We start from the raw sequence: 51,620 nt of genomic DNA, 5'->3' as shown, positions 1-51,620 counted from the left end.
TTAAGCTGATATAAGTCTGTCTGTGGAATCAGGGTGGGTGTGTATGAAGTGAAATCGCCTTGGTTCTGTCTGTTATTTTAGGTCCAGTTTAAACATTGGCTCTGACACAGTAGAGTTCATTCAGCTCCGAGACTCAGTTCTCTCACCACCAGAAGGCAGTAGGACAGGTAACTCCACCATATGCAGTGGTTGTTGAAATAGCCTCATGTGATGCATAGAGCTCCTTATATTATACATGTAGAGCTCAAAACGAGTTCAGCTATTTATTTATTTATCCTTTATTTTACCAGGAAGGATCCATTGAGATACAATAATATCTCTTCTTCCAGGAAGTCCTGGCCAAGATGGCAGCCAATAAGAAAAAAAGATTCAAAGTTTCATATACATACATACAGATGATTAATATGAACACAAACTGAAACACATACAGATACTCAAACTATACATACAATAAAATTAATTTACACGAAACAATGACACTTCTTTAAGCTCGGAGTTTAAGAGATTTTTAAACACATTCAGAGAAGGCAAAGAGTTTAAATTCAATATATTTTGTAATATATTCCACTCAGGTGGTGCATAAGAACAAATGGCAGGTTTCCTCAGTTCTGTGGGTGTGGTGGGAGGCTGAAGGAGAAGTTTAACTGATGAGCGGGTTCTGTATGTATTAGTGCGGAATGTCAGCAAACTACATATATACTGAGGTAATTTGCCCATTAAAGCCTTTGCAATAAAAACCAGGCAATGCATTTTCCTTCTAAGATGTAATGATGTCCACTCCACCATCTCATATAGCTTACAGTGCTGTGTTCTTGCTGTTGCACCAGTTATAAACCTCAATGCTACATGATTAACATCTAGTTTCTTTAGATATGATGAAGGTGCATGTATGTATATTACATCACCATAATCTAATACTGATAGGAAGGTGCTCTGTACTAGTCTGTTTCTAGCAATGAAGGGAAAACATTTCTTTAAACGGAAATAGACGCCTAGTTTTGGGCAAAGTTTTTTTTTAACAAACTGTTTATATGGACTCCAAAAGAACTTGTTGTCAAGCCAGATACTGAGATATTTGTAAGAAGACACCCTCTCTAGATGAGTGCCATCTAGTGTTAAAACAGAATAATCAAGGGGAGAACATGAATGTGTAAATACCATAAATTCAGTTTTCTTGGCATTTAACACCAGTTTTAATTGGATAAGAGACATCTGTAATAAATTAAAAGCATACTGTAATGAATCTATTGTTTCTCGCAGTGACAAAGCAGTGGTGTAAAGAATTGTATCATCAGCATATAAGTGTGCTTTTGCTGGTTCTAACCCTTAATACAGTATTATAAATTATTATTGAAAATCTTATAGGACCACCGTCATATAGGCTATGCAGTCTGTCACTGACTGAAACGTTGTTATGCGCCGTGTGACTGTGCATCATTGTCGGTCACAGTCATATGGTGGTCTCATCAGGACAGTAAAATATTCAAGTGTTTAGTTGTCTGGATCAACTGGATCCATATGTTAAGAGTGGAAATTGCATTACAACATAGCTTAGCACTCTATCCATAAATCCCTATAAATATGGTTGCTTCAAAAAACATTTAATGGAATGTGTACTTCTGACACCTTGAGTACAGCCAACAGCATCTAACCAATCCTTAAATTCTCCTTAGTACTATCATACTATCACCTTGTTGTACTACGGCATGTTGAACTAAATGCAGCAATAGTGGCAATGAAAAGCAGGTGAAACTTCAAACGTGATTTGGTCACAGGTGTGCAGTCTGTATTCATAACAAGGAAACACAGGGACAGTAGCTGTTATTTTTTATGCAAAAGTCATCCAATTTGCTCATCTGCTTACATGCCCACCCATTCACTCACTAACTCACCCCCCATTAACTCCCATAAAGAAAGTAAACAGACAGATATACTGAGACACTTACGCAGAAGGCCCAGTGTCCAGATTTCCATACAGGAAACAGGAGGCAGTCTTTGGATGCTGCATCATCCTATAAGTGTTAGAAAATAAATATAATGTATCTTTTACTTTTCCCAGGGCCGCACGTTTAAAGAAGCCAAAACATCAGGGACAGACAGATATTCTGCAAAAGGTACAGGGACTGGACTGCTGAGGACTGGGGTGAAGTCTTTTTCTCTGATGAATCCCCTTTCTGATTAGAACATAAGAACATAAGAACATAAGAACATAAGAAATTTACAAACGAGAGGAGGCCATTCGGCCCATCAAGCTCGTTTGGGGAGAACTTAGCTAATATCTCAGAGTTGTTAAAACCTTATCTAGCTCTGATTTAAAGGAACCCATGGTTTTAGCTTCCACTACAATAGCAGGAAGACTATTCCATACTCTGACTACACGCTGTGTAAAGAAGTGCTTCCTCAAATTTGTTTTAAAATGTTCTCCCGCTAATTTCCACTTATGGCCACGAGTTCTAGTATTTAGACTAATATTGAAATAGTCATTTGGCTGAACAGCATCCAGACCCGTTAGAATCTTATAGACCTGAATCATATCCCCCCTTAGTCTCCTTTGCTCAAGGCTGAACAGATTCAGTTCCGCTAACCTCTCCTCGTAAGACATTCCTCTAAGACCAGGAATCATTCTCGTAGCTCTTCGTTGCACCTTTTCTAAGGCAGCAATGTCCTTCTTGAGGTATGGTGACCAAACCTGCACACAGTATTCTAGGTGGGGTCTTACCAAGGAATTATATAAGTGTAACATCACCTCCCTTGACTTAAACTCCACACATCTAGAGATATAACCCAACATTCTGTTCGCCTTTTTTATTGCTTCCCCACATTGGCGAGAGTGGGACATGGAAGCATCAACATACATACCGAGATCTTTCTCGTAATCAGCTACCTTTATTTCAGTGGAACCCATAAAATATCTGTACTGTATATTTCTGCTCCCTGCATGGATTACCTTACATTTATCTGTGTTAAATTTCATCTGCCAAGTATCAGCCCATTCGCTAATTAAATCCAGATCCCGTTGAAGCCTCTCTGCTGCTAGATTAGTATCTGCTACCCCGCCCACCTTAGTGTCGTCTGCAAATTTAACCAGTTTACTGTATGTATTCGTGTCAATATCATTAATGTAAATTAGGAACAATAGTGGTCCTAAAATTGAACCCTGCGGTACCCCACTATAAACGGAGGCCCACTGCAATGGGCCTTGTTTTCGAGCCGTTGAGAAAGTCGGATGTGGGCGAGGTTGGATGTGAGCCAGGTTGGAAAAAAGCGGGACTATGCAACCCAATCACACAAGCGTGCACTATATATAAGGAAGTTAAGTTATAAGTTTATTCATAAAACGGGGATTTGGATTCCATGAAACACAGCACAAGTGGCATGAATACTCGCATTTATGTATAGAGCGTATATATGTTTTTTGCTAGTCTCTTATATATTTAGCCTACCGAACAATTTAATATTAATTATGGTATCAATTTAAGAGAGTATTATCGGCCGAACTAGTAGTATGATATGCATGGCTGACTGTGCTTCTGACAAAGTAGTTTGAATGGATATTTCTAAATCAGAATCGCATTCAATTCATTGATCGTGGAGGGCAGAGTTCAAATAAGTGATCCGATACATTATAGCCTGGTACATTAATATATTTAGCAGACGTTTTGTTCAAAACCAGTTTACCTGAATTGCATGTCTTTGGACGGCGGGTGACTTTCGATTCTTAACCGCAGATTCCGTAGATGGGAGTCTTCGCGTCACTGTTTATAAATCAATTGAATTTTAAAAACACAAAACGTTTCAGGGTCTTTTGTGAAACTCATGTATGAAAAATATACGTGTTACAGCTAAAACATTTTATTCATTCTGTGGTAGCTGGGAATAAGAAACTAAACACAGTTATTACTCAAGTACAAAACTTAAACAAATATACAGTACCAGTTTGGACAAACCTACCCATACAAATGTTTATTTGTACTGTTCTTTACATTTTGCAATAATTAAAAAGAACATTTAAATTATAAAATAGTAAGAACTTTTATGTAATACTTCTCTATTATTTGGAAATTCAGAAATACCAACTATTGAAATAACAGAATACTGAATGTCGTTTTTCTTCAGTGTTTCAATTAATAAATGTCACTTATCAACAGTTTGCAGCTGCATTAGTTCACTACTGATGTCTTTATGATTAAAGTTCTTCAGTTTTAGTCTAAAGTTAGTGGTTCCCCCACTATATTTAAGCTCCTTAAGGCAGGTTTTACAAACAACAGGGAACTGATCTTTTGCAGAAACCCCAAAATATTTCCGTACTTTGAATGTGCACTTAGCAGGGGAGTTTTGTAAAGGTTTTTCGTAGGTTTACAGACGACAATTGCGCACCATGAGCGTATTATTTATATACATTTGATCAAGTTGCTCTAGTCGCAAAATATAAGAAGTTCCAAATAATTTTATTAGCCTTCATATATACTTTATGTAAGATTTGGCAATTAAAGTTCAAACAATGACGTGTTCTATGTCAACGTGTTTGTTTGACAGTAGAAATGGCTCTTGGAGAGTTACCGTGTTCGAAGAACTGATGGCGATATTCGGAATACATGAAACTAGTTAGCTGTGCAACACATAAGCTCTGCAACAAGAGAGTTTGCTATAATAATAGCTGGTGAAAAATAAAACATCTGGTAAAAATTACATCTGTGGTACAAAAGTATAAACATCAGGCATCCAAATAATATATGCTGAAGTCTTATTACTGAACACAGTGATAGAATTAACAAAGATTTCTCATATAGGAATCGAACTAGTGAATGGTCTACAAATTTTCATTTAAATAAACCTTGACAAAAACATAATTAATCTGTTTAAGAAATGATAAATTATCAGATTTAATGATTACTTAACCTCCTATAGTAATTTCTTAATAAATAGATTAAATGAAAATGACTGACAGACTGACAGTTTACTTTTGGTTTCGTACATTTATATATTTAGGATAAAAACACAGATGAAGTTTAAGCAAAATGTTTTCTGAAATTATGAGTAATAATGAATAGGTAAATTATAATTATAAATGAACACTGCGATATTTTGGGGACTGAATATGCTTGAATTTTACGCGTGATTCGTGAATTCCCGAGAGTTCGGATGTTCGTTACAGCCCGAGTATCACACCCTTATTATTCTGGAATAAAACCGCTGTTTTGATGTAAACAATAATCTTCTTTATTGTTCTTTGTTGTAGCTCTTTTCTCTCCCCCATAAAATGAGAGATGAGAATCCTGACCTCAGTATATCAGCATGGATTACTAGAGGAAAGAGCTGCCTTCTACTATTGGGTAACTTAATATTAATAGTAACCTTATAGTATTAAGATTTTGTCATTGTACTATTATTTCACTATTAAATATTATGATGTGCCATTGGCAGATGTTTAAAAATAAAATCTTTATGTTCTCAGCATCTTCAGACTCAGGGTGTGAGTAACTGACCTGTCTGTCCTGCAGTGTATCTGTGCTGGGGGAGCCAGGGACAGCCGACAGAATCTGCTCCTTCCGTCACCAGTGTTACAGTGGGAGGGAGCTTCCAGTTTCCCTTCACAGCTGATGGGAACCAAAGCTACAGAGTCCAGTTGTTGTGTAACTCTGTGCTCATTACTAGCTGTGTACATCAGTCACCCCCATATATAACTGTAAACTACAAGGGAAGAGTGAAGATTCTGGAAAACCTGATACAGCTGGATAACTTACAGCTTTCAGATTCAGGTTTTTATGACCTATTTGTAAATTATCTTCCAGGAAAAAAGGGGCAATACAGAAGGTTTCTTATACAGGTTTTTGGTGAGTATGCACACTCAAGTTCCAAGCTTCAATCAAGTGTCAAGTTTTATATGTCATATACATAGACACTGTACATGTTTGTAGTGAAATGTTTTTTCCTGGAATGTGCTCAAAAGGAAATGTTTGTATATAATGTGTAATAACAAAAAAGACAAATATCAGTGACTGTATTTTCTATATTTACAGTTTATGTCAGGGGAAGTTCTTGTTTGTTATTCGGACAGTTTGAGGGTAGAAACTTGGTCTGAGTCCCTCAGTGTTAGTCTTAGTGCATCCCTGTCCGCAGCAGAGAGAACAGGGTGCTGTTTAGGGATCACATAGCCGACACAGGGCTCCTGTGCCAGGCCTGATGTGGCTCCCAAATCAGGCTGATGTTCCCAATCAGGCTGGTTCTGATGGTACCTTGAATATCTTGAGGCCCAGTCTGAACGTCTTTAGCATCCTAAGGTTGATGTGCTTTTTTGACAATGGTGCTGGTGTGCACTGCCTGTGTCAGGGCCTCTGTGACATGGACACGCAGGTATCTGAGGCTGGGCACCCTCTCCAGTGCGAGGCTGTAATGGTGGAATAATGGTATCTGTTTCTCTCTACAGAGCCAGTGTCTAAACCCAGTATCACTGCTGAGTGTCTGGGCAGTAACGTCACTCTGGCCTGCAATAGCAGTCAGGGGACCAATGTGGAGTACAGCTGGGAAACTGCGCCCCCTTGTGGAGAGAGCTGCTTAGTGCATCTCGGTCCTGTTGTTCAAATAGCCCCCTCTGATGCACCGAGCTCCTTATATTACACATGTACGGCACAGAACGAGTTCAGCAATGAGACCAGTGACCCTTTGGAACTGAAATTATGCACCACACAGCCAGCAGGTAACGTCTAAATGTATGTTCCAGAGTGTGTCTTTATCTAATAGTGTATAGTGATAGACAGTCCTTCAGAAGTGGAAACTAAGATTTTATTTATTTAAATCCCTTTCCCGAGAATTTCACCATATGAATATTCTTCTGAGATGGTGAAAAAAGACAACAAAAATGTGGCAATGCAATCTGTGAAATTGGTGCCAAAATCTTTTTTTTGATAAAAATGAAATCCGTAGAATACTTGTGTGTTTTAAAGGTAATTTAAAAATGAAATAGCTACATAGAAATTAAGATGAAAACAACAAATGCTGTTCTCTGGACATAAGTGTAGCATAAAACTGATTTTAAAATATGTAAATCATAATGTTGAGTGTCATCCAACAAATGAAGGAAACTAATTCACACACGAAACTCTTCCAAGGAGTAGGAATTTTTTCCTTCATACAAATATGTGTTACAGTTTCAGTCAGAAGGTCTTAGTCACATTCATACCCATTTTATTATCACAGGTCGAAATCGGACCATGACCCTGTGTGCAGTAATATCAGTAGTACTTCTCACTGGAGCTGTGATCTGCATACAAACATGGAGGAAGAGAAGCAACAGACAACAAAATATGGGTAATTATTGCATAGAACTAAAACAGAACAAATCAATCATTTATTTATACCAGTGATTTACTTTAATATACTTTGTTTTTAAGTTTACTGAGAACGTTTTGTTTGTGTAAATGTTCTCTGCAGGTCCAGCTGAGCCAGGTAGAGATGGAGGTCTCTTAGCAGCTCCTGCAATAGAACTTCAGGCCTGATCTACAGGAGAGGAAGACGAGGACCATCCATTTTCTTACTGCTTACCCAGTACAGGGGCATGGGGGGGCTGTATGTTATCCCAGGCAGCATGGGGCACAAGGCTGGGGGTCACTGGATGGTATTTTGATATCATTAGATGCCATCAGGTCCATTTCGGTCCCTGGCATCCATGCAAACAGCATTCCTCCGGAATGTTCCGTCTCCTCTCTGGATCTTCAAGCTTCCCAAAGGCATGGTCATTGGTTATTGGCCGTCCTCTTCCTCTTTTACTTATACGATTGCACAAATGACCAGATTGAAGCTTCAAGTGAAATTCAAGGCTTAATTTAATCAAGAAGGCACTTGCTGATTCTCGTTGCAGTCCATGCTGTTAAAGGTCGCCACTAGCACTAACATTCAATGGGAATAGTGCATCAACACTGTCTTCAGCATTAACACTAAAGTTGACTGCCTTGACTGTTTCTTCACATTTAGTATTAATATTTCAATTATTATGACTGGTAAGATTCCTGTAGAACCCTGGCACCAGGCTGAGGGACTATTCGTAGTTTGGCCCACTCCCGCTCCCATGGGAGTCAGAGATAGTGTATGATGATAAGACTATATGTGCTGCTTTCGAAAAATGGATCTTCAAGACAGGGATGGGAATCGATGAGGGGTCGGTTGGGGACCCAGCCCCTTGGAGGGGCCCCATGCCTACACTGAGGTCTGGGGGGTGGTGCAGGGCTGTGGAGGCCGAAAGGCTGGGTTACGCCACATGGCCTTGCCCACAGGGTCTACCATTGGCCAGTGTGCTGCCCCTCAATCTAATTTAATTGCACAATAGTCATCTTACAACATTAAGGCCTTGGGGGCAGATGGGGCATGCAGGGATCTGCCGTCTGCCAGCGGGGGGGGGGGATGCTCTTGCCCTGCATGCTCACTCATATGCACAATGTTGTCATGGATACAGTTGCTGTTATGAATGTTGTTATTGCTATTACTGCTGTTGTCATTGCACTCATTGTCTTCTATATCCCTGTTATTATTATTATTATTATTATTATTATTATTATTATTTTCATTTAGTTTGTCTTTGTTTTGTGTTTTCTTTGTCTTTTTCATGTTCTATCTTTGTGTTCTCTTCTTCCTTCTTTTGTTTGCAATGAAATTAAAGCTAAAGCAGTCCCTTGCAGAGGGTGGGGGGGTGGGGGAGGGGGGGTGTAGGGATTAATTAAAAAATAGGAAAATTGAAGAGATTGGGTGGATGAACTTTTATTCTAAGTGCCTTAACTAGAGTTAGAATTTTTCTTCCACAACTTGAAATTAGTTTAACTATATGTACTGTATTTGCACTTTGCATCATGTCTTTGTGCACTTTATGCATCTCAGTGCTGTGTGCAAACATTTGCCATCTGAAATGCCATCAATAAAGTAAAAAAAAAAATCTTGTATAAGTGTCTTGTGTGTTCTCACACTCCTTAGCTCATTTGTCTCAGATGAAGGGGAAGGTTATGTGGTGTTTTTGATATTTTGTGTGGGCTAAGATTTTTGACATCATCTGATTTAAGCTTAATGCAATGTTAAACTTTGGCTTGAAGGTAAATTTATTAAAATATAAAAACTATCAAACAACAAAACAACACCATTAAAATATTAAGCTGATATAAGTCTGTCTGTGGAATCAGGGTGGGTGTGTATGAAGTGAAATCGCATTGGTTCTGTCTCTCATTTTAGGTCCAATTTAAACATCTGCTCTGACACAGTGGAGTTCATTCAGCTCCGAGACTCAGTTCTCTCACCACCAGAAGGCAGTAGGACAGGTAACTCCACCTTATGCAGTGGTTGTTGAAATAGCCTCATTTGATGCATAGAGCTCCTTATATTATACATGTAGAGCTCAGAACGAGTTCAGCTATTTATTTATTTATTCTTTATTTTACCAGGAAGGTTCCATTGAGATGCAATATCTCTTCTTCCTGGAAGTCCTGGCCAAAATAGCAGCAAATAAGGAAAAAAGATTAAAAAGTTTCATATACATACATACAGATGATTAATATAAACACAGACTAAAACACATACAAATACTCAAACTATACATACAATAAAATTAATTTACACGAAACAACGACACTTCTTTAAGCTCAGAGTTTAGGAGATTTTTAAACACATTCAGAGAAGGCAAGGAGTTTAAATTCAATATATTTTGTAATATATTCCACTCAGGTGGTGCATAAGAACAAAAGGCGGATTTCCTCATTTCTGTGGGTGTGGTGGGAGGCTGAAGGAGAAGTTTAACTGATGAGCGGGTTCTGTATGTATTAGTGCGGAATGTCAGAAAAACTACATATATACTGAGGTAATTTGTCCATTAAAGCCTTTGCAATAAAAACCAGGCAATGCATTTTCCTTCTAAGATGCAATGATGTCCACTCCACCATCTCATATAGCTTACAGTGCTGTGGTCTTGCTGTTGCACCAGTTATAAACCTCAATGCTACATGATTAACATCTAGTTTCTTTAGATATGATGAAGGTGCATGCATGTATATTACATCACCATAATCTAATACTGATAGGAAGGTGCTCTGTACTAGTCTGTTTCTAGCAATGAAGGGAAAACATTTCTTTAAATGGAAATAGACGCCAAGTTTTGGGCGAAGTTTTTTTTAACAAACTGTTTATATGGACTCCAAAAGAACTTGTTGTCAAGCCAGATACTGAGATATTTGTAAGAAGACACCCTCTCTAGATGAGTGCCATCTAGTGTTAAAACAGAATAATCAAGGGGAGAACATGAATGTGTAAATACCATAAATTCAGTTTTCTTGGCATTTAACACCAGTTTTAACTTAATAAGAGACATCTGTAATAAATTAAAAGCAGACTAATGAATCTATTGTTTCTCGCAGTGACAAAGCAGTGGTGTAAAGAATTGCATCATCAGCATATAAGTGTGCTTTTGCTGGTTCTAACCCATAATACAGTATTATAAATTATTATTGAAAATATTATAGGACCACCGTCATATAGGCTATGCAGCCTGTCACTGACTGAAACGTCGTTATGCGCCGTGTGACTGTGCATCATTGTCGGTCACAGTCATATGGTGGTCTCATCAGGACTGTATTTGGATGTTTTAAGACTATCTAACTTCTTTGCAAGTTCGTTTTATGTCACCTACATGATGAGCAGAATATATTTTCACTAAGATATCAGTGTAATATTTGTCTGTGTTTACTGGTTAATTTGTGGATTGGTGCATCAATACAGCCGATTTAATTTAAAGCAGTAATAAAACCCACTGCTATCAAGTATACAGTGCTTTGCAAAAGTCACCATTTTCTGTTACAAAAGACAAACTTTTTCTCAGTCAGTTTTAATGCAAATAATTATGTATAAATAGTTATTAAAATTATAAATATATATATTATAATTATAAATATTATAAAAATTGCATGTTCAGATTAAATATTGAAATGACAAATGCATGCTCTGATAGAATATTGAATTGCCAATTGCAAAATGAATTGCCATTTGAATAAAGAGGCAAAAAGCCCACAGCAATACGAAGTGCAATTCAGTGAATTGTTATTCTATTTATTATTCAAAATATTTTGAAATGAATTAAGGATTGCATAAGCACTTTGCACATTAAATTGCCGATTGCAAAATGTATTTTCAAATTACATGCTCAGATTAAATATTGAAATGACACATGCATGCTCTGATTGAATACTGAATTGCCAATTGCAAAATGAATTGCCATTTGAATTTTTGTGCTTATAATCTTCCATACAGGGACAGACTGATATTCTGCAAAAGGTACCGGGACTGGACTGCTGAGGACTGGGGTGAAGTCATTTTCTCTGATGAATCCCCGTTCTGATTGTTTTCGAGCCGTTAAGAAAGGCGGATGTGGGCGAGGTTGGATGTGAGCCAGGTTGGACAAAAAGCGGGAACTATACAACCCAATCACACATAAACGTGCACTAATATAAGGAAGTTCATTCATAAAACGTGGATTTGGATTCCATGAAACACAGCACAAGTAAGTGGTATGAATACTCGCATTTATGTATGGAGCGTTATATAGGCTAGGTTTTTTGCTAGTCCCTTATATATTTAGCCTACCGAACAATTTAATATTAATTATGGTATCAATTTAAGAGAGTATTATCGGCCAAACTAGTAGTCTGATATGCATGGCTGACTGTGCTTCTGACAAAGTAGTTTGAATGGATATTTCTAAATCAGAATCGCATTCAATTCATTGATCGTGGAGGGCAGAGTTAAAATAAGTGATCCAATACATTATAGCTTGGTACATTAATATATTCAGCAGACGCTTTGTTCAAAACCAGTTTACCTGAATTGCATGTCTTTGGACGGCGGGTGACTTTCGATTCTTAACCGCAGTCTTCGCGTCACTTTATAAATCAAGAATGTTCAAAACACAAAACGTTTGAGTAGATCGTTTAAAATGTAATTTCAGGGTCTTTTGTGAAATTAATGTATGAAAAATATACGTGTTACAGCTAAAACATTTTATTCATTCTGTGGTAGCTGGGAATAAGAAACTAACCACAGCCTCGTGGTGAGACTCGGGTAAAACACAGACCGCAACGGGGGGAGTAATTCAGTAAACCAGTTATTACTCAAGTACAAATCTTAAACAAATATACAGTACCAGTTTGGACAAACCTACCCATACAAATGTTTATTTGTAGGCTACTGTCCTTTACATTTTGGAATAATTAAAAAGAACATTAAAATTATAAAACAGTAAAAACTTGTATGTAATACTTCTCTATTATTTGGAAATTCAGAAATGATTAAAGTTCTTCAGTTTTAGTCTAGGGAGTTGAGGGAGGTGTAAAGACAATTTCCCCACGGGGATCAATAAAAGTATCGATTGTCTTCATCTTATTAATGGTCTTCAAATTTTCATTTAAATAAACCTTGACATAAACATGATTAATCTGTTTAAGAAATGATAAATTATCAGATTTAATGATTACCTCTGATAGTAGTTTCATAATAAATAAATTAAAATGACTAACATACATAGTTTACTTTCGGTTTCGTACATTTATATATTTGGGGGTAGAAAACATGGACTAAGTTTAAGCAAAATAATTTCTGAAAATCCAGAATAATGAATAGGTAAATTATAATCATAAATGAACACTGCGATATTTTGGGGACTGAATATGCTCGGATTTTAATCGTGATACGTGAATTCCTGAGAGTTCGGATGTTCGTTACAGCCCGAGTATCACACCCTTATTATTCTGGAATAAAACCGCTGTTTTGATGTAAACAGTGATCTTCTTTATTGTTCTTTGTTGTACAGTAGCTCTTTTCTCTCCCCCATAAAATGAGAGATGAGAATCCAGACCTCAGTGTATCAGCATGGAGGAAAGAGCTGCCTTCTACTATTAGGTAACTTTATATTAATAGTAACTTTATACAGACGCTCCTCTACTTACGAACATTCACCTTAGAAACTTTCAGACATAGGAACGAAGAGGACTTTAAGTCCAAATTGTGTTCATTGGACTCCCGTTTCCTGTCGCAACATCAATTTTTTTTTTCTGCACGCAAATTCTGCCAAGTACGACTTATGGGCGCTACTCCCGTCGCGCAGCAGCGTAGCGTGCGTACTCCCAACATCCTAGTTCTTTGTACTTGCGTATACCCTTAAAATGATGTTGAATAACGACTTAAGAACATTTCAAGTTACGAACGAGATACGTTCCGAACGGCCGTTCGTAAGTAGAGGACCGTCTGTATTAATATTTTGTCATTGTACTATTATTTCACTATTAAATATTACGATGTGCCATTGGCAGATGTTTTAAAATAAAATCTTTATGTTCTCAGCATCTTCAGACTCAGGATGTGAGTAACTGACCTGTCTGTCCTGCAGTGTATCTGTGCTGGGGAAGCCAGGGACAGCCGACAGAATCTGCTCCTTCCGTCACTAACGTTACAGTGGGAGGGAGCTTCCAGTTTCCCTTCACAGCTGATGGGAACCAAAGCTACACAGCAGAGTTGATGTTTAACTTCACTGTGTTGATTATTACATGGGAACATCAGTCACCCCCATTTATAAAGGAAAACTACAAGGGAAGAGTGAAGATTCTGGAAAACCACCTGGGGGGTATTCCAGAAAGCTTGGTTAACTTACCATTTGGTAAATCTTAACCTCTGGGTTGATATACCCCAAACCCGCATACCATGAGTATGTCGGTTCCAAAACACCTGAGAAGAGTAAGTTCAATCAACCTCCTATTGCTTACCCAGAGTTAATGCGCGTGCACCGTGCATACATAAAGACGTTTTCAATTGATCGCCGATTTCACGAGTCAGAATGGAAAATCAAAGTGAAAAAAAGAGAGCGGCATACTTCACAGAGGCGGAGTTGGAAGTTTTAATGCACGCATATGAGGAATTCAAGCCAATAATAATGAAAAAAAGCAATACGGCTGCATCGGCTAAAGAAAGAGTTGGCTTGGCAAAAAATAAAGGACAGAATAAATGCGTGTGTATTAAATTGCAAATTTGACATCGCCTCCCCTTTTATTATAATGCAAAATAATTAAACACATAACCCTTCCGCATCCTTTTTACTGTTAAATCACTATGAAAGCATTTACTTTTCCTGCCATTCATTTCTTTAGGTTAAAATAACAATGTGTCTCGACTAGGAATATATGGTTTCTTATTTAATAAGGTGTAATCCTTCTGGAGACAGAAGAACTTTGAGCCAAGTCAAAATGAAACACAAAAACATTCTGCAAAAAGGTTATTGATTACACGATCACTTAACTATTTATTAAACACGATTTAGTATATTCTTTCTGTCATGTAGCTAATAGAAAAAAGGCTGAAGCCCGTCTAACTGGCGGGAGCCCACCACCACCTCCCCTCACCCCATCTGAGGGCAACCAGTGGTAACCAGCATTGTACTGTCCTGTAATGATTACCTATAGTTAGTGGAAAAAAGTAATGAGTTTGATGATTTTAACAAGGCAAAAAATTAAGGATACAAAATCAAGTTACCTGCACATTGATACTATGAATAGATTTCCTCCGCTATCTCGCTGTACTTGTATAGTGACAATAAAGACATCTATCTATCTATCTATCTATCTATCTATCTATCTATCTATCTAACATAGTCTCCCTCATTTATTAAAGGAGCCTTAATAGGAATGTAGGTGCCATCAATGCACCCAATTATGAATGAATGAATGAATGCCTTTTATTGTCACTATACATGTATTACATGTATTCCAAATTACATTTGGAAACCCTGAAATAGAAAGTCATATAGGGAAGTATCAAGTGTGTGTGTGTGCAGGATGAATACATGTAGGCTATAGATATAAATAGTATGACTATATATTAAATATGCATCATAGATTTTACTACAAAGGACAAACCTACCACTCTGTGGAATTCCTCTTTAATAACACGCAGAGCTTTATGGACAGGGAACTGTATAAACGTGTGTAAGAAGCGTTAAGTACCAGACATACTGTGCGAACGGCTCTACACACAGTTGCCTTTCCTATATGCTCTGCGTCGCCCATATTGTACAAAAAATGCCCTGACGCAAAAAACCGAAGCGCTATGTACAGAATGTTTTCTGTGCTAAGCGCAGACCCGCGGTTTGGGTTTGTGACATTTGCAATATGCGGTTTCAAGAGATGTTAAGTAAATGAACGATTCTTTTGAAAACTGATAACGCTTTTTCAAATAATCATTAGGAAATGACAAGACATCAATACGCGGTCTTATAACTCTCTCCCGGCGAAAAAAACCTTGTATAATTTATGCCTCCACGTTCACAGGATCGTCATCAAAAGGGCACGCCATGCTCAGTAACCTTCTGCAACAAACTTACCCTGGAACATAACCTGCTCAGTAGCAGGTTATCTTCAGAGAGTAAGCTGCTATGGTTACGTACATACCCAGAAAGTTAACCTCCGTTTTTGGAACCGAAAGTTGAGGTTATCCACTAACTTACCCTTAAACTTACCCGGGTATGTCACATAACCTGCTTTCTGGAATACCCCCCTGATTCAGCTGGATAACTTACAGCTTTCAGATTCAGGTTTTTATGGCCTATATGTAGATTCCTGTACAGAAACCAAGCGACAATCCAAAAGGTTCTATCTACAGGTTTTTGGTGAGTATGTACAATGCAAAGATATACATAATTATATTTATATAATGAATAACAACAAAAAACGACAAACATCAGTGACTGTATTTTCTGTGTTTACAGTTTGTCAGGAGAAGTTCTTGTTTGTTATTCGGACAGTTTGAGAGTAGAAACTTGGTCTGAGTCCCTCAGTGTTAGTCTTAGTGCATCCCTGTCCGCAGCAGAGTGAACAGGGGGCTGTTTATGGATCACATAGCCTACACAGGGCTCCTCTGCCTGGCCTGGTGTGGCTCCCAAATCAGGCTGATGTTCCCAATCAGGCTGGTTCTGATGGTACCTTGAGTATCTTGAGGCCCAGTCTGAACGTCTTTAGCATCCTAAGGTTGATGTGCTTTTTTGACAATGGTGCTGGTCTGCACTGCCTGTGTCAGGGCCTCTGTGACATGGACACGTAGGTATCTGAGGCTGGGCACCCTCTCCAGTGCGAGGCTGTAATGGTGGAATAATGGTATCTGTTTCTCTCACTACAGAACCAGTGTCTAAACCCAGTATCACTGCTGGGTGTCTGGGCAGTAACGTCACTCTGGCCTGCAGCAGCAGTCAGGGGACCAATGTGGAGTACAGCTGGGAAACTGCGCCCCCTTGTGGAGAGAGCTGCTTAGTGCATCTCGGTCCTGTTGTTGAAATAGCCCCCTCTGATGCACCGAGCTCCTTATATTATACATGTAGAGCTCAGAATGAGTTCAGCAATGAGACCAGTGACCCTTTGGAGCTGAAATTATGCACCACACAGCCAACAGGTAACGTCTAAATGTATGTTCCAGAGTGTGTCTTTATCTAATAGTGTATAGTGATAGACAGTCCTTCAGAAGTGGAAACCAAGATTTTATTTATTTAAATCCCTTTCCCGAGAGCTTCACCATATGAATATTCTTCTGAGATGGTGAAATAAGACAACAAAAATGTGGCAATGCAATCTGTGAAATTGGTGCCAAAATCCTATTTTGACAAAAATGAAATCTGTAGAATATTTGTGTCTTTTAGAGGGAACACTGTTCTTCTCTGGACATAAATGAAGCATAAAACTGATTTCAAAATATGTAAATCATAATGACGAGTGTCATCCAACAATTGAAGGAAACTAATTCACACACTGAACTCTTCCAAGGAGTAGGAAAAATTTTCCTTCATACAAATATGTGTTACAGTTTCAGTCAGAATGTCTTAGTCACATTCATACCCATTTTATTATCACAGGTCGAAATCGGACCATGACCCTGTGTGCAGTAATATCAGTAGTAGTTCTTACTGGAGCTGTGATCTGCATACAAATATGGAGGAAGAGAAGGACCAGACAACAACATATGGGTAATTATTACATAGAACTAAAACAGAACAAATCAATCATTTATTTTACCAATCATTTACTTTAATATACCTTATTTATAAGTTTACTGAAAATGTTTGGTTTGTGTAAATGTTCTCTGCAGGTCCAGCTGAGCCAGGTAGAGATGGAGGTCTCTTAGCACCTCCTGCAATAGAACTTCAGACCTGATCTACAGGAGAGGAAGACGAGGACCATCCATCTTCTTCCTGCTTACCCAGTACAGGGACATGGGGGGGCTGTATGTTATCCCAGGCAGCATGGGGCACAAGGCTGGGGGTCACTGGATGCCTCTCCCTCCTACTTATGCTGCCATAGCCATATCTGCCGGAGCATTGCACTCATCTAACTATTAGCACTGACTATAGTCTCCCCTACTTTGACTAATTACATATTTTATTTCCTGAATTTCTCCTGGGTGGTGCTGCCTGGAGACCTCAATCTATCAAGATGTTCAGCACACCCTGCTACATGTGACGTCGCCTCTACCAATGACGTCCGTGCATCCAGCTCGCCGTTCTGCCAGTGTCATCTTCCTTGTATGACCCGCTCCCTGCCTTCTGGCTGCCTGGCGATTGGAGGGAGCGTTGGCACCGGCTGTCATCTCCCCCCTGCTCCCCGTTTGTGTCTCAAAATTTACTGTATTTGACTCTCCCTGCCGGCCCCTGGAGGATGGGCTCCCCCTTTGAGTCTGGTCCCTCCCAAGGTTTCTTCCTTCTAGGGAGTTTTTCCTTGCCACTGTCGCCTATGGCTTACTCACTGGGGGCTTTGGGTGGGGATGCTGTAAAGCGCTTTGGGACGATGTAATGTTGTGATAATGCGCTATACAAAAAATTGTTGTTGTTGTTATGATATCATTAGATGCCATCAGGTCCATGTCGACCCCTGGCATCCATGCAGATAACATTCCTCCAGAATGTTCCGTCTCCTCTCTGGATCATTGGGCTTCCCAAAGGCATGGTCATTGTTGTGATGACTGATTTTAAAACTTGTTGGTTTTCCACTTTTCCATTAGTTTTATATTGATTGTTAATGCTTTTTATCAATAGTTAGGTAGGCAGATAAGGTTAAAGAGGCAATTATTTGGAGGACTGGAACGGATTAATTTTTATGGGGAAATGCTACTTGAAACTAAACCAAATCACAACTCACCTTCAAGAACTAATTAAGTTTGTGTTCCAAGGTACTACTTTATTAAAATTCTTTGCTAACACCAACATTCAACAGTGCCAGTAGCATATTAACACTAACTTCCCCATCATCACTGAAGCAGAATATTAATATTCCGTCATCGTTCCTTATACGCATCTTCAGATACCTTTCTGCTGTGGCTGAGGGCTCATTAACATGCTGAAAGCTGTTTCCTCCACTGCCTTTGAGTCACAGCCGTCTTATTTTTTTATTTTTTCCATGTTTATCCCATTATTTGTTAAATGTATTACTTGAACAGCTGTATTTAACTGCTTTACCAGTCTTGGGCCGTTCAGTTTCTCCATATCACATGCTGACTGCCTCATTGTCCTGTTTAAGGATGTGATGCTGGATTTTTGTATTTTTTATGTTTATTGTTAATTTTTAACAAGATTTGTTTTTATACGATTTTGTAATAAAAAGAATTAAATGTAATTTTGTGTCAAATCAGTAATCCGTGACATTGCAACTGAAATAAGTGTCGAATGTTCTCACATTTCTCAGCTCAGTGGGTAGATTTGAATGCCTTTTCTCGGGTGAAGTGGAAAGTTAAGTGATTGTGCATAAGACGCTTTTTAATCACTGCTGCGCTTTCTCAGTGCGTTTGCCCATTCTGTTGTCTTCGTGTTTCTTAGCCGTGGTCAACTTTGTCGCCCAAACTAACAGCAAAGTCACACGCGGCTTAAGTTAGCTACTTATCTGCAACTTCCGATTCATTTAGCTTCTTATTCGTAGCGACTTATTTCAAGAGAGTCTGGCTGCAGCTTCTATTTCTTCTTAGTAACTCGCTCATATCTAACAATTTAGATAACACAATTCACCCAATTGTGATTAGCGATCATGCTCCCGTCTCTTTATCAATATGTACTCAAATACATACTAAGATTCCGACAAGATGGCACCTCAATACCTCATTATTAGAAGATCCTGATTTTATAACACTAATAAGGCGAGAATGGGCATTCTATCTGGAGATGAACGACTCTCCAGACATCTCAGCTTCACTGTTATGGGAAACTAGGAAGGCATTCATTAGAGGCAAAATCATTTCATATTCTTCATATAGGAAAAAGCAGCAACAACAATTAGAAAATGCAATAGAACAAAAAATTAAATGTTTAACTAATGAATTATCATGTAATTCCAGTGAATCAAAACAGAGTGAATTAAAAGAACTTAAAGTACAACTCGAAAGTATCATACATCAAAAAACTAAATTTCTCATTCAACAGTTGAAATATAATGACTTTCACTTTAGTAATAAAGCTAAGAATAAATATTTGGCAAACTTGCTTCAACATAAAAAGGAAAAATCAATTATCCCTTCAATTAGGGACTTTACAGGAACAATAACTCATAATCCACAAGATATAAACAAAACTTTCCAAAAATTCTACAATGATCTCTTCTCCTCCCCTGATCAACCCACACACCCTGACATTGATGCTTTCCTTCACAATTTGGATTTCCCTAAATTAACCACAGAGCAAGTAACATTTCTGGATGCACCCCTCACCCTCAGTGAACTCACTTCAGCTTTAAATAAGATACCCAATAACAAATCCCCTGGACCAGATGGATTACCAGCTGAATTCTATAGATGCTTTTGGGACATATTATCACCACTATTTTACAGGGTAATCATAGAGATTAAAGCCACTTCGACTATACCCACACATATGAATACTGCCGCCATGATATTATTGTTAAAACCTAATAAGGATCCCACTCAACCTTCCAGCTACCGCCCACTCTCATTAATCAACACCGATTTGAAAATTTTAACCAAAGCACTAGCATCTAGAATAGAAACAGTCACCCCCACAATTATTCACCCAGATCAGACAGGTTTCATCAAAAATAGACTTGCTATAGACAATGCACGTAGACTTTTTAATCTTATGAATATATCACAACAAACCCAACGGAAAACTATCATCGTCTCGCTCGACACAGAAAAAGCTTTCGATAAGGTAAACTGGATGTTCTTATTTAACACTCTTAACAAATTTGGGTTCGGAGAGTCGTTTATTCACTGGATTAAGATACTGTACACATCACCATGCAAGGGCTACTATCACTACTAATAGAATCACCTCACCGAGCTTTACATTACACCGGGGGACTAGACAAGGATGTACACTTTCGCCTTCCCTTTTTGCCCTTTTTATTGAACCTCTCGCAGTAGCAATACGCCAAAACAACAAAATTCAAGGAATACAGGTCATGGATAGACAACACAAAATCAGTTTATATGCAGATGATTTATTACTTTATTTACAGAACCCATACATATCTCTCCAGGAAACCTTTAATATTATTGACAAATTCTCTCAAATATCACATTACACAATTAACTGGAATAAATCAATAGTCTTACCCCTCTCAGATGATGCGGGGGACTCCGGAACTCAGGATTGCCCTCTCCCCCTTCGTATTGGTAACATAAAATATTTGGGTGTCAACATTTCCTCCAGGTTGTCAGAGCTGTTTAACCTTAACATTGTTATTAAAATGAACAAGAAAAGAACGCTACATCAAAATCTAATGGCGAAGCACATCTCAAACTATATTTTTCGCTCATACAAAAAAATAAATGCTACGTCATTCCCGTTACGTATTTCCGCTAAATCTCGACATTGCTCCATTTCCGGCTATTCTCCATGGAGCGGGCATGAGCTAGTCCCTTCTCTCTTATTTCGGGGCTTGTGATCCGTAGCTCCGCCCACCAGATACATATATTTGCATGTAGTGAACTTGAAAATGAAAAGTCAAATTGGAAAATGAAAAGACAAAAAGGGTTTTTAATTTTATTTTTAGATTTTTCACATCTGACTCATACATGAGTGGAAAATTAAAATGCAAATGATGCTATTTTAATTTTTGCAGGATTTTTGCGCACAGACTTAGGAAACTAAATGACACAGTGGAGACTGTTTTGCAGAAAATACTTCCCATACAAAGATAAGTTAAAGCAGAAATAAAAACAATGCTAAAAAACAATGGATAAAATAAAAGTGCAAATAAATAAAATAATGAATTATATAATCAAATAATATAATCATTAAATTTAAAATAATCTAACCAAAATGACACAAAAAAAGTAATATAAAATTGTTTATAAATTTTAAATCCCAAATTTCATCCAAAATTGCAAAAAATAAATCATCCAGAAGATGCGCTTTGACCTGGTGCCAGCCACAGCAGAGGATGCACCGCCATCAGCCAAAAAAACAGATTGGTTCGCAGAGTGGGTAGACGATTCCTCCTTCACCTCAGGACCAAAGAAGAAATAGCCGAATACCTCAGCGCCCGGCTCTCGGAAAACACAGACTCGGACGATATGCTTCAATGGTAGAAATTTCACAAAACGCTTTCCTGCGCTGTCAAAGCTTTCATTCACGGTTCATTCTGAGTGTACCTGCGTCTAGTCCGCCATCGGGGAGGGCATTTAGTGTCTGTGGGCGCATTTCAGAGAAATACGTACTAGCCTGAGACCAGTGTCTCTCAGCAATATACTATTTCTACATAATTTAAAGTAAGACAGATGTCTCAGTTTCATTTAACGGTTTTATTTTGTGTCATATATTCGTGTTTGTTCTGACTCATTGTATTAAGTTATGATGTTCAGCAAGTTTGAACGTATTTCTTTCAAATGTGTCTCAGGGTTCTGTTTTTAAGCTGCTCTTGTTCATAATAATATGATATTTGCACATTTGTTTTTTAGACTTGTTTATTGTTTAATAACTGCGCAGATATTTGCACATCTGATTAGGTTTTGGCCTCAGTTTACATGTGTATTTGCAATTCTAAGATGAAAGATTTTTGTTGAATGTGTTTTTATTTATTCTGTTCTTGTTCTACTGAAATAACACATTATATGCACATAAACTTATTTCATCATGCAATTAATAAAGTAATGGGTCTGCTGGTGTGGGCGGGGTTGGACACAAATATTGCGAGAGTGGGCGGGAATGACGGGGATAGACAGCGGGAGCGAGCGGGAGTGACGGAGACAGACAGTGGGAGTACGCGGTAACCGTCAGAACTTCAGCGGAAGCGGGATTTAAAAAAGTCCCGCGTAGGGCACTATAGTACACACTTCTCTGGAAACTGGAACAAGATGGGACAAAAAGCGCGAACTACGACCAAGCACACATGAACAGACTTATTCGAACGTAAAGCAGTACATTCATAAAACGTGGGATTCCATGAAATGCAGCACAAGTAAGTGGTATGAATACTCGCATTTACGCATGGAGCGTTATATAGGTTTTTTGCTAGTCCCTTATGTATTTAGCGTACCGAATATTAATACTAATAGTATTATATACATGGCTGACTGTGCTTCTGAGGAATTAGATTGAATGGATATTTCTTAATCAGAATCGCATTCAATTCATTGATCGTGGAGGGCAGAGTTAAAATATAGTGATCCATTATATTATAGCCTGGTACATTAATATATTTAGCAGACGCTTTGTTCAAAACGACATGCAGTTTGAAGAATAATAACCCAGCGATTTGGGATTAACATGGTGTTTGCCTTTCGGTGACAAGTAGACATAGAACTATGGACACATAATATTTTTGTTATATGTATGTAGTAAAAATGCACCGGTTTACCCGAATTGCACGTCTTTGGACGGCGGGTGACACGGGAATATGAAGTTTGTCACCGGCTTCATATTCGCAGGATCCGCGGGACCTTGAATAATGGATGCTATTAGTATTTCTGTAGAATCCTGAAGTTGGCTCCTTATTCGCATCTCCATATTCGGATTTTCCGGTCTACCTTACATACTTCACAGCTGAATGCAGACGCGATTGCGCCTGTAGGGAGACTCATTTGGCAATGCTTACCTTCAGAACTTCATTTGGCTTTCGATTCGTATTAACTGAACACGATTCTACTGACTTGTTACCACTTTGATGAAGTACATATCTGGGCAGTTTCAGTAATAGCATGTGTGTATTTTATCAGGAAATGAAACAAACTCAAACGTCTTTCCACTCCCAATTAGGCCCAGAAATATGCCCAATAGGGCAAATATGAACTTCTCAGTACACGTCAGGTATTCCACTATATAGAAAAAGTGACATTGTCCTGGCCCAGACTGATTTAATACTTTACTCCCACCAGCGAACAGAGAGCGCGCGTCGGAAAATATTTTGCGTCAACCACCTGAAAAGCAGACAAAAATATTTGCGTTCTTTAAACGCTCCCAGGGTGGTGAAAGCTGTACACGTTGTGGATAATTGTCATAAAAAGAAATGTTCTGATGTTTTAACAAACACGTGAACATCATGAATCCTGTCGGCGTCCGTCTGCCCCCCCCCCCCAAAATAACTAAACCTAGGGGAAACACTGAACAGAATACTGAATGTCGTTTTTCTTCAGGTGTTTCAATTCGTAAATGTCACTTATCAACAATTTACAGCTGCATTAGTTCACTACTGATGTCCTTATCATGATTAAAGTTCTTCAGTTTTAGTCTAAAGTTTGTGGTTCCTCCACTATATTTAAGCTCCTTAAGGCAGGTTTCACAAACAACATGTAACTCATCTTTCGCAGAAACCCCAAAATATTTCCATACTTTGGATGTGAAATTAGCAGGGGAGTTTTGCAAAGGTATTTCGTAGGTTTACAGACGACCGTTGTGCATCATGAGCGTATTATTTATGTACAGTTCAGTGTTTCCCCTACCATTATATCATGGTAGTGCCCCGCTCCCGCCCCCCCTTGAAGATCAAGTTAATTTTATTTCATTTTACTTTCTATATAGCGCCAGATCACAACAGAAGTCATTTAAGGTTACCTTTCCTATAGAACAGGTCTATACATTGTCATTTTATTAAACAAACTAAATAGCATTATGATATTTATCTTATTTAGACAACAGCTTGTTATTTTTGTCTCTACACGCAGTGGCGGAGCTAGACTTTTAAAACAGGGGTGGCAAAGGGGTGGCAAGGTATTATTTTGGGGGGTCAATATACAAAGTGTTCAATTACACTAAAAATAAATTATTTTCCACAAAATGTATACAGATTAAAGTTTTTATTTTCCAAAATGTACACAATTATATATGTATTAAGTATACAGCAAAAATAGAATAAGTATTCAAAGTGCTCCTTGGACTAATCAAGTCCAGTAGTAAACAAAAACTGAGGTAAACTTGGACCTGTCAAAACAAGGCAGGACAAGGCAGTTGTACACATTCAAATATGTACCACAAGAATAATAATAGAACAGTATGTATGTATGAGAGTATGTGCGAGTGTGTGTGTGTAGGCTATATGAGTGAGCTTGTGTATGTGCGAGTGAAAGAGTGTGTGAGACAGCTCGCGATGACTGGTCGGAAAACAACGTGTAGTCTGACATGTTTCTTGTCCACAACGTGACAAAATTCTTAGGAGTCAAAATCGTGTAATCTGACACAGCGACTATCGTAACAGACAAAAAAAATCGATTCGAATCGTAAATTGAGTTTTTTATTTAAAAATCGCCCAGCTCTAATTAATGCTAAGCACTACAGTGCAATGTCTCCCTTACTTCCCGTTAAAACAGTACTTCGTTTAATTTAATACCAATAAAAGCCGTACATACCAGCAAAAACGCTCTACATCGATCCCGCGTGTGCTGCCGCGATGTTTTGGAGCCGTTTGGAGCACGAAATACCTGCGTGTCAGCTTAACCAATGAAAAGTGTAGCAGCAACAGCACGCTGCACGCTTGTGCGTGCTGCGTAAGGATGCATTCACGTTCGCTGGGAGATTTGAGAAATGTTCGTAAAAATCAAACAGTGTAATGTTTTCAGCGGGGTGGCAACAGGGGTGGCAAGGACTTCGTCTGGGGTGGCAATTGCCACCCCAACTAGCCCTCTAGCTCCGCCACTGTCTACACGGTCGCACTTTCACAATTCTCCTCTACTCTCTCAGTCTCTCTGTATCGCGAATGGCGGAGCTCCGCCCCGATGCGCGCGCACGGACACGTGTGCGCACACACAGGTGAGCACACGCCCACCAGCGGACAGAGAGCTCGCGTCGGAAAATATATCGCGTCAACCACCTGAAAAGCTACGGAAGAGGATTAGGGCCACCATGAAAATATTATTTGAATTCTGACTTTTTTTTCTAAACTCAGAATTCTGACTTTTTTTTTCTAAACTCACAATTCTGAGAAAAAAAGTCAGAGTTCTGACATTAAAGTCAGAATTCAAATTATATCTTCATGGTGGCCCTAATCCTCTTCCATAGAAAAGCAGACAAAAATATCTGATTTTTTTTTACTGCTGCCATTAAAAGAAACACATGAACACCATAAATCGTTTCGGTGTGCCCCCCCCCCCCCCCCTCAAAAAAATCTGTAAACCTAGGGGAAACACTGAAGTTGATCAAGCTGGTCTAGCCCCAAAGTATAAGAAGTTCCGAATAATGTTAACCTTCGTATTTAATTTATGTGAGATTTGGCAATTAGGACACGTCATCATTTGAACTTTATGTCAACACATTTGTTTGACAGTAGAAATGGCTCTTCATGAGTTACCGTTTTCGAACAACTGATGGTGATATTCGGAAAACATAAAACTAGTTAGTTGTGCAACACATAAGCTCAGCAACAAGAGAGTTTGCTATAATAATAGCTGGTGAAAAATAAAACAAATCTGGTAAAAATTACATCTGTGGTACAAAAGTATAAACATCAGGCATCCAAATAATATGTGCTGAAGTCTTATTACTGAACACAGTGATAGAATTAACAAAGATTTCCCATATAGCAATCTGAAGGCAGCTTGAGCAAGACCCTTAACCCCCAGCTCCCTAGGCGCTGCTACAGGTGGCTGCCCTTCGCGGACAGCTTACAAAGAGCAAGTTGAGGGAGGCGTAAAGACAATTTCCCCACGGGGATCAATAAAAGTATCGATTGTCTTATTAATGGTCTTCAAATTTTCATTTAAATAAATCATGACATAAACATGATTAATCTGTTTAAGAAATGATAAATTATCAGATTTAATGATGACCTCTGATAGTAGTTTCATAATAAATAAATTAAATTAAAATGACTGACAGACAGTTTACTTTCGGTTTCGTACATTTATATATTTGGGGTAGAATTACGGACTAAGTTTAAGCAAAATAATTTCTGAAGGTCCAGAATAATTAATAGGTAAATTATAATTATACATGAACACTGTGATATTTTGGGGACTGAATATGCTTGAATTTTATGCGTGATTTCAGATGTTTGTTACAGCCCTAGATTCACACCCTTATTATTCTGGAATAAAACCGCTGTTTTGATGTAAACAATGTTCTTCTTTATTGTTCTTTGTTGTAGCTCTTTTCTCTCCCCCATAAAGGGGATGAGAATCCAGACCTCAGTGTATCAGCATGGAGGAAAGATCTGCCTTCTACTATTAGGTAACTTTATATTAATAGTAACGTTATATTAAGATTTTGTCATTGTACTATTGTTTCACTATTAAATATTACGATGTGCCATTGGCAGATGTTTAAAGATAAAATCTTTATGTTCTCAGCAGCTTCAGACTCAGTATGTGAGTAACTGACCTGTCTGTCCTGCAGTGTATCTGTGCTGGGGAAGCCAGGGACAGCCGACAGAATCTGCTCCTTCCGTCACTAACGTTACAGTGGGAGGGAGCTTCCAGTTTCCCTTCACAGCTGATGGGAACCAAAGATACACAGCAGAGTTGATGTTTAACTTCACTGTGTTGATTATTACATGGGAACATCAGTCACCCCCATTTATAAAGGAAAACTACAAGGGAAGAGTGAAGATTCTGGAAAACCAGCTGATTCAGCTGGATAACTTACAGCTTTCAGATTCAGGTTTTTATGGCCTATATGTAGATTCCTGTACAGAAACCAAGCGACAATCCAAAAGGTTCTATCTACAGGTTTTTGGTGAGTATGTACAATGCAAAGATATACATTATTATATATATATATATAATGAATAACAACAAAAAACGACAAACATCAGTGACTGTATTTTTTGTATTTACAGTTTATGTCAGGAGAAGTTCTTGTTTGTTATTCGGACAGTTTGAGGGTAGAAACTTGGTCTGAGTCCCTCAGTGTTAGTCTTAGTGCATCCCTGTCCGCAGCAGAGAGAACAGGGGGCTGTTTAGGGATCACATAGCCTATACAGGGCTCCTCTGCCAGGCCTGGTGTGGCTCCCAAATCAGGCTGATGTTCCCAATCAGGCTGGTTCTGATGGTACAGTACCTTGAGTATCTTGAGGCCAGTAGTCAGGGCCTCTGTGATATGGACACACAGGTATCTGAGGCTGGGCACCCTCTCCAGTGCGAGGCTGTAATGGTGGAATAATGGTATCTGTTTCTCTCACTACAGAACCAGTGTCTAAACCCAGTATCACTGCTGAGTGTCTGGGCAGTAACGTCACTCTGGCCTGCAGCAGCAGTCAGGGGACCGATGTGGAGTACAGCTGGGAAACTGCACCCCCTTGTGGAGAGAGCTGCTTAGTGCATGTCGGTCCTGTTGTTGAAATAGCCCCCTCTGATGCACCGAGCTCCTTATATTATACATGTACGGCTCAGAACGAGTTCAGCAATGAGACCAGTGACCCTTTGGAGCTGAAATTATGCTCCACACAGCCAACAGGTAACGTCTAAATGTATGTTAAAGGGTGTGTCTTTATCTAATAGTGTATAGTGATAGACAGTCCTTCAGAAGTGGAAACCAAGATTTTATTTATTTAAATCCCTTTCCCGAGAGCTTCACCATATGATTATTCTTCTGAGATGGTGAAAGAAAGATAAAAATGTGGCAAGGCAATCTGTGAAATTGGTGCAAAAATCCTATTTTGACAAAAATGAAATCTGTAGAATACTTGTGCCTTTTAGAGGGAACACTGTTCTTCTCTGGACATAAATGAAGCATAAAACTGATTTCAAAATATGTAAATCATAATGTTGAGTGTCATCCAACAACTGAAGGAAACCAATTCACACACTGAACTCTTCCAAGGAGTAGGAATTTTTTTCCTTCATACAAATATGTGTTACAGTTTCAGTCAGAATGTCTTAGTCACATTCATACCCATTTTATTATCACAGGTCGAAATCGGACCATGACCCTGTATACAGTAATATCAGTAGTACTTCTTACTGGAGCTGTGATCTGCATACAAATATGGAGGAAGAGAAGGACAAGATAACAAAATATTGGTAATTATTACATAGAACTAAAACAACAAATGTATAATTTACCAGTGATTTACTTTAATATACTTTGTTTTTAAGTTTACTGAGAACGTTTTGTTTGTGTAAATGTTCTCTGCAGGTCCAGTATTTTTCATGTTTATATGTTAATTTTAAACAAGATTTGTTTTTATACGATTTTGTAATAAAAAGATTAAAATGTCATTTTGTGTCAAATCAGTAATCTGTGATATTGCACCTGAAATAAGTGTCAAATGTTCTCACATTTCTCAGCTCAGTGGGTAGTTTTGAATGACTTTTCTCAGGTGAAATGGAAAGTTAAGTAGTTGTGCATATGATGCATTTTGTGAGCTCAGGGTCGTGACAGTGGTTCTGTGGACCTGCTTTCTGCATATGAAATTCATGTTATAGAAAACACCATGACCATCAACACATGATGATCTCTCTAGAGAAAGAATCACCAATACTAACAAAAAGAGTGAAAGTTAGAATGATTTCCGTTCCCTTTGTGCAGACCTGAAACCTGCATGCTGTAATAACACTGGGCCCCAATGACCAAAAAGTACAGTTTGGGTTACAGCAGGTCTCCACTTTATCTAATGCCATCTTTGCCCTGTTGATCAAAGGACATAAACTTCATATAAATGTACAAGAAATAAATGCATGTTCATAGGTTTTGTAATGGCTTCATAGTTATGCAGTGAACGATTGTGACAAACCCTGTTGCTAAATGAATCAGCAACGTTTCACATTTAGTCATAGATCTTTAAACAAGATAAAAATGATTCTGCATTTAAAGCATTTGTCATCTTCTGTACAGGAAACTATATAGCAATGTATGTACGTCCTACTTTATTATTACTGAAGAAATCAACATCTTAGGTTTGTGTGCCAAAGGTTTTGAGAATGACACAAATGTTGGTTCACAAAGTTGCCTCAGGACACCCAAGAAAGTCCAGCAAGCGCCAGGACCGTCTCCTAAAGTTGATTCAGCTGCGGGATCGGGGCACCACCAGTGCAGAGCTCGCTCAGGAATGGCAGCAGGCAGGTGTGAGAGCATCTGCATGCACAGTGAGGTGAAGACTTGTGGAGGATGGCCTGGTGTCAGGAAGGGCAGCAAAGAAGCCACTTCTCTCCAAGAACAACATCAGGGACAGACATATTCTGCAAAAGGTACAGGGATTGGACTGCTGAGGACTGGGGTAAAGTCATTTTCTCGGATGAATCCCCTTTCTGATTTGATTGGGGCAATCGGAAAAAGGATTGTCCAGAGAAGAAAAGATGAGCGCTACCATCAGTCCTGTGTCATGCCAACAGTAAAGCATCCTGAGGCCATTCATGTGTGGGGCAGCTTCTCAGCCAAGGGTGTAGGCTCACTCACAATTTTGCCTAAAACACAGCCATGAATAAAGTATAGTACCAAAACATCCTCAGAGAGCAACTTCTCCCAACCATCCAAGAAGATCTTGGTGATGAACAATGCATATTCCAGCATGATGGGGCACCAGGCATAAGGCCAAAGTGATAATTAAGTGACTCAGGGAACAAAACGTCGACATTTTGGGTCCATGACCAGGAAACTTCCCAGACTTTAATCCCATTGAGAACTTGTGGTCAATCCTCAAGAGATGGGTGGACAAACAAAAACCCATAAATTCTGACAAACTCCAAGCATTGATTATGCAACAATAGTCTGCCATCAGTCAGGATTTGGCCCAGAAGTTGATTGACAGCATGCAGAGGTCATGAAAAAGAAAGGCCAACACTGCAAATATTGACACTTTGCATAAACTTAAAGTAATTGTCAATAAAATCCTTTGACACTTATGAAATGCTTGTAATTATACTTCAGTATATCATAGAAACATCTGACAAAAAGATCTACAGACATCGAAGCAGCAAACTTTGTGAAAACCAATACTTGTTGTCATTCTCAAAACTTTTGGCCACAGCTGTATTTGGTGACACACAGTCTTTAAGTTTTGTTAACTATGCTTAAACTATATCATCAGCAAGAAGTTCTTTACCTAGTTATAATTTGGTAGTTAGTTGGCTAGATCGTCAGCTAAGTGATGGAAACGCATAGCTAGCAGTAAAACTACATACAACCACACGTGTCCCACTGTAGAATCTTTGTCTATTTATTGAGGGACATCAGTTTATCTAGCAGAAACATTGACAACAAAATAAAAAGCTCTGGAATTATACTGATACACAAAATAAAGATTTTTTTAACTTACTGACATAACGGGCGCTATAATTCTTCATTTCAGCGAGTATTAGACATGACCGTGGCTTTTGGCGCAACGAAAGGGGCGAGTTGGATGTCAAATTCTGCCTCTCTACGAAAACCCCGAAACAGGAATAGGGAGGGACAAAAACTGCAGCCAATCATACATAAGCGCGAACATTCGAATAAGGAAGTTTATTCATAAAACGTGGATTTGGATTCCATGAAACACAGCACCAGTAAGTGGCATGAATACTCGCATTTATGTATGGATCGTTATATAAGTTTTTTGCTAGTCCCTTATATATTTAGCGTACCTAACAATTTAATATTAATTATGGTATGAATTTGAGTATTAGGTCTACCGGCCGAACTAGTAGTATGATATGAATGGCTGACTGCTTCTGACGAAGTAGTTTGAATGGATATTTCTAAATCAGAATCGCATTCAGTTCATTGATCGTGGAGAACAGAGTTAAAATATGTGATCCGTTACCTTATAGCCTGGTACATTAATATATTTAGCAGACGCTTTGTTCAAAACGACATGCAGTTTGAAGAATAATAACCCAGCGATTTGGGATTAACATGGTGTTTGCCCCAGGTAGACATACTGTAGAACGATGAACACATAATATTTTTGTTATATGTATGTAGTAAAAATGCACCGGTTTACCCGAATTAATTGTACGTCTTTGGACGGCAGGTGACGCGGGAAGCTGAAGTTTCTTATTCGCAGCATCCGCGGTCCCTTAAATAATGGATGCTATTTCTATAGAATCCTGTACAGAGCACTGTGTATGCTAAACCGAAGGCTCCATAAATGTTTACAGCATTTCATTTCACGAAGGAAATGGTAATAATTATTTAGCACCTTTATTTATTTAATCCAATTCGGGTGGCGGGCGAGACACGAGGTTGACTTTCGATTCTTATCTGCAGCTTCCGTAGATGGGAGTCTTCGCGTCACTGTTTATAATTTAAGGCATTTTCAAAATACAAAGCGTATGAGTAGAACGTTTAAAATGTAATTAAAGGGTCATTTGTGAAATATACGTGCTACGCTTGTGTACAGCTTAAACATTTTATTCATTCTATGGTAGCTATACGAATAATTAAGAAACTAACCACAGCCTCGTAGTGAGACTCGGGTAATTAAAGGGAGAAAGGTCGCACTTTACAGAATAAATGAGACTCCGATAAACTCATCTTCGGTGGCACTTTACTGGAGGGTGTTACGGCCCAGTCTAGGGTTGGTTACGTATCAGGTATGGGAAGAAAGGAAAGGGGACAAAATCAAATAAGGGGACGCATATAACCAAACCTGCAAAGCAGTAAAGTTCAGCAACACCAATGTGAGCTTCAGGAGTGACCCAGGCGAAAACCAACAAAACCGGTGACTAACTAGGTGCATAAAACCTGGCACTGGATCCCTGGAGCATGGAACCTAGAAAAGATGCAGCAACAAACACAGACCGTTGTACTACTTAAGTACAAATCTTAAACAAATATACAGTATCAGTTTGGACAAACCTACCCATACAAATGTTTATTTGTACTATCCTTCCATATGAATACACACACTCTGACTGGGCATCACACAGGGTTGTGCATCACCAGGCCTTGGGCAAGATGGATCACAATACAATACCACAATACCTGAACCGGTCCGTGAGACATAAAATAGTAAAAACTTGTATTTAATACTTTGCTCTATTATTTGGAAATGTTCAGAATTACCAACAGAATACTGAATGTCTTTTTTCTTCAGTGTTTCAATTCATTAATGTCACTTATCAACAGTTTACAGCTGCATTAGTTCACTACTGATGTCCTTCTCATGATTAAAGTTCTTCAGTTTTAATAAGTTTGTGGTTCCTCTATATTTCACTATATTTAAGCTCCTTAAGGCACGTTTCACAAACAACATGGAACTGATCTTTTACAGAAACCCCAAAATATTTCTGTACTTTGGATATGTAATTAGCAGGGGAGTTTTGTAAAGGTTTTTCGTAAGTTTACAGACGACCGTTGTGCATCATTAGCGTATCATTTATATACAGTTGATCAAGTTGGTCTAGTCCCAAAATATAACAAGTTCCAAATAATGTTATTAGCCTTCATATTTAATTTATGTAAGATTTGGTAATTAAAGTTCAAATAATGACGTGTTCCATGTCAACACATTTGTTTGACAGTAGAAATGCCTTTTTGAACGACTGATGGTGATATTAGAAATAAATTAAACCAGTCAGTTGTGCAACAAATTAGCTCTGCAACAAGAGAGTTTACTATAATAGCTACTGAAAAGTAAAACAAGTCTGGTAAAAATTACATCTGTGGTATAAAAGCATAAACATCAGGCATCCAAATAACATGTGCTGAAGTCTTACTACTGAACACAGTGATGGAATTAAAGGTTTTTTGTATAGCAATCTGGATCTAACTTGATAATGGTCTTCAAATTTTCATTTAAATAAACCTTGACAAAAACATGATTAATCTGTTTAAGAAATGGTAAATTTAATGATTACCTCTGATAGTAATTTCATAATAAATAAATTAAAATGACTGACAGACATAGTTTACTTTCGGTTTCGTACATTTATATATTTGGGATAGAAAACACGGACTAAGTTTAAGCAAAATAATTTGTGAAGATCCAGAATAATGAATAGATCAATTATAATTACAAATGAACACTACGACTGAATATACCCGAATTTAAGCGTGATACGTGAATTCCCGAGAGTTCGGATGTTCGTTACAGCCCGAGTATCACACCCTTATTATTCTGGAATAAATCCGCTGTTTTGATGTAAACAATGATCTTCTTTATTGTTATTTGTTGTAGCTCTTTTCTCTCCCCCATAAAATGAGAGATGAGAATCCAGACCTCAGAGTATCAGCATGGAGGAAAGAGCTGCCTTCAACTATTAGGTAACTTAATATTAATAGTAACCTTATATTAAGATTTTGTCATTGTACTATTGTTTCACTATTAAATATTATGATGTGCTGTTGGCAGATGTTTAAAAATAAAATATTTATGTTCTCAGCAGCTTCAGACTCAGTATGTGAGTAACTGACCTGTCTGTCCTGCAGTGTATCTGTGCTGGGGGAGCCAGGGACAGCCGACAGAATCTGCTCCTTCCGTCACTAACGTTACAGTGGGAGGGAGCTTCCAGTTTCCCTTCATACCGGATGGGAACCAAAGCTACAGGGCAGAGTTGATATTTAACTTCAGTGTGTTGATTATTACATGGGAACATCAGTCACCCACATTTATAAATGTAAACTACAAGGGAAGAGTGAAGATTCTGGAAAACCTGATACAGCTGGAAAACTTACAGCTTTCAGATTCAGGTTTTTATGACGTATATGTAGATTATCATACAGGAAAAAAGGGGCAATACAGAAGGTTTCTTATACAGGTTTTTGGTGAGTATGCACACTCAAGTTCCAAGCTTCAATCAAGTGTCAAGTTTTATATGTCACAAATTATTTTGCTTAAACTTAGTCTGTGTTTTCTATATGTACATGTGTGTAGTGAAATGTTTTTTCCTGGAATGTGCTCAAAAGGAAATATTTGTATATAATGTGTAATAACAAAAAAGACAAATATCAGTGACTGTATTTTCTGTATTTACAGTTTGTCAGGAGAAGTTCTTGTTTCGTATTTGGACAGCTTGAGTCCCTCAGTGTTAGTCTTAGTGCATCCCTGTCCGCAGCAGAGAGAACAGGGGGCTGTTTAGGGATCACATAGCCTACACAGGACTCCTCTGCCAGGCCTGGTGTGGCTCCCAAATCAGGCTGATGTTCCCAATCAGGCTGGTTCTGATGGTACCTTGAATATCTTGAGACCCAGTCTGAACGTCTTTAGCATCCTAAGGTTGATGTGCTTTTTTGACAGTGGCGCTGGTGTGCACTGCCTGTGTCAGAGCCTCTGTGACATGGACACGCAGGTATCTGAGGCTGGGCACCCTCTCCAGTGCGAGGCTGTAATGGTGGAATAATGGCCTTTATCTGTATCTGTTTCTCACTACAGAGCCAGTGTCTAAACCCAGTATCACTGCTGAGTGTCTGGGCAGTAACGTCACTCTGGCCTGCAGCAGCAGTCAGGGGACCAATGTGGAGTACAGCTGGGAAACTGCGCCCCCTTGTGGAGAGAGCTGCTTAGTGCATCTCGGTCCTGTTGTTGAAATAGCCCCCTCTGATGCACCGAGCTCCTTATATTATACATGTACGGCTCAGAACGAGTTCAGCAATGAGACCAGTGACCCTTTGGAGCTGAAATTATGCACCACACAGCCAGCAGGTAACGTCTAAATGTATGTTCCAGAGTGTGTCTTTATCTAATAGTGTATAGTGATAGACAGTCCTTCAGAAGTGGAAACTAAGATTATATTGATTTAAATCCCTTTCCCAAGAGCTTCATATTATAATTATTCTTCTGAGATGGTGAAAAAAGACAACAAAAATGTGGCAATGCAATCTGTGAAATTCTTCATACAAATATGCTCTGAGTGTTACAGTTTCAGTCAGAAGGTCTTAGTCACATTCATACCCATTTTATTATCACAGGTCGAAATCGGACCATGACCCTGTGTGCAGTAATATCAGTAGTAGTTCTTACTGGAGCTGTGATCTGCATACAAAGATGGAGGAAGAGAAGCAACAGACAACAAAATATGGGTAATTATTACATAGAACTAAAACAGAACAAATCGATCATTTATTTTACCGATCATTTACTTTAATATACCTTATTTATAAGTTTACTGAGAATGTTTGGTTTATATAAACATTGTCTGCAGGTCCAGCTGAGCCTGGTAGAGATGGAGGTCTCTTAGCACCTCCTGCAATAGAACTCCAGGGCTGATCTACAGGAGAGGAAGACGAGGACCATCCATCTTCTTACCGCTTACCCAGTACAGGGACATGGGGGGCTGTATGTTATCCCAGGCAGCATGGGGCACAAGGCTGGGGGTCACTGGATGCCTCTCCCTCCTACTTATGCTGCCATAGCCATATCTGTCGGAGCTTGCACATTGCACTTCATATTGCACTCACGTAACTGTTAGCACTGCCTATAGTCTCCCCTACTTTGACTAATTGCATATTTCATTTCCCCTACTTCTCCTGGGGGGTGCTGCCTGGAGCCCTCAATCTATCAAGATGTCCAGCACACCCTGCTACATGTGACGTCGCCACTACCAATGACATCCCTGCATCCAGCTCGCCGTTCTGCCTGTGTCATCTTCCTTGTATGACCCGCTCCCTGCCTTCTGGCTGCCTGGCGATTGGAGGGAGCGTTGGCACCGGCTTGCCATCTCCCCCCTGCTCCCCGTTTGTGTCTCAAAATTTACTGTATTTGACTCTCCCTGCCGGCCCCTGGAGGATGGGCTCCCCCTTTGAGTCTGGTCCCTCCCAAGGTCTCTTCCTTCTGGGGAGTTTTTCCTTGCCACTGTCGCCTATGGCTTACTCACAGGGGGCTTTGGGTGGGGATGCTGTAAAGCGCCTTGAGACGATGTAATGTTGTGATAATGCGCTATACAAAAAATTGTTGTTGTTGTTATGATATCATTAGATGCCATTAGGTCCATGTCGACCCCTGGCATCCATGCAGATAACATTCCTCCAGAATGTTCCGTCTCCTCTCTGGGCTTCCCAAAGGCATGGTCATTGTTGTGATGACTGATTTTAAAACTTGTTGGTTTTCCACTTTTCCATTAGTTTTATATTGATTGTTAATGCTTTTTATCAATAGTTAGGTAGGCAGATAAGGTTAAAGAGGCAATTATTTGGAGGACTGGAACGGATTAATTTTTATGGGGAAATGCTACTTGAAACTAAACCAAATCACAACTCACCTTCAAGAACTAATTAAGTTTGTGTTCCAAGGTACCACTGTATTAAAATTCTTCGCCAACACCAACATTCAACGGTGCCAGTAGCATATTAACCCTAACTTCTCCATCATCAATAAAGCAGAATATTGGTGCTACTTCCATACATTTCAGTGTTTTCTCATCTTTACAGTCCGTCATCGTTCCTTCTACACATCTTCAGACACCTTTCTGCTGTGGCTGAGGGCTCATTAACATGCTGAAAGCTGTTTCCTCCACCGCCTTTGAGTCACAGCCGTCTTATTTTTTTATTTTTTCCATGTTTATCCCATTATTTGTTAAATATATTACTTGAACAGCTGTATTTAACTGCTTTAATAGATACTTTATTGATCCCCGTGGGGAAATTGTTTTTACGCCTCCCTCAGCTTGCTCTTTGTAGAGCAAGCTGTCCGCGAAGGGCAGCCACCTGTAGCGGCGCCCAGGGAGCTGGGGATTGAGGGTCTTGCTCAAGGATTTACCAGTCTTGGGCCGTTCAGTTTCTCCATATCATATGCTGACTGCCTCATTGTCCTGTTTAAGGATGTGATGCTGGATTTTTGTATTTTTTTATGTTTATATGTTAATTCTAATTTTTGATTTGTTTTTATACGATTTTGTAATAAAAAAATATAAATGTCATTTTGTGTCAAATCAGTAATCTGTGATATTGCAACTGAAATAAGTGCCGAATGTTCTCACATTTCTCAGCTCAGTGGGTAGATTTGAATGCCTTTTCTCAGGTGAAGTGGAAAGTTAAGTGGTTCTGCATATGATACTTTTGTGAGCTCAGGGTTGTGACAGTGGTTCTGTAGACCTGCATTCTGCATATAAAATGCATGTTATAGTAAACACCACAACCATCAACACACGATGATCTCTCTCAAGAAAGAATCACCAATACTAACAAAAAGCCATAAGAGTGTAAGTTAGAATGATTTCCGTTCCCTTTGTGCAGACCTGAAACCTGCATGCTGTAATAACACTGGGCCCCAATGACCACAGAGTACAGTCTGGGTTACAGCAGGTCTCCACTTTATCTAATGCCATCTTTACCCTGTTGATGAAAGGACATAAACTTCATTAAACTGTTCAAGAAATAAATGCATACTCAAGTTTTGTGATGGCTTTGTAGTTATGTAGTGAACAACTGAGACAAAACCTTCTGTTAAATGATTCAGTAATGTTTCATATTTAAACAAGCTAAAAAATTTAAATCTTTAAATGCAGAATTGTCATTTGTACAGGAAACTATATAGCAATGTACTGAAGAAAACCACAAACCTAAGATGTTGATGCGTACAGCCGTGGCCAAAAGTTTTGAGATTGACACAAATGTTGTTTTTCACAAAGTTGCCTCAGTTTTTATGATGGCAATTTGCATAAACTCCAGAATGTTACGATGAGTGATCAGATGAATTTCAAATTAATTGCAAAGTCCCTCTTTGCCATGAAAATGAACTTAATCCCCAAAAACCCGTTTCCACTGCATTTCAGCCCTGGCACAAAAGGACCTGCTGACATCATTTCAGTGGTTCTCTCATTAGCACAGGTAAGAGTGTATATGTGTTTCTGCTCTTTAACTTTGTTTTTTCCATCTTGGCACTTCCTCTTCCTCACTGCAGTATGCAATGGAATTGCTTGCCACCTGCATTTTCATCAATAAAGTCAACAAATGTTAGGTTAAATTAAATATCTTGTATATTCTCTAATTTCTCAGCTTAGTTGTTTTGAATGATTTGTCTCTGATAGAGGGAAAGGTTACATGGTCGTTTTGATATTTTGAGTGGGGTCAGACATTTATTCTTTTTGCCATGACATCTGATTTAAGCTTAACGCAATGTTAAATTAACCTTCATGTCAAAGTTTATTAAAATATAAAAACTCTGTTTAAATAACTATCAAACAAACCACAACATTAACATGAGCATAAAAAATATTAAGCTGTTCCTTGGCTGTATGTATGCAAGTAAAGTGTAAGTGAATCTGATATAAACCTGTCTGTGGAATCAGGGTGGGTGTGTATGAAGTGAAATCGCCTGGTTCTGTCTGTCATTTTGGGCCCAGTTTAAACATCGGCTCTGACACAGTAGAGTTCATTCAGCTCAGACTGTGACTCTGCTCTCACCACCAGAAGGCAGTAGGACAGGTAACTCCACCAAAGGCAGTTACTCTATTTAAAAACTATTTTGTTAGCTGCAACACGCCTGGTTCATATCTGCATGTATGTGCATGTTTCTTTTAGGATGAAGTGTGTTTGCTTTTGGGGGATATTTCTCATCTGTTGCTCTCTCAGTCAGTTTGGCAGTAAGTCACCTATCTTTTACATTTGTGTTTAGATTTAGAGCATACAGTGTAGATGTGTGTAATTATATATAAATTTAAAGAAAAATATTTTGCATTATTAAGTTATGTATAATATATAAATATATCTTTATTTGCTTTTATACGTAGTGATTCAATAGTGGTTTATTTATTTGTCTTTATCTGGAAATCAGATAATTGCAATTGGTACAATGTTTATCTTTTAAATATCACTTTAAGACTTAATACAGACTGGCCTAGTCAAGGCATTTATGAGTTAATATTTTTTCATTCATTCCTGGGTGTCTGCTGGGTGGAACTTCATCTACCTCTGAATCAGTCCTTTGTAAGGTCTACATTTTTAAGATTCCTCTCCTGTCTCTCGTAGGTGCCAGAGTAATTCCAGAAGACGGTAAATATAATCATTCTGTGCAGGAAAACAACCGTAAACAGTTTGATTAAATATATAAATCTGCATGGTCATACAAACAACACAAAAATGGTATTTAAATAGTTTAAGAGTTAAATTATTTAAAGTTATACTCATGTTAAAAACATAAATTTAAGATACTTTAGATGTAACCTTCTTATGTAAACCTAATGTCACAAAAGGACGTCACCAGCAACAACAGAAATAATAGGCCTTGATTTTTTCTGTGCATTTATAAATCCTCTTTTCCATTTTCTCAGGTTAAGAGAACCATGCATATAAGATTGATTATCTTAATAACAATAGCCAGGTGTAACCATGCTGCACTGTGAAGTGGCTTTGCTCTGCTTTTTCACACAGTTCCCTATGAGGAGCCAGCAGCGGTGCCCTACTGGCCCTACTCCACCACGGACTTCTGGAGATACGTGGAGCATTTTCGCAGCCTGGGGGCCTACAACCAAATAAATGAGATGGCGAGGGCTTTCTTCGCCCACCAGCATTTTGGAGATACCCTCGGCTACGGAGTTCGTGAAGGGCACGAACATTAGAATAACATGAAGTGAAGCTCTCTAGATGCTAACGTTAACATTAGTTCACAAAATATAAATGCTTAGTTATTAGTTGATGTGCATAGTGCTAGAAATGAGCCAAAAATTAAATATAATCCTGTATTCATTTTAAGCAGTTAATCGAGTAAGGTCATTTTAGTATGTGTGCTCGCCTAGAATAAATTTCAAAATAATTCAAGAACTTTGCGTGTCGTTTGTCCATGATATTACTAAATTATGCTTGTATGGTAATAATTTATATAAACATTTTCATTAGCAAAGAGAACTCCGATGCCAAACACACAAAAACGTCCTATCCGTTTTACTTGTAAAATAACCTGGATATTATTGGTTCCGCTTTGTGGCGGTATCGGATATATTTTCGTGTAGCCCCACCGGAAGTACGGATCGTGGCCGATTGCTGGTCGTGTGAGACGGAATTGTACATTTACTTATGCCGCTTAAGGATCAGTCAAACTCCACCGTGATGAAGCCTGCAGTGGACGAGATGTTTCCCGAAGGCGCCGGACCTTACGTGGATCTCGATGAGGTCTTACATTGCTTGAAACGTTAATGTAAAAACTTTCGAATCCCTGTTGTGTCTTTTCTGGAATAATTGCATGTAACTGCCCCGATTTGGCGTAGGTAGCTAACTACTGGTCAAAGATACGTATGTAAGTGGGATTTTTATAATGAAGTAATCGCACCTGAAAGTCACTGCTTGAGGTATAGTATTATAGCTGCTTACGAACCTTAATAATTGTGTTTACGCTGAGGTTACGGCGTTGGTGTCCGTACTGCTCACTTATGTACTTAGTACTTAAAAGGTACATAGTAGGGGTGCGATTGTAAAGGAATGGGCGTATTTTACCTTTCTTGTCATTTTACAGTTTAAAGCCAAAGCTTTTTTGTTTCACAGGCAGGGGGGAGTACAGGATTGCTAATGGATTTAGCTGCCAACGAGAAAGCGGTTCACGCGGACTTCTTTAACGGTGGGTTTTATGTCGGGTTAATCTGCTGTACTGTATATTCATTTAGGATACATTTACTTTTACTAAAAACTTTTCGGAAAAAAATGAGTTCTTTCGGTAAAAATATAAAGTTAGTTCATAATGAAATTGGTATTTAAACATAACTACAATGCGAAAGTAACTTAAATGTAACACCATTCATTGCTGTTTCTATTATATAAATCTTTCATAACATTCAACTGGAACCGATGTCACTGGCTATGCCACCATACAATGATAATATTTACATGGAAAAGAGTAAAAAAAAATAAAAAATTCTAAGGAATACCTGGACAAAATAGAATTTTCCATATTGGGTTAAAAGTGGATGTTTGTTTCGTCCATTAGCAAGTTCTTTTCCTCTTTTCCTTTGAGCTGTTTCCACTGAAATTCTTCCACCTCCTTCACCTCACCTTGTCAATCAAGGAAAAAATGTAAGGTGTCTAGGGTAAAAACCCTTACAATTCAAAAGACGTTTCTCACAGTAAGTGTAACAGACTTGCAGCTGACCGCTGGCGCTGTAACAGAATTTGTTTGCCTGTAGCCGTTTTATCCAGTGGAGTGTAAGGTGACATACCTTTCCTGCAGTCGTTTACATTTAAAATCTTCTCAGAACCCAGGCCGATTTAAGCCTTTTGATTATGGTTCTCTGAACATTCTGCACGACGTTAGTGAGCGTGGCTGCAATGTTTTGGGGCCTCTTAGAACTGCAGTGTTGCTAAAGTCAATTATTCCAATTCTATTTGCATTTTTGCACCATTTTACACTGCTTGTTTGATGCCATGCATAGCCTGTTTCATCCTGTCAAGGGTATCATGCACAATGAATAAAATTAAAGATTTTTGACCATCTTATGTTTGTTACAATCATATTCTCATCCAGGAATCTACATTTTTGAGGTGTATTACTAAGATGGCACTAGCTATAGATTTATAGATTTTTTTTCTTTCCCCACAGCAGTGCCTCTCCCCACCCCACCCCCCAACCCCCGGGGGTGAACCCCCAAAACACACGTAATGTTTTTTACAGTATAAAGTAACAGGCTATTAGAGTGCAGGAGGAACTGTAGTTAGGACTGCATGCTGTTTTATGGGGCCTGGTTAGGCTGCAGCACAGTGCGGCTCCCGGTTTAGGGCTCCTGCATCCATTCCCCTCAAGCCCACACTTGAAAACATATGTTGTGCCGGCGAATGGCTGCTTTTCCATGAGGGTCACGCGGGAGGTGGAGGGGCGATAAACAGGATTGCTAATAGATTTTGCATGTAACAGTATGCAGTCAGATCATGATCGCTATGATGCTGAATGTTCGGTCAAGAGCCATGTTGTCAATGCTGTCTGTGTAACTATTAATTTGTGTTTTTACTTCACCCTACAGATTTTGAAGACCTTTTTGATGACGACGACATCCAGTGATTCTCTCCTTGTTATCCCCGTGGAGTTTCTGTTATAGGATGGACCTCTTGCTCTAGAAAATGGACTTTATTCGTTGAGTTGGGCAGACTGTTTTATGTTGTTAATAAATTCTGTAAAGGTTTCCAGCTGGTGCCAGATGTTCCCAAATTCTTAGAATGCCAAACATTTGGCAGTGCGCTCTATGTTAAAATTACGGCACTGGGTCATGTTCGTGTCTAATGCAGCTTCTAGTGAAGATTGTAGGTTTGCTCTGGGATTCAGAACACCTGTTCCTGGTCTATTTTGAGTGTAATAATATCCTCAGTGATAATGATGAATTAATTCTGACATGGCATCTTAATAAGGATATTAATAGAATATGGAGTCACAAATAAACGTTCCATCCTAATCATACCACAGAAACTGATGCATGATTTGTACATTCCCACCTGAAACGGTTTTGCTACATAAGAAATGGGATGGCAGACACGTCCATTGATGTGAAATCTTGGCAAGGAAGAAAGATACTTAAGGAAGAATCTCATGGTTGATATGCAAATCTGTGAGAAAGTGACCAGCCACAAAAGTTGTTTTAAGAACGAATCTCCACTTTCCAAAAGACCGGAGAAGCAGTCAGCCTAGAGGACTGGCAGCATACAGTGGACAGTCTTTAAAGAGCTTCAGCTCCTTGGATCTGAAATACTTCAAGCATTGCTTGCAGCTTAACTGAAATATTTTCACTCATAGTGAATAAACTTTGTTAGTTGAGGTTTAGCATTAGTCTTTAAACAACTGGAAACTGCTCACAACACCACAGATCCAAGATCAGTTTGATAAATGGTTTTAGTTAATTGCTTGATTATCTGATGGCATAGTTGGCAAAATGAAGAACGGTCAACTGTGACTTCATTGTCACACATAGGTGCCGAAATAGTTTTTATTTGGTTTTATCCACAGCTGATGTGGCCGTTGAATGAAGTACATCAGAACCTTGTAGACTCGTCCTCGCTGAATTACTACCATCAATGTTACCGGGGTGACTTTGTCAAAACTTGCCCAAAAGCCATTTTGGTTGAGTGTCCATGTTTATACAAGCCAGCAAGGCCTGTTGGGTCCCTCCTGGAGCTTCTGTGTCTGACATTAAACTGCTTATGTGGCACTATTCTTCCAGCTTCCAGCTCCGTGTCAAACGTGGCACATGATTTATCACCTTTTAAAGACCACTTTAATGATTTCTCTATCCCACGCACTCCTATGACGTCCACACAACTCTTCCAATCAGAGGTATAGCTTCCTAAATCCCTGAAGCCCCATTGGCCAGGCTGCTGGCTGTACAAAACCAATCCCAGTGCTACTACCATGTGATACACCTTTTGTTTTTAATGATCAAGCTGCTGTTTAAAAATGCTGGCCTCCAAACTCACAACCCAGTAGTCTCAGTGGTTGGGCCAAGTTGATGGGACCCACCACACTCCCTGCCCAGCTTGAGTTCAACTGGTCCAACTTAGTCTCCTGCAGAGGTAAGTGTAGTATTTAATACTTGTCTTTTGCTGCGATGGAGGTTCTATGTTGTTTACAAAAAGTTAAATGCATGAGAAATGTCCAAAGACTTCAGATATTCCCCTTCATTTATTGGTTTGAATTTCAGTAAAAAAAACAAAAAAAAAAACGGTTTCTAACTGATTAATTTCAAATGTTTTTCAACAGGCAACCAACAAAAAACAAGATAGACAGTACAGTTCAGTACAAAAAAAAAAACATTTCCCAGATAATCACAGAAATTGCAGGAATTAGATGTGGTTAAAGACTTAAGTGGAGGCTATGAAGAAATGATATTTGTTTTCTTTGTCAATTCAAACAATAAAGCATAAAATTCTTAAAATTAAGAGTGCACATGTTCCCCATATATACAATCAGATGTCGACTGAAACAGAAAACGTTGATTCAGGGTTTTAGAACTTATTCCTTCGGTTAAGCATTTGTCGTGTCTGATAACAACTCTGGATGCCAGACTGTTAGCCAGTGTTGATAGCGTGTGTCGTGATAGAGACTGAGGGCTCGCTGCCTCAGAGCTTGCTTGGTGCTGAAAGGAGAGCGCCTCACAGTCTTCTCCAGGTTAGCCGACTCGCTGTCCTGCAGAGCATCCATGCCTATTCATTTGTGAAATCTAGTTTTTTATTTTAGTTTTTTTATTGTCGCTGTAAGCAGGAAAGTTGAAAATGGAAAAATCAAGACTGATTGTCATCACTGGAGTGCTGCTCGCTACCTCCCTGTTACCAGGTGAAAACAATCGTTTGCAGTCGAAGAATCTCTGAACAAATATGTAACTGAAGGATCTGAACAAACAACAAGCAAGCAATTCATGTGTCATTAGATGATTATACAGCAGTCGTGCTGGCTGTCTTTCCCACCTTCTTAAGCAAAACCACTGGCCAACAATTTGCTGGCTGATTTGTAAATGGGAATTTCTTAATTTCTAGTTAAATAAAAAACAGCACAAATAATGGAAAATGATTATCTCATCTTTGTGTTTTAAAGCATAAGTTTTCACCATTTAAAAAATAACTGAGAAGCAGCCACACGCCTTATATGGCAAAGCACATGTAACTATTAACAGTAAAGACTCTTTGGTACCATTGTTCTCCATTACAAACCAAGGTACTTTTACCACTATCGTTACCATGGAAACTATTTTCAGCCTCTCCTTCTGTTATATCATAAACTTCTAGGTTTAAGCTCAAGCTGTCTAGAAAAGCAGGAAATAAGCCTGCTGTTTGGCGTCTTGCCCACGCTTTGTACTTTTATGGGTCCCCCCCCCCCCCCAGCAGGTCATCATATATATATACACATACACCCCCGCATGTTCAAAGCTTTTTAATGTAGTGCTTGAAGATTAATTTGCTGTAGGAGGCAATTAGCCAGGTAAGGGATTTTCCTCATCTTAAAACATATGGCATACGGTTACTGATGACTGTGACCCCCCTCCCCCCCGCGATTTATTGGTGTCTTTGTAGAGACCCTCTGGGCTGGTCCGGTCGGGAAGCATCTGAGGGATGGACATGGTAAATATGGCCTGTTTCCTGGCCTTCGGGCTTTTTGTTGCTGCAAGGCGATACTTTTTAACCTGTTGCAATGAACCAGTACAAGACTTTGAAGTACATGCAGATTTTTCTCCTGCGGCTCGTAGCTGGAGATGCAGCCAGTGAGGGACAGGCCTCCAGGAAAGCCGTGTCAGGGAATCCCCTTCGCAGCAGGAGGAGTGCCAACAGCCCAGACTTCTGGACTTGGTACAAATTCTTCATGGATACCGGGAATCAACAGGGAGTGAGTCCACCTCTGTCCAGACTATAACTTCAATAGCACTCTAGTACATTGTGTTATAGAATACTAAGGTTATAGAATATGGGAGCTTCAGTTGATCAAGATCTGTCGATCTCCGTTTATTTCCCCATGACATCCTAGTGGGCAAGGGTGAAGATTTCAGGTCCAGAGAGTAGAAATCCAGACCAAGATTTTGTTTCAACCAACCAGTTGAGAATCTCCACCTCTGCTGGGGGGTGATTTTCAAGCTACCATCAGTGCTGCATATTGTTCATCTCATGCTGCACCCTCCACCCTCCCAGGTACAGGACTTTGACCGCCTTTACCAGCTCTACCTGCAGAACCAGCACCGTGTGGAGGGGGGTCGCTCTTTCGGCCACTACCTGCAGCACCTGAGGGCGATCTACAGAGCCTGCTCCGAATCGGACGACCCCGACTGCGTCCGGGAGCACACCAGCAAACCCACAGCCCAGATGGTGATGCCCTGGGTGGCTCCGCTCGGGGCATGTGACCCGTATCTCGATCCTTACTGCCTGTTCGGCGGCACGACCCCGAAGGCCATAAACCCGGAGCCGGCAGCCGGAGCCAAAACGCCACTGCCGCTCTACATGCCTGCGTTCCCGCTGTCTGCCAAAGCTCCTGCCGGCTACTACTCCTCTCCGGTCCTCCACCCCTACCTCACCGCCCAGCAGCAGGAGGAGCTGCTGCGTATCTGTAACCCCTCCGACGTCGAGTGTCTGCATTACCACCTGCGTGCCGCCTATGGTTACACACCAGTCGCCAGTCCATTCCTGTCCTACAGTCAGTCGCCATCTGGGTTGTACCACCTGTACCCGACGTGCGATCCTGACCGCGACCCTTTCTGCCTCCCACCTCCGTCCCAGCCGGCCAGGAACCCTGGGGATGGAAGCCCCGCCTCCAGCATGACCTGTGACCCTAGGTACGACCCATACTGTCTTCTCACCGCCCCTGCCGCCCTTGGCTGGATGGGCCAGCTCCAGCAGCCATGGCACCGGCCGGGCACCAGGGGGAAGACGAAGGAGGGCTACGATTGCTACCTGTTCTACGACAAGGAGTGCTACCCGCTGGGCGCCGAGCCCGGCTGCCACCCCTACGACCCGAACTGCAGGAAGCCGCCCCAGCCCGCCAACCTCGTCGCAGGCGGCAGATCCGCCGGCGACGTGATGGAGCCTCACCCCGACTGCGACCCCGAGTACGACTACAACTGCCGCCTGCGCCGGTACCAGCCCAGATCTGACAGCAAAGCCATGCAGAAGGATGAACCTGACCATGGAGAGACCAAGCAGGAGGCCCAAAGCGATGACCCATTCCAGGGTGGACACGGGGAACCCAAATCAGACCAGCACCTCACCCAATCCTTCAAAGAGTTCCTGAAGGAGAACGCTCACCAGTAACACCAGATACGGGTCACATGCTTTCATTAATCTTTATTCCAGGAGCAGAACAAGACATCAGGGGAAATAAGTGATCTTCTGTGTGACTCCACATGCATACAATGGTTGAAACAATGTTTCCCTGAATTCCCTCATTATGCCTTTGTAAGCACTCACACAAAATGTCAGACAGATGTATGCGTGAAATCTTCACATTGCCCTGAAATTTTACCATTTATTATTCCCATAATTTAGTGTTTTAAATACAATGGGTGACACTTAAATTGGGTTCAATCAGCTTATTTTTTTAACTTCTGTTATGTTGGGTATTAATTCCATGATTGTTTTCTTAAAATTGATCCTTTATCCATCTGTACCTCAAAATCATGTGTCAGTTTGAAATGTGATAATTTTCCCTTTAAATGTTCAAAATAAAGAACTGTAGAAACAGAAATCTTTTTCCTGCCTATTTATAAAAACGTCCAGATCATTCCGGCATCTGCAGCACTGCCGGCCAGCCGCAAGCTGAGCTGTACCCAGCGAAAGGCAGTTCCTGAGCCTGCTTTCGGGAGTCAGCGGACCACCACTGGTTCGCCTTGTCATCCTCCTGGACCATAGTGATGTTAACTGCGATTCCTAAAGCACCAGGTCCATTCTTTGAAGGTCATTTCACAAGACAGGATAAATTAGACATATTTGATTTATTCAGCATAAATAATCATGGTGTACCAATGAAGATAAACAGATACCAAAGACTGAGATAACAGAAAAGCACCACAGCATCTGAGCTCGACCAAAGCAGCTCACTGGATCAACGCAACATGGAGGTTAAAAGTCTGCAGTTGCACTCTTCCAGAAGGTTCTAATCTTTAACCCTAATGAAAAGTCTTTGGATAAGCTAGTTAGGTAAAAATGAAAAGTCTAGGTCTGTCTGTGTGGTACAGACTCTCATACAGAGCAGCTCAGGAAAGACTGACCCCTCCCCCCCCTTCCTCCCTTCCTGGGGGGAAACTTGAGCAGAGTAGGCTGAAATGGGGCAGGCAGCAGGGAGCGTCTTCCACACAGGGGAACGGCCTATACCACACACACACACACGGGAGTACAGCACTGCACTGTATACACAGGAAGAGCCTGTATACTTACATCTGTATGTATATGCAGAGGCCAGGCTAACTAAACATACGCCCATGCATGCACACGCACAACTGCAAACTAGCAAGCTGAAACAGATTTACACATTTCTCTACACTGAGCTGTTTAAAGCACACTGGAAACATACACATAGTCTCGCAAAAAGAATAAAGTTGAAACAAGAATGTGTCAGGGTCTGTTTTGTTTAATAAACCCCGTTTTTTTAATTCTCGGAGCCGCCAGTGGGTCGTCCGCCCCTTTTTGTGCCTGATGCCTCGCTCCCGTGCCCGATGATGAAATGCATGTGGTTAACGTAACATACTCCTAACCAGAGAACACAAGCTCCCATTCAGGGCATTCCAGAAGCACATGCACAAAAGAGTAAAAATGGATGGTTTGGTACTTAGAGTGAAGGTCCAAAAATGTAATAATCGTAAGGGATGCATTTCTATCGACATAAATGTGCACAAATATAGAAAATGTCGGTCAGAACAAATATGTAAATATGTGTTATGGGGATTATATTTCCGCATTAACGGAAAATGTGTGACTCAAACAATATTACCGTAGATAATATCCATCCCTTTCCTGTAACCACTTATCCTATTCAGGGTCATGGGGGGTCTGGAGCGTATGGCTGCAAGGGGGGGGGGGAACAACCCAGGATGGCGCACCAACACATCACAGGGTACACTCACATATGCACACCTACGGGCAATTTGGTAACTCCAGTTACCCTCAGCATGTTTTGGACTGTGGGGGGAAACCGGAGTAGCTGGAGGAAACCCCAGGACAGCATGAGGAGAACATGCAAACTCCACATACTGTACGTGGAACCATTGCGGAGACTCAACCCCCCCCCCAAAGATAATAATTAGAATGCAGGTTTAAAAAAAATCTTGTAAATGTAAAAAATGCCACCAGTAAAATACTGGAACGCGGAGTTAAAGGAAAAAAAGACTCTGCAAGAGCGAGCACCACTGGTACGATTTATCTGCCGCCTTCGGCCATGAGGGCAGCTCGCGCCACTGGGAGCCCGCAGCCAAGCTTTAAAGCTCTGGCGCTAATGATCACCTTTCCCCGTGTGCATGTGCGAGCATATGAGGGGATCTGGTAATTACAGACGTCGCCTCGTAAATTCTGTCCGTCCCTCACAGCTTAGGAAGCCGGTGGATTTGTGCAGACCTGTGAACTCCTATACATATTTATTCCCCCCCCCCCGCCAAGTCGCGATAACTCCCAGTAGCAGTTTCAGATAAGCTACAAATAAATCCGGTGTTAGTCAATAGGAGCCGCCAACACGAAAATCAATAAATTATATATAAAGCTAACAGGAGATGCAGCCAGTGAGGGACACATAGGTTATATAAGAATTTGTAAATCGTTATTTGTAAATTGCAGACTACATATACAGATTGAGGGTAGCAACAGGTGTGAGCAAGTTTATAAATTAAGCTTGATTAACTGGTCGGGGAACAGCTTTTTGATTCGTTTAATTAGCTTAATTATTAGGTGAGGCGTTTCCTCCGTGTTATTATACCACATTTGTATAGCTATATCTGCGTTATATGGACAAACGTACTGGGACACACCTCGTAAACACGGAATTCAGTTTCATTCAGACCCATTGCCACAGGTGTATAAGATGAAGTACCAAGCAATGCAGACACACTACGGGAATCACACTCGGTGACTCCGCTCTGTTACTTTACATGGTCTGCCACTTTGTGCCTGAGTTTCTGTTGTTCCTAAACGTTTCCACTTAGCAATAACCGTGGAATAACTAGCAGGAAAGAAATTTCACGAACTGACTTAAAAGGTACCATCCTATGACAGTACCACGCTTTAATTCACTGAGCTCTTCAGAATGATCTAGTCCTTCACAAATGTTTATAAACCTGACTGCATGGCAAGGTGCTTGATTTTATACACCTGTGGCAATGGGTCTGAATGAAACACCTGAAATCAATGATGGTGTGGTATGTCCCAGTACTTTGTTAATACAGTGTATATTGTTTTTCTCTGTTATTTGATTCCTAATAAAAAGAAAAATCTGCTTTTGAATTGCTTTGTTTTTGCTAAGGATGAATTGAATTATTACTGCATCACTTTTATTACGTAAAACAACATTCACACATAATTGTTCGTAAAGGGATGACAATGTATAGTCCAAGGTTATCCCAATGCCAGAAACAGCACAACAATGGCCCATAATTTACACCAAATGTGTAAGGTACTTACATGAAACAAAAATAAACAAATATGAATAAAAAACAACAAAAGCAATATCAAACATTGTAACCCTTCCGTTTTAGGTATTAAAATCAATTGTTTGCAAAAGCATACTTAGCAAAAACAATCACTTAAAACAGATTACAATGTTAGATGACAAGAGAATGTAATAATTTCTGGAATAATTAAATATGAATTTTTGTAATTATACATACTAGAAAATTAAAACTGTGTGAGGTGGATATGTTACTATAAATAGTTTTAAATGCATAAGAAAAATGTTTCGATTTTGTATCATTTAATAAAGTTTATAAGGCAATATTAATTTTAACTAAGGGACCTCACTGTATGAGCAGTTACAGAAAATGGGTGGATGGATGAACTACATTGTAAATCTTTGATTTGCTGCCACCTACCATAATAATTGGAAACTGCAATGGTATATACAGTATATACAATAACCTTCTCGCTGCGACCCGTGTGAAGGCGGGTTTGCAGCTCCTCCTCGGTCCGCATCCAACCCAGCTAACTTATGTCGGCAAGAAAAACATCTTTAGTCTGTATCCCAGTACAATTCTAGAGCAATTTGTTATTTTGTTGTCAGGGTTTCTGCTAGACGCACTAATGTCTCTCAATAAATACACAAAGATTCTGCTGCAGGATACGTGTGGTTGTATGTAGCTGTTTTGCTGTTAGTTACACATTTCCATCAGTAGCTAACTTTCTAGCCAATTAACTACCAAACTATAACTAGGTTAGAACTTTTTGCTGATACCCACTCAGTGGTCTGCTCTGCCGGCTTCGTATGGGTTCCCAGGTTCATGGAGGCAAGATATTAGCTAGTGAGCGATGCTACTGTGGTACTGTCCATATACTGGCATAAATCAGCCACCGCAAAGTATTTTCTGAACATACAGCAGGATTGACAGGCTCGTGAGGTGACGTATGGGAGACCGGGTTGGACGTCCAAACACGCTTTGCCGCAGGTCGCAGTGAGACATTCTTGTAATTTTGTGACATCCGTGGCTGTGTTTCACCGTAATCCTAGACTCAATAAATCCAAAGATGCAGGCATAGGAAATTCTAGAAATATTAGTCTTAGCCGGAAGGTGTTGACAGATACCCTTTCCAAGCTTGGGATTTCCATACCATCCCTGGGGAGCTCACGTCAGATGGTGTGGAAGCGTGTTGTGCCACATGGAGACCAGCGCTGGGCCCAGGGTGTGATCTTCCTGCATCTCTTCATGGTGGCGCATAGCGGATCACGTTACATGGATTCCTATTTCGGGCGTAACCCAAATAG

The 51,620-nt window shown here is 39.7% G+C and overlaps 3 protein-coding genes and 3 long non-coding RNA genes across 8 annotated transcripts; all 6 read left to right on the top strand.

Annotated features, from left to right (window-relative positions):
• The first annotated feature begins 5,505 nt into the window (after nucleotides 1-5,505).
• On the top strand, nucleotides 5,506-18,588 carry LOC111847366 (uncharacterized). 3 transcript variants are annotated; one of them, XR_011984612.1, is made up of 4 exons: nucleotides 5,506-5,834; nucleotides 16,183-16,452; nucleotides 16,910-17,020; nucleotides 17,143-18,588. It is a non-coding gene; the product is annotated as an uncharacterized lncRNA (long non-coding RNA). The 3 variants fall into 3 exon arrangements; XR_011984611.1 differs by lacking the exon at nucleotides 5,506-5,834 and adding an exon at nucleotides 15,646-15,676; XR_011984610.1 differs by lacking the exon at nucleotides 5,506-5,834 and having other exon boundaries at nucleotides 15,829-16,452.
• Nucleotides 11,476-13,533, top strand: LOC140581518 (uncharacterized). The gene is made up of 3 exons (XR_011984609.1): nucleotides 11,476-11,527; nucleotides 12,836-12,921; nucleotides 13,409-13,533. It is a non-coding gene; the product is annotated as an uncharacterized lncRNA (long non-coding RNA).
• Nucleotides 18,589-33,944: 15,356 nt separating the features above from the next.
• On the top strand, nucleotides 33,945-35,383 carry LOC140581487 (uncharacterized). Its single transcript, XR_011984565.1, has 3 exons — nucleotides 33,945-34,108; nucleotides 34,716-34,985; nucleotides 35,252-35,383. It is a non-coding gene; the product is annotated as an uncharacterized lncRNA (long non-coding RNA).
• A 2,373-nt stretch (nucleotides 35,384-37,756) lies between these two features.
• Nucleotides 37,757-40,039, top strand: otos (otospiralin). Its single transcript, XM_023818436.2, has 4 exons — nucleotides 37,757-38,704; nucleotides 38,801-38,862; nucleotides 39,248-39,271; nucleotides 39,650-40,039. The coding sequence occupies exons 2-4, from the start codon at nucleotides 38,802-38,804 to the stop codon at nucleotides 39,835-39,837; spliced, it is 273 nt and encodes a 90-aa protein (XP_023674204.1). The 5' UTR covers nucleotides 37,757-38,704; nucleotide 38,801; the 3' UTR covers nucleotides 39,838-40,039.
• Nucleotides 40,040-40,216: 177 nt separating this feature from the next.
• cops9 (COP9 signalosome subunit 9) lies at nucleotides 40,217-42,653 on the top strand. The gene is made up of 3 exons (XM_023818437.2): nucleotides 40,217-40,387; nucleotides 40,757-40,829; nucleotides 42,223-42,653. Exons 1-3 carry the CDS (start codon nucleotides 40,292-40,294, stop codon nucleotides 42,258-42,260), a joined length of 207 nt encoding a protein of 68 aa, XP_023674205.1. The 5' UTR covers nucleotides 40,217-40,291; the 3' UTR covers nucleotides 42,261-42,653.
• A 118-nt stretch (nucleotides 42,654-42,771) lies between these two features.
• On the top strand, nucleotides 42,772-47,364 carry LOC111847348 (uncharacterized). The gene is made up of 5 exons (XM_023818435.2): nucleotides 42,772-43,759; nucleotides 44,445-44,519; nucleotides 45,254-45,301; nucleotides 45,427-45,563; nucleotides 45,863-47,364. The coding sequence occupies exons 1-5, from the start codon at nucleotides 43,696-43,698 to the stop codon at nucleotides 46,973-46,975; spliced, it is 1,437 nt and encodes a 478-aa protein (XP_023674203.1). The 5' UTR covers nucleotides 42,772-43,695; the 3' UTR covers nucleotides 46,976-47,364.
• The last annotated feature ends 4,256 nt before the right edge of the window (nucleotides 47,365-51,620 follow it).

This window comes from Paramormyrops kingsleyae, chromosome 21 (genome assembly GCF_048594095.1).
Source record: "Paramormyrops kingsleyae isolate MSU_618 chromosome 21, PKINGS_0.4, whole genome shotgun sequence".
Taxonomy (NCBI): Eukaryota; Metazoa; Chordata; class Actinopteri; order Osteoglossiformes; family Mormyridae; genus Paramormyrops; species Paramormyrops kingsleyae.
Note: the sequence above shows the minus strand (reverse complement) of the source record. Positions and strands in the feature narration are given on the sequence as shown.

Bases quoted from the DNA above. Each gene is read 5' to 3' on its own strand.
- otos (XM_023818436.2), top strand. From the start codon at position 38,802: ATGAAGTGTGTTTGCTTTTGGGGGATATTTCTCATCTGTTGCTCTCTC. The intron at 38,863-39,247 runs GTAAGTCACCTA...TGTCTCTCGTAG, and splicing joins CTCTCTCAGTCAGTTTGGCA to GTGCCAGAGTAATTCCAGAA. The intron at 39,272-39,649 runs GTAAATATAATC...TTTTTCACACAG, and splicing joins CAGAGTAATTCCAGAAGACG to TTCCCTATGAGGAGCCAGCA.
- cops9 (XM_023818437.2), top strand. From the start codon at position 40,292: ATGCCGCTTAAGGATCAGTCAAACTCCACCGTGATGAAGCCTGCAGTG. The intron at 40,388-40,756 runs GTCTTACATTGC...TTTGTTTCACAG, and splicing joins CTTACGTGGATCTCGATGAG to GCAGGGGGGAGTACAGGATT. The intron at 40,830-42,222 runs GTGGGTTTTATG...TTCACCCTACAG, and splicing joins TCACGCGGACTTCTTTAACG to ATTTTGAAGACCTTTTTGAT.
- LOC111847348 (XM_023818435.2), top strand. From the start codon at position 43,696: ATGGGACCCACCACACTCCCTGCCCAGCTTGAGTTCAACTGGTCCAAC. The intron at 43,760-44,444 runs GTAAGTGTAGTA...TGTCGCTGTAAG, and splicing joins CAACTTAGTCTCCTGCAGAG to CAGGAAAGTTGAAAATGGAA. The intron at 45,564-45,862 runs GTGAGTCCACCT...CCACCCTCCCAG, and splicing joins ATACCGGGAATCAACAGGGA to GTACAGGACTTTGACCGCCT.